This window comes from Rattus rattus, chromosome 5 (genome assembly GCF_011064425.1).
Source record: "Rattus rattus isolate New Zealand chromosome 5, Rrattus_CSIRO_v1, whole genome shotgun sequence".
NCBI classification, from domain to species: Eukaryota; Metazoa; Chordata; class Mammalia; order Rodentia; family Muridae; genus Rattus; species Rattus rattus.
The window spans coordinates 106185044-106254402 of NC_046158.1; the positions used below are offsets into that span (position 1 = coordinate 106185044).

The following is a 69359-nucleotide window of genomic DNA, read 5'->3' on the forward strand; positions in this document are numbered from 1 at the left end:
CTTAGGCATGTGGCTCTCAGTGCTTGCCTAGTATGCATGAAGCCCTGAGTTTTGTCCCTAGGCCTGCATACACCAGATGTGGTACTCACCTATAATCCTAGACTTGGAAGGTAAAGGAGGAAGAGCAGAAGTTCAGGGTCATCTTTGGCTACCTACTAAGTTGGAGACTAGCCTGGACTACTTGAGACCCTATCTCAAGAACAAAAGTCAGCCAAGAGGGGATTTCTGGTTTTGCCAGCACTGGAACCTAGGGCTCAGAATGGACACACTGTAGACACTAGACTTAAAGCCAAGGCTCCTGTTTGTACAACAGTGGCCTTGGGTCTCCCTTTTGTTTCATTTTGTCCCCTTTGAACAAAGCTAGAGGTCTACAATTATCCCCGTGTACCTTTTCTGAAAACTTCTCCCACAATGCCCTTGCCTTGTTAGCATGGGGAAAGTAGCCAATAAAACTAATTCTACTAATGTGTGAACAACTATTCTTTAGCACTTACAGGGCTTAATAATCCATTCTGATGGTTGGAGGGAAACATACAGGGTGAGGTGGGGGAGACAGGCAGGCAGAGTTCCATCTTGTACACATCACCCACCCTTCCTGAACTCATTTCTTTTTCTGTAAAGCAAAGGCTGACAATTAAATAGCCAGTGGTCCTTCTGTCCTGAGGTTGAGGTTCAAGATGCTCACAAAGTCCGTTCCCTATCACACAGCAACGCCTCTGGTTCCTCACTGTTGTGAGGCCTGGGGTAGGGAGCATTAGCCTAGAATGTTGAGGTATCTTGAGTTCTGTCCCAGGAGGGCAGGAAGAGAGAAAGAGGGAGGGAGGGGGAAGGAAAAAGAGATAATGGCCCCCCGCACTGCCAAGCCATGCTGAGGGTTTCAGGCCAGCCCTTGGCAGTGGTTGCTGGGCCAAAGGAAGCCAGTAGACCTAATTGTAGTGTGACGGCCACTCCTTATGGCTCACCACCACCCAGGGCAACTCCTATCACTTTAGAAGCTCTGGGTTGTTTTTGCTCAGTGACTATGTCACAGGAGCCTGGGGACAGGAGGAGAGTCTGAGCCCAGAGGAACCTCCAGCAAGCCAGACACCCTCCAACCCCCCCTCTCTGGGAAATTCATCTGCTTCTTTCCATAATGAAAGGAACCAAGCCCCCCAACTCCAACATCGCAGTAATTGTGTGCTAATAAAAGGCGGCTTAATGGCTGTCGCTGAGAGGTGGCTCTGGAAAGCAGACAAAGCTCTGACAGCTATGCTGACTGCAACTGGGGGAGGGGATGCTCCTCCGGGAAAGAAGGCAGGAGTGGCCTCAGAGGCTAGCAGATCCTCACTGGCTTCTACTGGCTTAGAGATGGGGGAGGGCTGTGCTGGCACATGGCATTTGCCAGGGAACAGGTCAAACCATATCCCACAGGCCATCTTCTCCGGGATCCTTATGGACACACCAGGCTCTTACCCCAGAGCTCCGAGCCAGCCTGTGAGCTAGCTTCCATCTACATTCCCCAAAGTGCCGGTGTCCTTTAAGCCCTCATCATTGGGCTTGTGTAGTCCCAAGACCAGGTGACTAGGGAAAGAGCCTCAGCTGGATCTGAGTGGTCCCACACCCTGATGGGTCAGATCTAGCTTCGCAGCAGCGATGAGTCCTAGACAGATGCTGGCACACATGGGAGCTGGCCAGTGGCTACTAGTCTCTCGTGGCCCTGACAGCCAAAGCCCTTTCCGAGCTCCAGGAAAACCCAAGGCCACACCCACTTTTAACCCCGCCACCGCCCCTCAATCTTTCCCTGGTGTGTCTTTCTGCATGGATGAACCCGGGCTTGTGAAGACCTGTTCCCAGACAGTGGAAGAAGCCCAGTGAAGAAGCCCTGCTGGATAGCATGGTACCACGTGATCTACATAGACCTGTGAGTAGGCAGGAGGACTAGGGGTATGGCAGCTCCAAAGATGGATGGGCCTTGCATTTATTTCTAATTCCACCCTTGAAGGAGGACGGACAGGGAGGGGTGAAATGGTGAGAAGAAGAAGAAGAAGACCCAGCACAAGCAAGAGATGCCGCAGTTTGTGGCACTGGTCCTCAGCATCCTGGGTTCTTTTCTGAAGCCCCATTGAAGGGCCCTGCTGGCCAGGGTCTCTGGGTCTCTGGCATTGTACAATGACAGTGGGGCAGTGAAGAGAAGGACGAAATGAAGAGGTCATGGGTCTGAGTCTTGCTCCAGAGGAAGAAACTGAAGCTACGTCTGGGGGGATGACAGATGCTCCGAGTGTCTCCCAGGGTGAAGTTCTGTGTTTCTCCCTGCATGCCTGGGACACACACAGCCCAGACCCCAGGCATCTCCCAGAATTACTATGACGCGCTGCAGGCACTCTGGCAGCTTCTCTGTCCACAAAAGGAGAAACCGCTGCTGGAGGCAGGGCTGCACCCGTGTGAGCCATTGGAAGGACAGCCCTAGGGACAAGCCTAAAGGACAAAGCACTGTGCCTGAGGTTTGAAAGCTCTGACAACAGTGAGAAACCCTTCCATCATGGCTTGGGGGAGGGAAACATGTCATCTCAGACAAGACATTGAACTCTGTGCGTGTGTGTGTGTGTGTGTGTGTGTGTGTGTGTGTGTGTGTGTGTGTGTCCCTATTATCTTTATTTTAAAACACCAGCTGAAGACATTTCCTTTGGGGACAGGATTTTGTTGGGGGAGGGAAGGGTGGTGAAGAGATGCATTAATTCTGTCTGGAATACTTTAAACCTTTTTAAAAAAAAAATTAACAAAGACATGTTCTTGAGCAATTAAAAAACCTCTCAAAAACCTATTTTAAAAGAACCCCCTTGAGTCTAGCTGCAGCTTCTTCTCCGTCTCCTCTCCATGGTACATCCTGCTGAGAGGCTCAGGTCCCCAGGAGAGGACCCTGGACTGCAGCTAGAGGGGTCGTTTCCAGGCCCAGGCTCAAAGGACACTCAAGAGCTCTCGGTCCTTATGGCTCAGCGATCAGGACGCTCATCAGGTCCCATAGCACCCTTCAGAGGACAGGGTGAGCTCAGCCCAGCTCCACAGAAATGGATGGTGCCCTTGACGGGATCTCCCATGGGGCAACTCTCCATCTGTCACCATCCATCCCCAGGTTCAGAGTCCCAGCCCCTTTCCTCTACTAGTGGACCCTGAGCACAGACTGAGCAGCTGAGCTTTGGTCTAGGGCAAGGTGGGACTTCTGGGTCTTCTGTCTCTTAAGGGGTTTTGTCTGGAGGTGGCTGGCAGGTAGCATTGTTCAGGTTCCTAGAGTATGCCAGCCTCCCAACCACTCCTGCTGGGTCGTCACCGCAATTCATCAGCTTGTCACCCCAGCTCTGGGACATGTCCAGACTCATCTGCTGAGTTCTGGAGGTCTTTCCTGCCCCAGGCAGCCTGGAGACCCTGGCGTTTCCCCCCTGGTTAGTGTCTGAGAGATGACAGTGGGCTAAATGTGGTGGGGAAAGTGTGGGGCAGTGATACCTGTTCCTAGATGCTACACTCACGGAGCACCACTTCCCCTAGGGCTGGCTTGAAATGTTTTCTCCTTCCTGCACAGCTCGGGTAGGGACTTTGGGTGCTGAGAGCTGGAGATGTAGAAGCTGGGCTGTCAGCAATGCACTGCAACCAGTCATGGTGCTCGGGGACCTAGACGAAGGAGAGGCCCCTCGACGAGAAAGCTTACAGTGCAGCGGGATGACTGGCGAAAAGGGGAACAGAAAATTGTTTGGGAAGTTCCTCAGTGAAGACATTTAAAGTAATGATATGGGCCTTTGGACCCTATATGGAGGAGCTCACCCCATCCTGCGTGCTGAGTGTTTAAGCTGGACGTTGAAGGATGGTTAGGACTTTGACGATTAGAGAAGGCCAGAGGGATGCTACAGTTAGTAAAGAAAAAACAAAGCATTTCCTGGAGACATATCAGAAAACGAGGCTGGGAAAACAGATGGGTTCCCACTAATGTTGAGACCTTGTGTCAGGCACTTTTGCCTATCAGTAAACAAACGGTTCAAGCCAAGTGTGTAAACACAGACACCGTGTTATCACGCTATATAACAAACAGAGCCAGGCTGCTCCCAGGGCGGGTTAACTTAACAGCTCAATGGTGTGATGGTCAAAAATGATTGCTTCCTTGAGCTTGTCTCCTCATGGCCATAAGATGACTGCCACATCACTATACAACATGGCCACATGTATCCAAAGACAGTAAAAGGGCATTTTCCCCAGGAAGTTCAGCAGATTTCCTCTAGATTCCAATCTCTAGGGCTTGGTCACAGGATGATGCCTTAGCCTTGAAGGGGCTCTAGGGAAGCAAGACCTTGGCATTTCCTCTGTGCTATAAATCCATAGGGCCAGTGTGTGATTTGGATAGGAAGTGTCCCATAAAAGCTTGTGTGTGGATGGCTGTGCCCCAGCCAGCGATGCTGTTAGGAGGTGACTGGGTCATGGGGTTGCTACCCTTGCCAACAGAAGAATCCATGAATAAGTTCATGGCACAGTGGGGGGTTAGAAGGTAGGGCCTCACTGAAGTAGGTAGGCAGTAAGAGTATGCTTTCCAATGGCAATCTTTGCTTTCTTTCTTTTTCTCTTTCTATCTGGTGAGACAGGCAGGGTTTCTCGATCTAGTACTGGATGTCCTGGAACTTACTATGCAGGCTGGCCTCAAACTCACAGAGATCCACAGGCCTCTGCTTCTCCAGTGCTGGGATTAGAGGTGTGCACCTCCACGACTGGCCTTGTGGGTAAATTCTGTCCTTCATCCCTGGCTATCTCTTCCTTCTTCCTGGCTACCATATAGTGAGCAGCTTTGCTTGGCTATGCCCTTTCTCCATGACGGCGTGACTCACCACAGGCCTCAGAGCCACAGAACCGCTTGACTACACACTGAGCCCTCTGAAACCAGGAGCCCAAAACACATTTTCCTCTTTTGCTTCTTTGACTCAGGTATCTTGTTACAGCAAGGAGAATTGACTATGAGCACCATGGCTACTCATCTGTTGCTGTGACCGAATACCTGACAGGAAGCAACTGAAAGGAGGAAGAGCTCATTCTGACTATAGTTGGAAGGTAGGGCTCATCCCTACGGGCTGTGTGTAGCAGTAGAAGAATGGGGAATTGGTCACACAGCCTCCACGGTCAGCATCAGAGAACATTAGGAAAATGAGGCTATGCAATAAAATCTCAACACATAAGCCTGTGGGGAACACTTCACAGCACACAGCCAGCAAGGAAGGCAGAACCATACTCCATCCTACTCAGGTACTGTGATCCAGATCAGAGAGGAACCCCTAAGCATTTGCTCTTTGGAATCTTCAGTACAGTCAGTCTCTATGTCATCTCCCAATAACATAGCCCACCAGGCCTGCAGGATTCTGAGTATCTCTATTTGTAGGAAAGGAGACTGAAGCCCAGGATGATGAGATGGCTGTCCAGAGCTTTGAGTCATGGCTTCAGCCACAGGCTGAACCATGGGCTTTTAAAAACTGCAGACTCTCAGACATGTCAGACTGGAATCCCAAGTGACTCAGCAATATGGTGTTTATGAAGGATAGATCTAGGCTGGTACAGAGAGGGGCAGTGAACTGCCTAAAGTCACACAGCTGGCAGAAGGCAGGCAGGAGGAGGTTAGATCTGGCTCCTAGACAGTTCTGGCTGGACAAGAAATTGGGCATTGGATCTTAGGTTCCCCAGTGGTGTAGGAGAAGGCCCAGAAGTATGTTGAGTGGACAGTACTGAGCAGAGTCTGACCAACCTGGCCTGGGTGTGACACCAACAGAGCCCCCTGACTCTCCTTGACTTGGGACAAGGTCAGTCACACCACCTTGTTGCCCCAGATAGCCAGTCCCAGCTCAGGATAATTCCATCAGTGTCTGCCTGGTGCAAGCTGATCGTCTCTTCTGGTCTGTGCTCTGCCCCTAACTCTCTGTGCCTGCCCTTTCCAGGATTCATGCTCTATGAGTTGCCAGGACAGGCGGCTCTCCACAGTCAGTGGGAGAGAACATACATCTAGGAAGGACCCCTGGGCAGAAGACCTGGTGCTGCTCCTACCCTGCTTTGTGACCTGGGGTCAAGTCATACCCTTTCTTGGATTGGAACTTCTGTCTCTGTGAGCTCTACCACCACCCTCGAGGTGAGAGATCTGGCTATTATTTATTTGAGGGTCAATAAATATGTACCAAACACTAACTCTGTGCCAGCATCCGGGCACCAGGACCACTACAAAGAGCAAACCCTGCAGCTGTCCTGCTCGAGTTAGGAGACCCTGCCAAGAATGACGTTGTCACAGATTCTTCTGGGTCCAGGATGGGTGGGTAGATGGATGATGGGTAGACAGATGAGATTATGGATGAGTGGCTGGATAGACGGATGAAAAGAAAGATGGAGGGAGGGTGAATGGATGCATGGATGTATGGGTAGATGGATACAGAGGTGGGTGCACGGGTGAGATGGATGGGTTTTGTTGTGGTGATGAGATACCTGACAGAGCAGCATAAGGATTTTTTTCTGTGCTCACAGCTTCTCTGGGATTCCCCATAGCATCTGGGAGGGCATGATGGCAGTGGCTGGCAGCTGTAGTCATTAGAAAATAGGACGGCTACTCAGGAAGTGGCAGGGAGCTCAGGCTGGCTCTGGGGCTAACCTGTAACCCAGAGACCCACTTCCTTCAGAGGCATCCAGGCCTAAAGGCGAGGACCAGCTGGGAGACACGTATTTGAACATCTGCGACTATGAAGGGCACTTCACATCCATAGAAGATGCAGAGAGAAGTGGAGATGAATAGACAGACAGACGGATGCTCAGATGGACGGAAGGGAAAGAAAGAAGGAAGGAAGGAAAGAAGGATGGATAGATGAATGGATGGACAAGAGAGGAGAAAGCTTGAGCCTTTGTCCTGCCACTTGAGGCTACATATCCCCCACAGAACAGATAAAGATGATAGGTGGCTAAGCCTCCTTGATGGACAGATCGAAGGGCAGTCCTGGGCTAAGGAAAAGAGCAGTCCTGGCTAGGGGTCAATAGTCTGCTGGAGGAGCCTTGGTGATGGTCAGATACCAGAGAGGATCCTCAGTGTCGTGCAATCCTGGGGGTACAGGGGGTTGTTGTGGAGGGCCAGGTAAGGAGGGCCACAGAGAGGCCATCTTAGAATAGAAGGAGGCACTGGGTAACAAGAGAATCGGAGGGGTGGGGAGCCTCTTGATAGTGAGGATCATCTCAAGGCTGACCTACAGCAACTCCCTAGTCACCTCACAACGTGCTAGGAGCTAAGCCATATGCAGTGGCAACACAGGCCACCCAACTCCGTGGGCTGGGATCTCAGGCTCCATCTACAGACCTTGAAGTGAGGCTCGGAGGGTGGCAGTAGCCTGCTGAAGGTTGACATATCCAGTGCGGCTGGCAACACTGAAGTTCATTCACCACACAGTTGCTAAGAGGCCAAGAACAAAAGATCAAGGCATGTAGCAGGTGCTGCCACAGGCACAGGGCTGGGTGCAGACATCAGTGGCTTCAGGGAACAAGTTCTATCCCAGGTATCCCTGAGTCACCAACATCCATCCTCTTCCCTGTACTGGTGAGGCGCAGAGAGCTCCCTATTCCTCACTGTCCTGAGAATCACCTCCCACCTTCCACACGCCTCCCACACTGTGTGATCGTGTCTCCTACCCTCCTGGTGCACTGCACGTGTGCACGGGCTGATGGGAACGAGGCAGGCAGGAGCTGGTGGCAATGCACCTGTGGGCAGCTCCTTGCTCCTCCTAGGCCATCTACCAAGTCTCCTTTCAATGCTCAGGGTACTCTCCTCTGTAGTGCAGACTGATTTTTGTGAAGCCATCACAAAGCGGTGACAAGCTTACAGAGGGAAGGGTTTCCAAGTACCACAGAAGGCTCCAGGCTCCCAAGGCCTGAGATGTTGTGTGAAGTGTCAGAAGGGGCTCGTCTTGCTTTGTGTGTGGTCAGGCTCCTTCCCACCCACTGTGCACCCACACCCTAATGAGCCAGCCCCACACCCACATCCCATCTCCAGGAGTGCAGTCCTCCAGGTCCTACTGTACACACACACACACACACACACACACACACACACACACACACACACCTCACAACCCTCCAGTATGAAGAACCCCGAGAGCTGCAGGGGTTCCCTTGAGTGTACTGGCCTAAGCTCATTCCTAGGCAGCTCCCCCCCCCCTTGGTGGGGGAGGACAGCCTAGGCCTGGAGTGATGTCTTTTGACACTCTGTGGTTGTAGATGACATATTTCTCATTCCTGGGCCTGCAATCCCCTTTGCAGTGTGTGTGGGTCAGATGCCCTTTGAAATTCTTGCCGGTCCCAACACAGGAAAGTGACATTTTTTTCTGTTTATACTTGTGTGCTTTTGGTCAAGTTGTGACCCTTCCCGAGCCTCAGTTACATCCTGTGTGAACAAATCAGTGGCAGTTCATGATGACAGATTTTTTTGATGATGATGATGATGATGATGATGGTGGTGGTGGTGGTGGTGGTGATACAGGAATCCAATCCAGGATCTCATATATGCTGGGCAATGCTGCACCCCCCAGACTACAACCCTAGCTGCCTGGCTGTTTCTTTTATGTATGTGAGCGAGTGTGTGCGAGTGTGAGTATATATGTATGTGTGAGAGTGTATGTGTGCACGTGTGTGTGAGAGTATGTGAGAGTGTGCGTGTAGATGAGAGTGTATGTGAGTATATGTGTGTGTGTGAATGTGTATATATGTGAGTGTGTGTGTGTGTGTGTGTGTGTGTGCGTGTGTGTGTGTGTACGCGTGCACTTATACTGATGGAGATCAGAGCTGACCTTTGATCCTCTGGAACGAGAGCTGGAACGAGAGCAAGCAATTGTAGGCCGCCCTACAGAGGTGCTGTGAACTGAGCTTGAGCCTCTGATAGGCCAGCAAGTTGATAGTTCACTGAGCCATCTCCAGCCCCCAGGGTTTGGGTTTTGATGAATCCTAATGTATTGATCAGATCATTTGCAAGGTGTGCTCACACTAGATTTCTCCTCAGAACTTCCCAGAAGCCTTGCAAGCTGGTGTCACTTCACTTCTAGCTTTCTTAGAGTTTGAGAACCAAAGGACCGGGGGCAGGTGCAGAGGGCTAGACAGAGGGCCTGATTCCAGGGGACAGCCTGTGGACTTCCTTCCCAGTTGGGTGTATCGGAGGGCAGAGGAGGAGTTGGGGGTGCTCCTGACAGCTGTACGTGTAATCAGTACTTCTCCATCACGGCTAATGGCATGTTTAGCTTGCTGCCTGCTCTGTTTGCCTGGAGCCTCCCACAGACTCAGAGCTGGAAGATGCTTTGCTGCATAGGGGAAAACCTCTGCAGCAGAGAGGCCTTCCTGTTTCCTGCAACACCCAAGCCAGTGGCTCTCCCCAGGGTTCTAGGCCTGGGCCGGAGCTAGGCTGTGGGGGTAGGATGCAGTTAGGGCGTGGGATAGGAGAGTGGTGGTGTGTTTCTGCAATTCCTAGCTTCATCTCCATGGCTCCAGGTAGCTCCCTTAGGCTCTAGGACTGAGGAAAGGGCCTCACAGCTCACCTCTTGCCAGCTGAACATGCCAAAGCTCGGCTAATTTCTTCTTGCATGGTGGGCAAGAGAGCTGGGCAGGCACAGGGCCAACCTGCCTTTAAATTTGACTTTCACCTCTGCCTCCAGGCCACCATACCATGTTTCCTGCTTGACAGGGTAGCTCATTGGTCCCTCTGTCACAGTCACTCCTGAGACACTGCTTGCTAGGTTAGTAGGAAGAACAGCTCCAACTATGGAAGGGGGATCAAATGCACACCCCAAGTGCTCAAGGAGCATCTAAAAATGACCTGCCAAGAGCCCTGCTCTAGAGAGAAGTCCCTTGTGTCTGTGTGGGTTCTGCTCTTGGTCAGAGCGGATCTCACTGCCTCCCAAGGTTCCCAGCTTCATTCCTGAGCTCAGCTCCTGCCTCAGGAGCCCATGGTCTTCTGCTGTGTCATCCTGGGAGTGACTACCAGCTGAGGAAGTGTGGACCTCCTAGCAGGCAATAGGGTAACTGGGACATGGGACGCTGACCTGCTTTAGGGAGGAGCTTACTTGTGATTTCATTTACCTCTTCATGGCCTGTCATATGAGGCTCATCTCTGGACCCACTAGGGTAGGACCTGGTTCCCTCATAGACTCTCATGGCTCAGAGGTGGATGCTGTTACCACCTGTGGCCCAAGACACTGCCCTAGGGATGTGTTCACCTGACTTCTCATGGCTGCGTGAACTGTCTGGCTTCCCACTTTTCTTGGATGTATCTGTCTTAATGGCATGACCCTCCACTGGCACAAGGCGTTAGCTGGTCCCACTTGTCATCATTCTAAGGAACGCTGCTATAAATGGCTCTGCACGTATAGCCCGTTTCCCTCTGTGGTAGTCTCTGGGAGGAATTCCAAACAGTGAGATTATTAGGTTAAAGAGCAGAGCATATTTATGGCCCTGTATGGGATGGGGAAGCCTTCTTCTCAGCCCCCAGGCAGGCCTGTGTCTCCAAGTTCTGTCTCTGGGTGAATGCCCACACCAGTCTTCCATTTGGTGCCAGAAACCAGCACCCCATTGAACAAGCAGCTTGGTGTGGGGGGGTGTTGGGGGTAGATGAGCTTTGGGAATGGGGAATGAGGCCAAGAGTCCTGTTCTGTCGTTAGATGGCTGCTTCCCTAGGGTAGGTCTTGAGTCCTATGACTACAATCCTTTTGCAGTCTCAGAGAAGAGAGCGATGTCTCCTCTGAGTGGGTGGCCCATGTGTCCCTGGCCTAATCTATTTCCACGTCCCTCATCCAGATCCTTGGGTCCTGTCTAGGCTGTCCCTCCCCCTGTCCCTTGCCTTTGCCTCTCCTGTTCTCATTTTCTTGAACCACCTATCATGAACCTCTGACCCATAAGTCTGGATAGGAGAGGAAGGGGACCCCACAGTCTGATTTGTTTTAGAGTATATCCCCCCTCAGAGATTACCTGCATTTTCTGGGGACTTGGGTTTTATCTAAAAAACCAATGAGCTGGGCGCTGTGAAGGGTTCTGCTGTGAAAGGAGAGGCCTTGGTCATCTGAGTCCTAGCTCCAGCCCCCATGGGTGGTGACACTTGGGGGACACTCTTTCAGGGTAGGGTAGCAAGACTAGTCCCAGTCTTGCTAGCTGATGAGGGAGACAATGGCCATGGAGCTTGTGGGTGCACATGAGGGAGATTACGTGGGCTGTGTGATTTTCCCGGACAGGCAGAGCTGAGAGGCAGGTGAAATCATTCTGTCTAAAATCTCAGAGACAAGTTCCTCTGTAAAGCTGCTAGAGTGACTAAAGCTTGACTGGGGAGTCAGAAGACTTGGGATTCATTGGGGGTTCTAGGGCCAGTCCCAGTGAAGATCTCAGGAAGTCCACTGCCTTACTAAGGCAAGCATTATGCTAGCCCAGTCTTATACAGAGAATCACCACAGTCAGACACACAAGAATTCAGTGGAGCAGGCAGATGTTGGAACCAGGCCAGAAGAAAAATGGAGACCCCGAGCCTTTGAGGTGTCAGCTGACCTGCCTGGTCATAGTCAGGGTAGTGTTAGAGCCCTTCAAGACTTCTCCTCCTCTATGCCCATATGGAGGTCATATCACTGTAGGTGAACATGGGCAGGGCCACCAAAGCAAATGGGCTGAGATCAATGTCGAGAACCAGCCAAGTCCCATTTTCCACCTCCCACCCTCCCTCCTAGGTGTCTCCTGCAAATGCTGGGGGAAGAACATGAGTGGATTATGAAGGAAGAGAAACAATTGGGTCCTCAAGTCTCAGGGTGCAGGCTTGGCAACTCTGGGGTTCAGAGGACTCTTTCAGACTCCTACTTCTCAGAAAAGAAGCCAGCTAACACTAACCAAAGCTACCCCCATCTGCATTCTTTCCTGAGAACAGATCATCTATTGAATGGGTATTCATGTTTGGATGGCCTCAATAAGAGGAGACTGGACAGGGGCTGCTGGTGACATAATTATGACCCCCATGAAGACTGTTCCCAGATACTTCAGAGTCTTTTATCTCAGCCTGAATGGTTGGAGGTGACGTCTCCATCAACTCTATCCAGGCATGGCCACATAGAGTGCTTTCACTATGACTAGAAGAGAGGTAAAATGCTACTTCCAAGAGCAAGGTTAGAACCATGGCTTTTTGCTAATCTCTGAAACACAGTTATTGAAATCTGTGAGTGCCCAGTGTACAAAATCCTCCTGTGGACTCACAGTGGATGTGTTGAAGGTGAAAGAAATAAATACTATTCTTGCAAGTCAGCGAGATTCAGGAGATACTTGTTACTGCAGCTTAGCCTTGTCTATACTGACTGGTGCACTTACAAGGCTGGCCAATAAGATCCTTGCCTAAAACTTCAGAATAAAGAGTTCTCTGGTAGCTGAGCTGTTATGGTTTCTGCAGTAGGAACACAGATATGGGTGAGCTGTGTTCCAGAAAAATAGATGAAGAGGGAGGTGGCTACAGTGAAAGTTGCAGAGAAAAAAAAAAGAAAGTTGCAGAGAATTCCTAGTCATCCTATTTCTCGTGAAAGATCTAGATGGCTAAAAACTCTTGTGTGGTTCTGTGAGCCATTTGTCCTTTCTCTTATATTTTTGGTTGTGAGCCTAGCCTTTAACGGCTGAGCCATCTCTCCAGCCCCCATTTGACCTTTCTCATCCACGCTGGGGCTAGTTGCAGTTTCTTTCGCCTCTGTTCTGCTACAGAGTGAAGGGGGACAGTATCTCATGTCACAGACGAGTGTGGGTCATGAACCACACTGTGCTGACTTGTTTAATGTCAACTTGACACAAGCTAGAGTCACTGGAGAGACGGGAGCCTCCATAAGATCAGGCTGCAGGCAAGCCTGTAAAGACATTTTTTAAAAAATGAATGATTAATAGAGTAGGGTCCAGTCCACTGTGGGTGGTGCCACTCTTAGGCTGGCAGTCCTGGGTTCTAGTACCCCTCCATGGCCTCTATGTCAGCTCCTGTTTCCAGGTGCCTGTTTGAGTTCCTATCCTGACTCCAATCAATGATGACCAGTGATGTAGAAGGATAAGCCAGACAAACCCTGGTGTTTTGGTCATGGTGTCTCATCACAGCAATAGTAACCCTGAGGTAGCCATCAAAAGGCAAATGTTCACTTGCTCCCTTTCCTGGTAAGACAGTTTGAACAGCAGAGAGCATGTAACTCTTCTTCTCATCCTCTCCCAGCTACACCTTCCCATAGCAACTGTTTTCATCAGCAGAGTGGCTACCATGATCCAAAGGTGCATGTACCCCTAGAAGTCACATGATACAGTCCAACTCCTCCAGTGATAGTCTTAAGAGGTGGGACCAGGGGCTGGGAAGTCACCTCAGTGGGAGCAGTACTTACCTGGTAAGTGTGAGGCCTTGGGCTCAGGTTCCTGCACTGCGAGTCAAAACCAGAAGCCCCACAAAAACGTGTCTGTACTTGCACTACACACAGCGCTCATAGTCCCCTTGGAAGAGTGACATTGTGTTGTGTCTTACTTGTTTTAAGCAGGGCCTTATGTAACCCAGGCTGGCTTCAAACTCACTGTGTAGCCGAGGATGATTTTGACCTTCTAACCCTCTGATCTCCACCTTCCAAGTGCTGTGAAGAGAGATATGCACCACCATGCCTAATTTACACTGTGATTTGGACCAAGGGCCTTGTGTGTGTTAGGCACCACTCTACCAGCTGATGAACATCAGAATATTTTGGAGACAGGGCCTCAGTACATAGTCCTGACTGGCACAGAATTTGCTATGTAGACCAAGCTGGCATGGAATTTACAGAGCCCCACTGTGTTTGCTTCCCGAGTGCTAGGATTACAGTCCATGTATGCTAGCACACCTGGCCCGATTCTGTGTGTACCCAGCCCAGGAGACAAGTGCTGAGGGAGGGCCACCCAGAGCCTTGATGTTCCCAGACTGGGAGGGCTAAGTTCAGCCTTGTGACTGAGTGTCAGCACTCAAGGAAGAAACTTCCAGATCTCAGGCGCGGTACTCTACAAGATTCCTAGAGGCCCTTCCCAGTAGCCAGTCCTAAGACCCTGTCTGAGTTTTTTTCCTGTTACTGTGATAAAAAACTTGACTTTAAGGGAGAAAGGGTTTGTTTGGCTTACAGTTATAGGTTACTGTTATAGGAAAAGTCAAGGCAGGGACTTAAAGGAGCTCGCTGTGTGGTACCCAGATCCAAGGACAGAGGGCAGTGGGTTGATGAATGCATGCCAGTGCTTAGTGGGCTCTCTCCTTATTAATTACAGGGCCCAGCCCATTCCATGGTACTGCCCCCTTTCAGCTTGGGTCTTACCACCTCAATTAACTCAGTTAAGAAAATCCCTCGCAGACCAACCCAATCCATGTGAGTTTTCATGGAGATTCCCTTCCCAGATGGCTCGACTCTATTTCAAGCGAAAGGCAACCACTACGGAGGCCTAAGAAATAGTCCCAAAGGCAAAAATGCTTGCGATCAAGCTTGAGGATTTGATCTTGGTCCCTGGGACCCACGTGGTAGAAAGGGAAACTGAGTCCCACAAGTGTTCTCCAGCCTTTCCTTCCACTACAAAACAAAGAAATAAAATGTTATTATAAAATAATAATAATAATAAATATCAGATCCACTTCTTAGCTGGGTTAAGGTAAATGCACTCTGGCTTCAGAAGGCTTCCTTATGCTTGGGCAGAGTCTTCTCATAGGCTGTTAGCTTTGGGGAGGCATTCCCTCCCCTCTGTCTCTCTGTTCCTCTGTGTGTCTCTGTCTCTGTCTCTGTCTCTGTCTCTCTCTCTGTGTGTGTGTGTGTGTGTGTGTGTGTGTGTGTGTGAGAGAGAGAGAGAGAGAGAGAGAGAGAGAGAGAGAGAGAGAGAATGAGTGAGACCCAGACTCTCAGGATCCCACACAGGGTGCAGCAGCCCTAACAGACATCTCTGCAGAAGGTTCAGCAAATGTTACCCAACCAGGAAGAGATCAATGTCCTCACACAGGATGCTCTGGGAGAACAGCTCTAAGGGCATTCCTCTGTGTATGTGTATGTGACAGGGGATGAGACCCAGACTCCCAGGATCCTCACACAGGATGCAGCAACCCTAACAGCCCTCTCTGCAGAAGGTTCAGCAAATGCTACCCAACCAGGAAGAGATCAGTGACCCTGATATGGAGAATTCAGGGCTGGAAAAGACAGTGAGCAAGAGGTCGGCAGTTGAAGCAGGCACTGAGTTTTCAATTAACAGGCTCCAGTGCTAGAAGCAGATGGTTAATGGATCATCAGTGCTGGTAGCGTGACTGCTGCCACCCAGGGCTGGGGATATACCAGGTTCCGATTCCCCTGAAATGAGGAATCTTCCAGCTCTTCAACCTGAGGAAACTGGAGAGATCAGGCTTCAGCAGGGACACAATGCGCAGGATGGAGGGCAGGGCAGTGTGAGCCAACTGTGTCCTGCTTGGCAGAGCTCTCCTCACCCCCATCCCCACCCCCCGCCCCTTGGGGATAAGCTGGGATCACAGTATGGACAGTCACCTGTATTCACCAGAGCAGCTTGCAGCTCTTTCTTTGGTTGAAAATGCTAGTACAGAGAAAAGAGCAAGAACTTCATGGGGTCTTTACCAAATTTAAATGTGCATCTCACTCCCACCTCTGTTTCTTCCTCTGCTAGGGAGTAAAGAAGAGGATGGTCCCAGATGGCAGCCACCATCTTGAAGCTATTCCTCAGTCACCCCAGGGGATAGAATGTGTGTAGGTAGTCACGATGAAGGTGTGGACTGGGAGTTCTCATCTCGCTGTCTGAGGCTCTCTCTCAGTTTCAGTCTGTATCCATAAAGTGGGTTGGAATGGTGCCCATCTTGAATGATGGCTGTGGGGTTGTACGATATAGAAGTTAGCTGAAAGGAATTATGGGAGGAGAAGAAAGAGGAGGAAGAAAGAAGAAAAAGGAGGAGGGGGAAATTCAGGAAGGAAGAAGGAAGGAAGGAAGAAGGAAGGAAGGAAGGATAGAAGAAGCCACTACTCCACTGCCATCACATCGTAGTCCCAGCACTAAGAAGGCTGAGGCAAAAGGGTGCCATGAGTTTGAGGCTAGACTGGGCTATACAGTGAGAATTCAACCCTGGACTAGAGAGTTAGTCTTAAAAATAAAAATAAAAAGAACAAGAAAAGAATGTTGCCCTGGGCAAAGGTCAAGAGCCACAGTACTCGATACACCCCTGTGAGCTGGCAGAGCTCTCACAATGATGAGTAAGGTTTTGGATTGTACCCCTTGCCTTTGGGGTTGGGCAAGGTCCACAGGCTGCTGGAGGCCTGCTGCTGGGATGGGGCTGCCACCTTCCCCCTCATCAGGGAGCGTTTGGTTTTACTTGGCATTAACAGGCCTTTCCCCGGCTCTCTGAGGCCTCAGGAGAGCAGACGTTGTCCTGTAATCCATCAGCAGCTCAGACTCCCCTCTCTTGCCACCTTGCAGCAGTCTGACAGAGTCACTTCCTGCTGCTGACACGGAGCACCACAGGTGGAGTCATTTATAGAGAATAAAGGATTCTGGGGCTAAAGACCAGCAGTTGCCTGTGGTGAGAACCTTCTCTCTAACGAGGGTTCCGCCAAGTCCCAGCATCTCATAGGACATCACATGGGGAGGCAGAAATCCTGGTTCGGGTTCTATAAAGCCACGGTCCCCCTAGATAAGGCCCCTTGCTCAGTCTCCTTAAGACTTAATTTCTTCTCAAAAGTACCACCTAAAATGTACAGTTTGGGCTGCTTTTCCACCTCGTTGATGTCTTTTAAGAGTTCCATTGCAAAGTGAGGTGTGCGTGTGCATGCGAGCATGTGTGCGTGCGTGCACACACGTGGGACCAATTCTGTTCCTTTTCTGTTTCCTCACCCTTGCCAGTCTCACCATAAGCTGCTGCCTGCAAGCTCTGTTGTCTGAGTCCACAGCTGCAGAGGCTGCTGTCTGTTCTCTTCACCTCTTTTGTTGGCCAGCCCCTGTAGTTCCTGCTAGCTCCTTTCCCCACCTGCCCCTTGAGAGCTGATCCCATTTCTCCTGGAGTCTCAATGCTCTGGTCCAAAGCTCAAGAGACTATTCCTGTTCCTTTTCCAAAGATGCAGCCCTCTCACCCTTCCTCTGTAGTTGGCACCCTGCTCTGTGTCCCTCTGAATCTTGAGAGGCAGAATGTTCCAGGAAAAGCTTTGTAAATTCTCTTCTTAGTCTGTGCCGATTCCACTGGGGTTCTTCCACTCCTCAACCCAGCAAGATACCTCCTTTTGCCCAAAGCCATTGCCCCCAAAGACCTTCTTGCCTACTGTGGCTAAGCCACAGCTCTGGGCTTTGTAGGGAGTGGCCTTGTGCCTATGGAGGAGACTAATTAAAACTCAGTTCTCACAGTCAGCAAGAGTCACAGACGAAGAGCTGCCCCACAGCCAGAGGTGCAGATATTAGTGCTGGCCACTGGGCTGCTCAGTAATTCTACAGGGTGGTGAGATCAGAAGCTGTTCCAAGTGTAACATACGCTGCTCCTGCAGCTCCTGCCTCCCAAGGTCAAGGCAGAGCTAATGTGACATGGCCTAACTCTGTTGCAAAAAAAACAAGAGCGAAGCTTGCAGATGCCCCACTAGCGGCGTGTGCTGTTTCTATTGGAGTCTGACACCCTCCCGGTCTGGATGAAGAGCTTGGGATTGCTCAGGGTCCCCAAAGTTGACCCAGGATTAGCTAGCAACATGAATTCCTTCTTTTGCCCAAACTGCAGCCTTCCGGGTTGGGGCTGAGGGTGTGCACTGTGCGTGTGTGAATCATCATACTGCTTCCGCATTGGGGTACCCCCACATCTGCTTCCACATCAGGGTACTCCCATATCTGCTTCCACATCAGGGTACCCCCACATCTGCTTCCACATCAGGGTACCCCCATATCTGCTTCCACATCGGGGTACCCCACATCTGTTTCCACATCAGGGTACCCCCCATATCTGCTTCCACATCGGGGTACCCCCACATCTGCTTCCACATCGGGGTACCCCCACATCTGCTTCCACAACGGGGTACCCCCCACATCTACTTCCACATCGGGGTACCCCCCACATCTGTTTTGTTGTCCTGTCCATGCTAGTTAGATCTCGGAGGTAGCTGGTTTCGGGAACATTGCTTTTCCTTCTTTTGCCCTATAGCCTCCTGGAATTTGTATGAGGGTCACATTACCAGGAAGTGGACAGAGGCCTGATGGAAAAGGGTGTTCCCAGAACCTTGCCACGCCCCTCCAAAACCTTCCCTCAAGACCTTACACTACAGGAAGTGGTCCCCCTACCCCACCCCCCTCCCCCTGCCCCCCCTACCCCAGCTCTCCCCTGCCCCCTCCGGTCCCCAGAGGAGATCAGATGACAAACATCTGCCAGGCAGAAGCTTGGAACTTCACAGACATCTTGAAATGAAAGGGCTCCCTGCAGGGTGTATGTTGAAGGCTCTAGAAACAGTGGTGGTGGCCATTTTTGCCATACAGGGCCAAGCATCCTGAAATAACCAACTTGCAGAGAGGTAGAGATAAAAAGAAACCTGACTTGCTGAGAAAATACTGCAGAGAAATAGTGCCAGCTCCCTCTGCAGTTCTGGTGTCTGGTTAGGCCTACCAGTTTCCTTTATGGACCAACCCATTTGAATTGGACTATTTTGCTACTTACAAAATTGAGATCTGAGAGGTCCCAGGGTGGATTTATAATAGTATTTGATCAGAACACAGAACATCCAACATTCTGTCTCAGCCAGCTACCCCTTGCTGCTGGAGGAGGAGCAGCAGGCCCTTAAAGGACACCCACCATCTGCATTCCAAAGAGGCTCCTCCTGCCTCAGCCCTCCCAGTGATGAGCTGACATCCAGGCCTGCATCAGCCACAACTAACTCCTGTTCCAACTCTACCTAAGGTCTAGCTGGCTAGCCAAGATGACACTAGGACACTATCTCTCCTAGGATTCTAGGAAAGCTCCTCGCCTCCCGAGGAAGGATGCTCAGGCATGGGAGGATACAAGCCAGGGGAGGCAGAGGGAGCCATTTCATCTCCCAGGCCTGGGGTGGAGGCCTCCTGAGGGCCCACTTTCTTCTTGCCCATTGGAACTGAAACAAAGAAATCCATCTGTAGTCTTTGTCTCCCTAGAGATAACTTGGTGATGTCCTACAACCTGAGGTCAAAGGAGGCTGAAATATGTTTCAAACCCCATCCTAGCAGAGAGCACTCTGCCTCAAATACACTTTGCACATTCCATGTCCCCCAAGGCACCATTGAGAGGCAGAAGGATTTTAAGAGGTAGGGTCTGGTGGGGATGTCTTTGGATCACTGGAGGTTTGCCCTTGAAAGGAGCTGGAGTTTCTGGTCTCTTCTATCCCCTCACACTTCCCCAACCACGAAAGCAGTGGCTTGTGCTCCTATGTTGCAGACTTGTCTCTAGAGTCTTAAAGATGAAAGGTTTGTCCCTTTAGCAACTGGAACCTTCAAAATCAAGGCCCAAAAGACCCTCTCCCTCCTCTAGGCTCCTCGGAGATTTGTTATGATGGCCCATCATCACCTTGCCCTCCTGAGCCCCTCATGGAGGGGCTTCTGTTACTCTCTTTCTGGCCCTAGTGGGGCAGAGCAGAAAAGAAGTATCCAGAAGGAGGTAGTCTTCTCTGCTGGTTGATGCCTGGAACTGAGCAGCTATTCTGTAATCCCAGGAAACTGGTCTGAGCTGGTCCACTAAGGAAGGCAACGGGGAACAAAGATTGGGTCCCTATTGATGTCACTACAGCCTTGAACTACCCAGCTCTGGGCCATCCTACCTATGGACTTCTTGGCACTGGAGACACATGTCCTTTTATGTTTAAGCACCTCTCAGTTCAGCTTTCTTGGAGCAGGAAGCATTGTACTCAGTCCCCCTATTTCTGCTCTGCTGAGTCCCCGCTCCAGTATACCAGTGTAGATCAGCACCCCTACTCTGGAGAAAAGCAACAATCCAGCTAGCTCCCTTCCCCAACCCCACGGGAGCTCAGTCTCGTGTGTGGCTGGCTGTTCATTATATAACCACTGCAGCCACAGAGAAGCTGAGGGCTGTGTTCAAAACCCTAGGCTGCGGGTGGCTGGGGAAGGTGTTATGAAAACTGCCTAGAGCAGTTCTCAACCTTCCTAATGCTGTGACACTTTAATGCAGTCCCTTGTGTCATGGTGACCCCCAACCATAAATTATTTTCATTGCTACTTTATAACTATAATTTTGCTACTATTATGAATAGTAATACAAATATCTATATTTTCTGATGGTCTTAGGTGAACCTTGTGAAAGGGTCATTCAACCCCTTCTGAGGTCGAGACCCACAGGCTGAGAACCATTTGTCTACAGAAAGGTCATTCCCGCACCCTCAGAGCCAATACTGCATCAATGGCCAGCCCAGCTTGCCTGTGTTCTAACAATGTAGGCAAGGGAGAGTGGAGGCGGGGCCTGGGGATGGGCCAGAAGGCCCTCATGGAGGGAGTAGGCTGCTCTGTGGCTACCACTCACTTGCCCGCTGTGGGGTGAAAGCAACAACTGATTATAGATATTTGCTTCTGAGCAAATGTTCTCTTTATAATACGCCGGGGCCCCTTGAGAGCCCTCTCCAGAGCCATTGTGTTTAAAACACACTGATTTGATCCTGGGTGTTGCTAAGGAGGAAAACCAAAAAGAACCCCCAAGTTCCGGGCAATCAAACCCACCCACCCTGCAAGCTCGCTGCTTTCTGGGAAAGAAGCAGGGGTCAGGAGAAGGGCCTGGAAGTAGTTACTAGGGTCCTAAATATCTCTGGACCCCAAGGCCACCTACTACAATGCTAAGTGGAGGATCCTGAGAGTCCTGGGACGGTCTCTCCTGAGTTGAGCAGACACAAACCACCCTTTAACCCCTCTTCCTCACCCAGAACTCTCAACTCAGAGTGCCTGTGCTAAGTTCTCTGGCTGTGACCTAAGTAAAAAAATCCTGGGCAGACCACATGTGCTCATAATCACAGTGAAGGAAAACAGAGAGAGGTGGGGCCTTTGGGCTCCCTGGCCAACTCGGTAAGCTTCAGGTTAGAGATCTAGCCTCAAAATACAGGCAAGCACCTCTCGAGGAGCAACATCTGAGGTGGAGCTCTAGCCTTCACAGACATTCATACTTGCATCCACATATGCAGCCATGTGAACATGCATGGAACACGCACACACTTCGAATCCTTTCCTTTCTTTCTACAGAGCTAACCATGACAAAGAGAAAGTGAGCAGGGTGGGAGATGCTATGAGCTGCTCTCCACATTAATTCTGCCACCTCCTCCCACCAACACCCAAACTCTGTCAAGCTCTCCATTCGCAGCTGTGGGTTACTACGGTGTTTCCAAGACCATATGGAAGATTCTGAATGAAGGAAGGGATCTACAACATAGAGGCCAAGCCCTATCAACGGCTACCTCATGAGGGTGGCTGTTCTCAGAGCTCCTGGCATAAGAGAGGATCTTCTAGGAGTCTTTGAGTGTGTCACATTGTTAGTGAGAAGAAGGTGGGTATCCAACTCCAGACCTGACAGCTGATAAGTGCATCCTTCCTTTGCCCTCTGTCTCAACTCTTGGTGGATCAGGTGGTATCTGCACAAGTGGGGGAGAGCATCCATCCACTCAATAATACTCATCTCTTCGAGAAACACCCAGAAGTAATATGTGAATGTGTGTTCCACCATAGGAGGGCCTTCACCGTTTTGGGCCCTAGGAGTCAGTTCCATGAGTCAGGATCTTTGGGGTGGTACCCATGTCCAGTGAGAGGTGTTCTCAGTTCATGGTTCATGGACTGAGCAAAGGAGAGTTTCAGTGTCTCCTAGGATTGAGTCAGACCATCAGTGTGCATAGCACTTGGGCTGCAGCATTCATCACACCTTGTAGATCTGGACCTGCTACCGAATGCTGGCCAGACCTTCAGCAATGAACCCCGATCCATGTCTACAGTGTATGCATCTTTTTGTGCACAAATTACAGCAGACAGCTGTAGCCATAGCAGCCACTCAACACACCCTCTCTAAAGCAGCAGTGCACCTGAGGCTAGAGCTCTGCTAAATACAGCCCTGGACTCCCGCTGTCCCTACCCATGGAACTTTCCAGTCAGAAGCAGCTACCTTGGGCTCCCTCTCAGCATGGGGTCTGTCCAAGAAGGTGAGGGGTGTTCACAAACAACCACAAAAACTCACCTTTCTATCCAGATGGTGATCTTGGGAGACTTCCAGACTTACGCTTGGGGGAAGGGGGGCAACTTGCTACTTCTAAATAATGGGGTTTCCTTTTGCTTGCTTGCTTGTTTGTTTGTTTGTTTTTTCAGTTTCTGAGTCTTCTCGCTGTGGCCTGTGCACTATGATACAAAACAGCAGTTAACATAGGAGCCAAACACAACTTCTTTTCTTTTTTTTTTTTTTTTATTAACTTGAATATTTCTTATATACATTTCGAGTATTATTCCCTTTCCCGGTTTCCGGGCAAACATCTCTCTCCCCCCTCCCCTTCCTTATGGGTGTTCCCCTCCCCACCCTCCCCCCATTGCCGCCCTCCCCCCAACAGTCTAGTTCACTGGGGGTTCAGTCTTAGCAGGACCCAGGGCTTCCCCTTCCACTGGTGCTCTTACTAGGATATTCATTGCTACCTATGAGGTCAGAGTCCAGGGTAAGTCCATGTATAGTCTTTAGGTAGTGGCTTAGTCCCTGGAAGCTCTGGTTGCTTGGCATTGTTGTACATATGGGGTCTCGAGCCCCTTCAAGCTCTTCCAGTTCTTTCTCTGATTCCTTCAACGGGGGTCCTATTCTCAGTTCAGTGGTTTGCTGCTGGCATTCACCTCTGTATTTGCTGTATTCTGGCTGTGTCTCAGGGCGATCTACATCCGGCTCCTGTCGGTCTGCACTTCTTTGCTTCATCCATCTTGTCTAATTGGGTGGCTGTATATGTATGGGCCACATGTGGGGCAGGCTCTGAATGGGTGTTCCTTCAGTCTCTGTTTTAATCTTTGCCTCTCTCTTCCCTGCCAAGGGTATTCTTGTTCCCTTTTAAAGAAGGGTGAAGCATTCACATTTTGATCATCCGTCTTGAGTTTCATTTGTTCTAGGCATCTAGGGTAATTCAAGCATTTGGGCTAATAGCCACTTATCAATGAGTGCATACCATGTATGTCTTTCTGTGATTGGGTTAGCTCACTCAGGATGATATTTTCCAGTTCCAACCATTTGCCTATTTAATTTCATAAAAGTCATTGTTTTTGATAGCTGAGTAATATTCCATTGTGTAGATGTACACATTTTCTGTATCCATTCCTCTGTTGAAGGGCATCTGGGTTCTTTCCAGCTTCTGGCTATTATAAATAAGGCTGCGATGAACATAGTGGAGCATGTGTCTTTTTTATATGTTGGGGCATCTTTTGGGTATATGCCCAAGAGAGGTATAGCTGGAACCTCAGGCAGTTCAATGTCCAATTTTCTGAGGAACCTCCAGACTGATTTCCAGAATGGTTGTACCAGTCTGCAACCCCACCAACAATGGAAGAGTGTTCCTCTTTCTCCGTATCCTCGCCAGCATTTGCTGTCACCTGAGTTTTTGATCTTAGCCATTCTCACTGGTATGAGGTGAAATCTCAGGGTTGTTTTGATTTGCATTTCCCTTATGACTAAAGATGTTGAACATTTCTTTAGGTGTTTCTCAGCCATTCGGCATTCCTCAGCTGTGAATTCTTTGTTTAGCTCTGAACCCCATTTTTTAATAGGGTTATTTGTCTCCCTGTGGTCTAACTTCTTGAGTTCTTTGTATATTTTGGATATAAGGCCTCTATCTGTTGTAGGATTGGTAAAGATCTTTTCCCAATCTGTTGGTTGCCGTTTTGTCCTAACCACAGTGTCCTTTGCCTTACAGAAGCTTTGCAGTTTTATGAGATCCCATTTGTCGATTCTTGATCTTAGAGCATAAGCCATTGGCGTTTTGTTCAGGAAATTTTTTCCAGTGCCCATGTGTTCCAGATGCTTCCCTAGTTTTTCTTCTATTAGTTTGAGTGTGTCTGGTTTGATGTGGAGGTCCTTGATCCACTTGGACTTAAGCTTTGTACAGGCAAACACAACTTCTTAAGCTGGCAGTGCTGTTCCTGAGTAGAAAGAATCAGAAAGATCAGGAGTTCAAGGCCAACCTGCTTTACATGGCAAATTTAAGGCCAACCTAAAACACACACACACACACACACCCACACACACACACACACACACACACAAACGGCACAAGAGACCCGGTGTGTACTAGAAGAACAGTAACCTGGTAGAAGTGAGTGGACACAGACTTAGATCTTGAGAGACACAAAGAGGCACAAAGAAGAGAGCACAGTGGCTATGCCCTCAAAGGGAATATCGATGGAGGGGAGGCAGAGATTACGTATAAGAGCCCACTCTTGGGGCCCATGGTCTCACAGGATCTGAAACTGGAGCCCAGTAGGCTGTCACTTGGTTTCGGGGGGTCGTGGAATACCTCCCCCCATTTATTTCATATTGCACTACCTTTTAAAGTTGTTATTTTAAAATTATGTGTATGTGTGTGGGTATGTGTATGTGAGTGTAGTTACCTGAGGAGACCAGAAGAGGGTGTTAGATCCCTGAAGTTGGAGTTACAGGCAGCTGTGAGCCACCCCATATGGGTGTTGGACACTAAACTCAGGTCCTCTGGAAGAGCAATATGAACTCTTAGCTGCTGAGTCACTTTTCCAGTCCTGTGGAGACATTTCAAAGCTGGTCTCTTGCTGGCAACAATGAAACGATGAAGGAACCCATATGGTTTTTGTTCTAGAGTGCTCAGAACCGATACAAAAGCAAGGAATTACCCAAATAACACCACATTCACAGGTTGTCATCTTTATATATGTTGCCTGTTGCTGCATCCAAACACCTGACCAAAACAAAACAAAACAACCAAAAAAAAAAAAAAACAACTTGAGGAAAGAAGGGTTTGTCATGGTTCACAGTTTGAGGGCACTGCACATCTTGGCTGGGGAGGCATGGCAGGCAGGACCATGAGGCAGCTGGCCACATCATATCCAGTCAGGGAGCAGAGAATGGTTAAGTGCTGATGTTCAGCTCAATTTCTCATTTTAAAAACTTACATGTATTTATCTTGTGTGTATGGATGAGGAGGTCAAAGGACAACTTGAGGGAACTGGTTCTCACTTTCTGCTATGGGTTTGGCATTTGGTTCCCAGCGCTCATGAAGGACCACTGTGCTGTGTAACTCCAGTTCCAGATCCAATGCTCTCTTCTGACCACACATGTACATATTCCCTCAAAGCCACATGTGAACATATATAAATTACACACACACACACACACACGACTTATTTTGAGACAGGGTCTCACTATATAGTTCTGAGTAACCTGGAACTTGCTATGTAGATCAGGCTAGGCTCGAATTCATAAAGGTCCATCTGCTTCTGCCTCCTGAGTGCTGAGATGGAAGGTGTATAGTATCCTCCCCACACCTTTTTAAGGCTCCCCTCCAGCCCTTGGGTCCTCTGCATCCCACACTTCAGATTACAAGGATAAGCAGGGCCATAAGCACAGCCGGAATGTCCTCTTCCCACAAACTCTCAACACTTGCAGAGAGTTGTGGGTGAGAGGTAGGTGATGGTGGTGGAGGGAGTCATGATCACGTGGTACAGGCAGTAAGCCCAGCTGAGCGGATTGGGTGTCAAGCGGATGGGGCTTCGGGCCGAGAGTACGTTCTGATTGGCTGTCATCTCAGCTTCTGAGGCGCATGCGCAGAGCCCGATTTCCTGTTTGGCTGACTCAGCCACGCGTCTGTTTGGCGGGAGTTGGTGGCTGGTGTGAGGTGAGCTTCATGAGACTTGCGTCCATGGACCAGGCCAGGTTGGGCCGGGCTGGGCTTTGGGTCAGGCAGGGACTGATAGGGAACTCGGGCCGATGGGCAGTCTTGTTGCTGGGTCTGGTACACAGACAAACCTTTAGGGGCAAGTTGGTGGCCCTGGAGAGCCCAACTTCGCCCTTTGCTTGGCTTCTGGCACCTGAGACTTAGAGAACAGTGGGCAAAGATGGACTTCCGGTGCTCCCTCTGAGACAGGCCCTGTCCTCCATCTTGGTTTTGGCAAGGGGCTTCCTTGCAGGCTCCGTAGGGGTATTTGCTGGAGCTGAGCCTTTTAAGTTCCGTGATGTTTAGGAACATTGGGGGTGTGTGTTGCATTTTAGCCTTTGGTGAAGAGCTACACAGGAGCCAGGCACCAAGTGTCACCTGTGTAGTGTGGGTGGGAGGACTCACAGAGTGAAAGGGACGTGGCTTCTGGGCGCCCCCAAGCCGAGGCCCTGTTGGGTATTTGCTCAGAGATACCACATCTCAAGGTTATTTTTACAGCAGCTGCTGGAAACCCCCGCTCTTTATATAACAGGCTCAATGCTTTTAAATGTTGGCCTTAATTCATAACGTTTAAGCACATCATATAGCCGGTGAGAAGATACATGTGAACTATATTGGCCATTGGTCCTTGGGGAAAGGTGTTCATCTACACAGACTGCCAGTGGCTCTCACTTAGGAATCTTGCATGCCAGACATAAACAGAAGAAGGAGGATGGAGAATTCAGCCGGTCTGTGCAAAACAGCAAGACACTGTCTTAAAAAACTAGAGTGAGATATGTCCCCAAACTGACCTGGATTTCATGAGCTAGACAGTTGGTTGGCTTAATTGGCTCATGAGAACTGCTCCTTGCCTTGTCTTTTACTCTGTTCTTTTAAGGCTAGCATTGGTCAGTGGGGTTAGATTTTGAGGTTAGGAGTCTCAGGTTGAGGAATGTCAAATGTCTTCCTTGCAAAGGAGGCAGGCCTGATAGCCTTGATTTTGGGCTGCTCTGTGCTTAGGGTCTGAATGGGGTTGTGAGAACATTTTTCGAAGTAGGGGGTGCATCTGAATGAGATCTCCAGAGCCAGTGTGTACACGAATCAGGATCCTGTTATTGCCTGGCTTCATGGAGCTAAAAAGCACCAAGGGGAGAGGAGGGGCACCAGAGGAACCCCTGGAAACTAAGTCACAGGCATCGAGCTCTCCTGGGCCCTTTCCATACCACTGAATTGCTGGGTCTACACATGAATTATTTGCAACTCTTACCCTCAGGACAACTTTTGGATGATGTGAGGGAAGTGAAATGGGCACCCCGAGGGCTTCACAAGGCTGCTTTTCTGGCTGCCTTGGGCCCTGGAACTCATGGAAAAAGAATTTAGATGTATCATGAACTAGCAGCATTTGTGGTCTCAAAACTCGAGAAGTCACTCTCAGGCTGGCATGCAGTTATATAAATAATTAGGCCAGTCTGTTCACCATGGACGTGATAGGAGATCAGCATAGGGGACCGACCCTCCTGGGCAGGGGTCTCTTCCACAGGAACATGGTGGATCTGGGGTTCTGAGAGGGCTGCTGAGCAGGACTTAGGTTTATGAAGAGAGTATCCTTTTCCTTGTATCCTCTTCTTGCTGGTATAACCCAGCCCAACCTAGGCATTTCCTTCTACACTGAGAGCCTTAAGTGGCCATTACAGTCCCGTTGCTGTTAGAGCACATTGGGGTATGTGATGGGAGACAGCTGCTCCTCATGTTCTGAGGGATCCCCATACTTCTCAAGTACAGCTCACTTCCTGGAGGGACCACTTGGGTCAGTGACAGGGATTTGATCCGACTCAGCCTCCATTTTCCTGGCAGCTGTCCTCATCGCTGATGGCTTAACTGTTGTCTGTTTTGGGGTGGACTCTAGCATCACCCCACAAGGCTTGGATTGTGGATCAGGTTCCTTCCATCCTTTTACCTTTCTCTAGGTCAGGTTTGTGTGGAGAGAGGCACAGTGCTTCCTTCCTTGATCTCACAGACCTTCATGGAGACCATGTTGAAGTCCAACCCTCAAACGCAGCAGAGGAATAACCACAGTGGTCAAGAGGTAGTGTGAAATTCTCACACCCTTTGCCCTCCCACTGGCTGTCTGTGACCTTCACTCCTAATGTGCCCCTCCCTCTGTCGAGGACCCCAAGTTGGATCACTTCTCCTTGTGGTCCTTTTCCAGACCAGCCTTTGGTCCTCAGGCTTTGGGATGAAGATGGAGGCCATCACTCCATTCCTGGGGAAGTATCGCCCCTTTATGGGTCGCTGCTGCCAGACCTGTACTCCTAAGAGCTGGGTAAGTGAAGGTAGGGATGGGCCCTCCCTTGCAACACTTAGGGCTGTCTTGGGTCTGGGAGTGAGAACCCTGGGCAGCTGTCTCCCTCATGTCTCCCTAAGCCTGATCTTTCACTGCATCGTGCCTTTGCCCATTAGAGGAATGGATATGCCAGGGTCTATTGTTGGGATATGGCTTAGGAGAGTTGGGTAGGAGGGCTCAGGAGAGCTAGGCTTTGCCCACAAGGCTGGAATATAACTAGGTCTGCATTGATTCTGTTCAGTCTGGAGACTGTCCACTCGGATTCCCATAGCACTCAGCGTCTCTTGTATGTCTATGTAATATGCTGGTGCCAAGAGGGCTCAGCATTCGAATGGAGATTCAAGATGCACATTCTTTTCTCCAGATGAGTTTAGACCCTTCCTCAGGGTCTTTATGTGCTTATCTGGGGTTAGACATCTCATGAGAAATGTACTCTATACTACTGTTCTTCTGGTAAACTCAAAGGGACACCAGGCAGAGGTAGATGGATAGAGTACAGATGTGACCTACAAAAGCACCTTAGGACACGCTGTCCCTTCCTCCTGGACAGGAGTCCCTCTTCCACAGAAGCATAATGGATCTGGGCTTCTGCAATGTGATCCTTGTGAAGGAGGAGAATACCAGGTAGTCAGAGCCATTGGTGCACACGTTCCCTCTGTGCACACGTGTGGGCTGTCCCAAGGTGTCGAGTGCCTATGCCCCTCAGTGGGGAAGAAGGGTGGGACCAGGGCCTATGTAGGCAGGTGGGGTTTGTTTGTTTGATTGGGTTTTTTTGGAGTGTTGTTGTTGTTCCATGGTAGAGCTTGGTCCTGGGGCGTGAGGCTGGGGTGCAGACCCTTCCTGATGAATAGACCTCTGGATTCTGGGGAGCCCTCTCTGAACCATCTTTCCCCCAGGTTTCGGGGCTGGCTGGTTCGCAGGCTCTGCTATTTCCTATGGTCCCTGGAGCAGCACATACCCACCAGCTCTGATGCCTCCCAGATGATCATGGAAAACACTGGGTGAGGAGGCAGATCAGGGTCTGGCATTTGTGGGACACTTAAAGGGGTGACAAGGCTGTAGGTCAGGATGGCCAGGGCTGGCTGGGCAGAACTTCTGGAATGTTACCTCTGGGCCCTGGAGGAGTGACTAGGGAGACCATTGGTATCTAGCCCAACACTGTCCTCATGACCTCAACAGGGTGCAGAACATCCTCTTGGGGAAGGTTCCAGGAGCGGCTGGAGAAGGCCAGGCACCTGACCTAGTGAAGAAAGAGGTACAACGCATCCTGGGCCACATTCAGACCACACCCCGTCCTTTCTTGCTTAGGTAACTATGGTGAGGGGCATATGTCCTTAGGCTGAGGCCTCTGCCCCTTCTGGAGAGTGGATGTTAGCTGGGCTTGGAAAATTACCAAATATTCTTCCTGAGTATTTGGACAATGTTTACCAGAATGGGCTACAGCCTACTGCAGCCCTTCCCTGGGTTTGTATAGAACAGATCTGCATGCTTAGATGCAGGGGATTGAAGAGATGGACAGTGATATAGCTGGTCAAAGAAAGGAACAAGGAAAGATCCAGAATATCCAGGAGGGAAGAAAGCCAGCCCTGGAGGCACAGGAGTAAAAGTGGAGGAAATGGTCTCTTTAGAGGGAAAGGCCTGAGTCGGGGCCTTGAGCAGGAAAGGGCCAGGTTCACTGAAGATCGTAATAAGGTTGGAAGCTATGAGTGAAGCTGGGAGCAGCTGGAGAATTTGCGATGTAAAAGGAACCAGATTGCAGCCAAATAAGTAGAGGCCCTTAGGGGCAGTAAAACGTTCAACAGTTTTAAGTAGGAAGTGACAAAGTGATAGGTTTGGGATCAGAGTGGAGACCTGAGCTTCTGCAGAGCTGACTGACAGGCCTTGGGAAGAGTAGAGTGAGAAGTTAAGGTGGCGAATGATAGGGCTCGGGTAGACCGACTGGTGGCTGGAGGTGGTGAGAGGCAGAGGAAAAGACATCTGTTTCCGGCCTAGTGCATATGTATATGACAGTGTCAGGCTTTGCAAGAAGGGAATTGGCCTTGGACGGATGTTTGGATTGAAAGAGTTCCAGTAACGGATTTGAGGACTTGGTTGTCTGTATAGGTCTGGAAGCTCAGAAGAAGGGACATATTTGCAGAGCTGTATGTATACAGTTTATAGTTAAATCCAGAGGATGAGTGAAGCCATTGAAGGAAAGGGGGCTTAAGGTTGTGTGTCAGGCACAGCTGTCTTAGTGAAAAGGAAGTACAGGCTGCTGGTGACCTTGACCAGTCCTTCACTGTAACAGTTCTTAACAGTTGAGGTTTTCAGGCCCTAGGCCTCATGCCCTAGGCCTCATGCCCTTGTGTAGGAGATCCCAAGTGCAATTCTAGTGGGCTTCCTGCTTCCTCTGTACCTAAGTGTAAGGTGGTTTTACAGTAGAGCATTTACAGGGACACGGCACTCTCCAGTGTTCCCACATAGTGCTGCTTCTCAGAGTTGCCCATTTAATGCTTCCATCAGATGTGGACTTGCTGGTCCATCAGTTTTCCTGTTAACTACTTTGGTAGCAAGATGGTCCCCCTACTGGACATATGAGCAAATGCAGCAAGCCCTGCCCTCCTTGTATCACCTCCTCCCTTTTGCTCCACTTTTCCTGGTAGTTGATAAATATAGGCTGACTGGGTTCTGTGTGGAAACGGTCTGGTTCTTTGGTCTCCCTTTAGATAAAGGAGGCATAATTCGTGTCTGATGTGAGCCAGCTGCATCATGAGGTCTTGGAAGAGCCTGTACCTCACAGTGTGGTCGGTGGCATCAGGGCCTTTATAGCTCTAGCATCTACCTAGCATTTCCTACTGTTCAGCAGGTTATGACCTCTCCACTCACTTTCCTCTCCTGTTCAATGTGGGCAATCATGTTGCTTGCCTTAGAGGAATTCTGGACAACCTCTTGGGGTGCTGTGGGGCTGAGCCTTGTAGGTGACCCTGCTGCACTTCAAGCTGGCCTTGCTTCCAAGGCTGTTCAGCTGGGCACTGCTGTGGTTCCTGAACCGCCTCTTCCTGAACGTTCAACTTCACAAGGGACAGATGAAGATGGTCCACAAGGCTGCCCAGGAGGTAAGCCAGACCATACTGAATAGGTTTGGATGGCCAGAGCGCAGGTGAATCCAGGCCGCATCAGCTGTTAAAGTCCACACTTCCTAAACAGCCTTGCTGCCATATCTCAGTCCTGCTCCTCCAGGGTTTCCTGCCCCACCGTCAGTTTCAACAGCCTTTGAAACAAGCCACTGTATTACCTAAAGTTGTGTGCAGGCTGCTTTACTCTTCCTCCCTCACTGCTGCCCTGGGATTTGTAGGTACTGTGGTTTGGCTGTTTTTAGAGTGGGCATTTTCTTCTGTCTGTCTCTGGAGCAGGGCTCTCCACTTGTCTTCCTTTCTACACACAAGTCCCTCTTGGATGGGTTCCTGCTGCCTTTTGTACTGTTCTCCCAAGGGCTCGGTGTGCTCCGTGTGGCCTTGGACTCCCGCACCTGTTCCCCTGCTCTCAGGTATGATAGGGGAGAGTGGAGGCCCTAGTTGGAGAAGTGGGGTGGAGGTTGTTTTGCCTTCCCAGACTTGTTTTCAGCTGTATGGCAGCCCAGCTTGTAGTCTCAAATAGAAGGGTGGTTATGGGTCACTGGGCCATGGCTACTCCAAGGGTCTAGACAGACAGACCTGGAAGAATCTAGGCCCTTGCAGGCCTCTGGGGCCTGCCTCTCCTGAGCCCCTTCTCATCAGACTCTGTCCTGTGCTCACAGAGCTCTACTGAGGAAACTTGGGGGGCTTTTCCTGCCCCCAGAGGCCAACCTCTCATTGGACAGCTCAGAGGGCATCCTTGCAAGGGCTGTGGTCCGTGCAGTGAGTGTTCCCAGTGGTTGTGTGGGGTGGGCCAAGGGTCTAGGGGTCTGGCTGATCTGGCCTTGGTGCCCACCCTTCCTCTCCTCTTCCAGACGGTGGAGCAGCTGCTTACTAGTGGTCAGCCCCTGCTCATCTTCCTGGAAGAGGCCCCTGGGTACCCAGGGCCCAGGCTTTCCGCCCTGGGCCAGGCCTGGCTAGGACTGGTAGTCCAGGCGGTCCAGGCAGGCATTGTCCCAGATGCCACACTGGTACCAGTTGCCACTGCCTATGATCTGGTTCCAGATGCACCATGTAACATGACTCATGTAAGACCTGGGTCCAAGTGGACATCAGTTCTGGGAGGGATGTTCGGTGGATGGGCTCCTTTACGGCTGAAGTCAAATTGGGATGTGAAATGTTTAAAGGACTGTCCCTACAGTCACTCCAAGGTCTTTGCCATCCCTGTCTTACAAAAGACCCCACAGTAAAGTCGTGGAAGGAAAGACAGGACTTGGAGAAGAGCAGAGAACAGTGTGGTGGGTGGAAAAGGTAGCAGCCCCAGACTTGGCCAAGAAAATACATGTGCAGCCTCTCATTCCCTGCAGGACCTGGCCCCCCTGGGGCTATGGACAGGAGCCTTGGCCATCTTTCGGCGACTGTGCAACTGCTGGGGCTGTAACCGTAGAGTCTGTGTCCGGGTGCACCTTGCCCAGCCATTTTCCCTCCAGGTAGGAAACCAGTTGGGAAAGGCTGGGGTAACCTTTTGGTGGTTTGGCCTTCAGAGCCATTGAAAGGATAGTATTTTCTCTTGGACGGTTTGTGTACAAGTGTCTTGGAGTGGGTACAAGGGGCGTGAGTGGGTGTGGCAAGAGCAGACCACACATCTTTATCCTGGGCAGGAATATACCATCAATGCTCGAAGTTGCTGGGGTAGCAGGCAGACCCTGGAACACTTGTTGCAGCCCATTGTGCTAGGTGAATGGTAAGGAGCACAGGGGTATGGGTCTCAGAGGGAGGCAGGCGGCTTCAACTCTGACCGTCCCAGAACATCAACACCAGATGTCTGTATAGTCTAAATGCAGGGCAGCCGGCACATAGACCTGAGGTGGGAAGGGTTAAATGAATTCTCCTAGGACTTGGGAAAACCGCTGTAGCTTTGGAAAGCCCCAGACTCTATGACATTTTAGTCCAGTTTCATTCTTTGATCTGTCTCCATCCCAGTAGTGTTGTTCCAGACACGGAGAAAGAGCAGGAGTGGACCCCACCAACTAGCCTCCTCCTGGCCCTCAAAGAAGAGGACCAGCTCCTGGTCAGAAGACTGAGCCGGCATGTTCTGAGTGGTGAGGGAAACCCAGATCTGCACCTTTGGAGTGTGACTTGAACAGTACTTTCTCTGTGTAGATAATAAAGGGCTAGCCATCAGAACCCCATGGTTGCTAGTACCTGATCCCTACCCCCTTCATAGCACACTTGGGACACCAGAAGAGGGGAGCATCCAGGAAGGTGGGGAGCAGATGAGCTCAGTGTCTGAGCCAAAGGCAGCTGTGCAGATTTCTACCTCAGATACCCCTTGACCAGGGTCCTTAGCTGTAAATGGGGAATGACGATTACAGAGGAGCAGCAACATGTGCCTGCAGAGGGCACTCGCTGATCAGATGTCACTCTGGCTCTCAATACCTGTGACACTGCTTCTTGGATCCTGCTCTCCCCTGCTGTGGTAGTTTGGGTTCTTTGTCTGTAAAGGTCTGTCAAATGATGGAGAGATCAAGCCTCTCTAGGCCGCTCCCCTGTCAGTACCTTCCCCTCTCTCCACAGCCAGTGTGGCCAGCTCAGCAGTGATGAGCACGGCCATCATGGCAACACTGTTGCTGCTGAAGCACCAAAAGGTAGGCCCTGTATGGTGGGGCCCAGGGAAGGGCAGGGCGTGGCCCTCTGCTCAGGCCTGTTTTGCCTCCAGGGTGTGGTCCTGTCACAGCTCCTGGGGGAATTCTCCTGGCTGACAGAGGAGACACTGCTCCGAGGTTTTGATGTGGGCTTCTCAGGGCAGCTGCGGTGCCTGGCCCAACATACGCTGAGCCTCTTGAGGGCACATGTGGTTCTGCTGCGTGTCCACCAAGGGGACTTGGTGGTGGTGCCACGGCCTGGCCCAGGCCTCACACATCTGGCACGCTTGAGTATGGAATTGCTGCCCACCTTCCTGAGTGAAGCTGTGGGTGGTGAGTCAGTGGGATCAGCAGGGTTGGGGTGCATGTGGGGGAGAGGGAAAAGGTCCCCTTCTTATGCTGTCCTCTCTGCCAGCCTGTGCGGTGCGGGGGTTGCTGGCGGGCAGAGTACCACCTGAGGGGCCCTGGGAGCTGCAGGGCATAGAGCTGCTGAGTCAGAATGAACTGTACCGCCAGATCCTACTGCTGCTGCACCTGCTACCTCAAGACCTGTTGCTGCCCCAGGTCAGACCCCTCCCCTAGCTCAGCAGGACCTGGGCCTTGACCTCCTGTGGCAGTGATCTTGGCCTCCATCTACCTCTGGTCAGGGTTCTGCCAGAGCCCCTTCCCACAGGGGTGTTCTCTGCAGGGTGTTGGTGCTTCTCTTCCTACAGCCCTGCCAGTCTTCCTACTGCTACTGTCAGGAGGTGCTGGACCGGCTCATCCAGTGCGGGCTCCTGGTTGCAGAGGAGGTAGGTACGCTCCCACCCTGAGTGCCAGTGCCCTCGCTGCTCCTCTGACCCGTGTGCTCGGGGAGTGTACTGCCACTGGCCCAGCACATGGAAGCCTGTTTCCCATGCCACTTTGGCTCTCTCCATACATAGCTCCTGCCTCTACATTTCTTAGTGAGCTTGGGTACTTGGCCCAAGTACCTCTGTACAGCCATTTTGGCTTCTCAGATCTGCTCTGATCTGTCAAGACCAGGTATGAGGGTTATAGAGTTGCTTCCCACTCTGGGACCAGACCAATAACTCTCCCAACCCCAGACCCCAGGCTCCCGGCCAGCCTGTGACACAGGAAGACAGCATCTGAGTGCAAAGCTGCTGTGGAAACCAAGTGGGGACTTTACTGACAGTGAGAGTGATGACTTCGAGGAGCCAGGGGGCCGCTGCTTCAGGGTGTGTCGGGAGAAAGAAACTACCTGGGGAGGCAGGTGGAGGAGGTAAGGTGCCTAGGAGCCCACTTTCCTCACTCTGGTCTGTCTTTCTCTCCAGCTTAGCCAGCAGTCTCGCTGCCCTGACTTCTTCCTCTTCCTCTGCCGCCTGCTCAGTCCCATACTCAAGGCTTTTGCACAGGCAGCCACCTTCCTCCACTTGGGGCAGCTGCCAGATTCAGGTAAGGCCCTGAACACTCCCCTGGCAGTGTTGAGGGTGGGGCTCAGTCCCAAAGAGCTGAGGTCTAGGTCTAATCTCTCCTGCAGAGGTGGGCTACTCAGAGAAGTTGTTGCAGTTTTTACAGGCCTGTGCCCAGGAAGAAGGGATCTTTGGTGAGTTCCAAGCCCCACCCCATGCTCCCCAGGGGTAGGTTTGCTGGTGACTGCTGCCCCCTGCTGGGCAGTGGCTGCCTGACTCCAGGGAAGGGTCTCTGGTCCTATGTAGGCCCTAGTTGGTCTTCCTCTTAGAGGAAGTCCCACCCAGTAGCTCCCTGCTTGCCTCAGAGCTTTTATGGTCTCTCTTCCTTCCCTCCAGAGTGTGCAGACCCAAATCTCGCTATCAGTGCAATCTGGACATTCAAAGACCTGGGGGTAAGGGGGCCATATCACCATCCTGTCCCTGACCTCACCCTCAGCATCATGGGCTGCTAGAACTGCTCAGGGGAACCATCTTGTTCCCCACCCCATGGGGGCGGGGGGAATCTAACTTTCTAATGAATGCCAGAGTGGATGGTTTTTCTGCCTTCCTAATTCACAAAGGACTGGCTTCCCCTACTACTGCTACATCAAGCAGTGCCACACTCAGGAGCTGAGGCGTCTCTGTAGGTTTTTAGGGACAGGGTACTGTCCCCTCAGCAAGGGTGCTTACACTCATCTTGTGGTTCAGGTACTGCAGCAGATACCCAGCCCTACAGGACCCCAGCTCCACCTGTCACCTACATTTGCCAGCCGGGACAATCAGGACAAGCTGGAACAATTCATCCGACAGTTCATCTGCAGTTAGAACCAGAAAGTGGAACTTGATGGGACTTGTTAGCCTAGAACTCAAGTGTGTGTATTCTGGTCAGGACACAGCTAACCTGAACTTACAAAACCCGTGTTTGCTCATCATTTAGTGTAATAAATAGACTAGGTTAGTTTCTTCCCTAAGCCTGAAGTACATGTCCAATATCTGCTCCCTCCTTACTCAGCCCTGTGAAACAGCCCACCTTCAGGGACTGTAGGTGGGGGAGAATGTGTATGGCTGTGTGGCTAAAAGACAGTAGAAGGTAAGCTGCAACTTTGAGAGAAAATTTATTCCCATGGCCTACCTAAGAGCAGCCTTAAGTAGGCAGGGCCAGCAGTGAGCTGGGTGGGAGCACAAGTTCTGCCTGGTGTCAAGTCCAGTGCTTATAGGACACCATCACACCACCTTGTTGATGATGACACCAAGCTCTTCAATCTCACACTGGACTTCATCACCCTTCTGTAACACAGCAGCACAAGGCTCTTAGCCTTTGGCTCCTGAACATGCTCTCCCCTTAGACTCGCCCCCTGGGCTGCTTCAAGCTTTACAGGCCTCCTGGCTCTCCTCTTCTGAACTAACTTACCTTGAGAAAGACAGGAGGCTTCTTAAACATGCCGACACCTGGAGGAGTCCCAGTCAGGAGAATGTCCCCTGGGTACAGAGTGACAAACCTAGGGAAGCAGAGGGTCAAGTGAGACTGTGGGCTGAGAGTGGGCTTAGCTCCCAGGTGAGCCAGCGGGTGGGGCTGGCTGTGACAGGTTCCATCCACTTACTGGGAGACCCAGGCTATCAGATCTTCGGTCTTGAACACCATCTGGTTGGTGTTGCTGCTCTGGACAATCTCCCCATTCACTCGACAGGAGATCTTTAGATTATGTGGATCTGGAATTAAAAATAACACTGGGGTCATCCGCACCCAACACCCAGCCCCAGAAGAAAGAGGAAACTTTGGGAGCATGTCTGCCCAGCCTGGTTAGCACTTCACCCTGGAGTTCCTGTACAGACTAGTCCCCTGGGTTCCTGCATCAAGTGAGGAAAGAAGGGACATCCTATAGTCTCTGAACAAGGAGAAAAACAGCTGAGGGGTTTGCCTTTAAAAATGGCCATTCAGGCCAGGCAAGATGGTTCATAGGTAGAGTCACTGCCAAGCCTTGGGGCCCGAGTTTAATTCCTGGTACTCATATGAGCCCAGGAAGAGAAACAACTCTTACAAATTGACCTCTGACCTCCATGGGCCATGGGGGCTGCAGAGATGTCAGTAGCATTGGCTGCTCTTACAGAGGTCGTGAGTTCAGTTCCCAACAACTACATGGTAGCTCACAACCATCTATAATGGGATCTGATGACTGCTTCTGATGTGTCTGAAGTCAGACAAAGTACTCACATAAAATTAAAAGAAAAAAAAGTACATTCATTTAGTTATGAATTATACTTTCTCTACAAATAAAAATAATAGAAAAATAAAATAGGAAAAACAGGCATCAATCCACAGCAGAGACTGATAATTATAGATCTAGAATGACTCAACATCTCCAAAGTGACAGGGACACAGAACAGCAGATAATGGGGCTACCCAAGCTATCCTGCACCCCTGACAGCTGCTAAAATACAGTTTCTGAGGTACTGCTGTCCTGAGGGGCTCACCCATGGAGCCATGCTACACCCCAGGGACGCATGCACAGAGGATGTGCGAGGTCCTCTCCTATCTCCCTTGCAGAAAATGAATAGGTTTCATCATAGCCATTCTCCATGCTCAACAGCCAGTCTTACTCCTTCCAGCTTAAGGACTATTCCAGATGGAGACAGGTGGAGGCAGTCCCTTCTCCCAAGTGCAGTGTTCGTTGTAATTCATTTTATGGATGTAGTTCACAGCAGCTGCAGCTGTGTTCCCTCTAAGAGGCTCTAGAAGGAAGTTCTACTGAGAGCTAGCACACAGCCGAGGCTGGCCACCTGATCTCTGTGGGAACAGCATTGACACTACAGCTCTGTGTACAGTTGTAACCATAGTCCTTGCTGGAGCATGGTTTTGTCCTAACACTCAAAGGTATTGTACATTGGAGGGTACAAGCCTCGAAGACCAGCGACCTACCTGCTATGGTATCCTTGGTAACCAAGGCAGGGCCCAGGGGGCAGAAAGTATCAAAAGTTTTTCCCAGTAACCACTGCTTTCCATTTCTCATTTGCCAGTCCCGAGCACTCACATCATGAGCCACAGTGAAGCCAGCCACGTGAGCCATGACATCTGTGGCCTATTGGGGCAGGAGATTTGGCCAGATAAGGTTACATCACAGGTGACACAACCTCTAGAACAAAGAATCTCAAAGCCATTATCACACATTAGCACCAGGGCTAGCTAAGGTGGTGTGTGAGAGCCCATGTGTTCCAGTGTGAGACAGCACCAGTGTGTGTGGGGGGGGAGGGTTGGTCAGGACGAGCAGAGGCAGGATCTGGGACTGCTGCTCCTCCCTGGCCTGGGAGCCCACTTCCACCTCACCTTGATGTGTTTGCCTTTCTTCCCAATGACCACGGCCATCTCCACCTCCCAGTCAACTTCCTGCAAAGTAGGAGAGGACAAGTGAACTGCAGGGGCTGTAAGGCAGACCTCTGGATGACAGGTGGGTGTGACCTGCAGACCATAAGCTCGGGGCAGTGGTAAGCAGCACCACTAGAGGTGACTAGGAGATGAAGAAGAAAGTTCTACTGACAGCTAGCTCACAGCCGAGGCTCATGTGTCTGGGGAACTGAGTTTACACGTCACCCTTGACACCTCAGTGAAGAGTGACGCCAAGTACTAAGACTTAGAAATACATAACTACTGTGTGCCTGACACTATACGTGCTATAATGCATTAACTCATTTAGATCAGACAGATCCTGGATAAATGTATTTAAGGGGCTTAAATAAGCAACACACAAGAAAAAAATGCACATGGCTACAAAATGTGAACCAATGCCAGCCTCTCGGTAAGAGCAGATACACCTGGAAAGAACTTACAATTTACTCTTTCCTCGCAAAAACACCAAAGAGCCTTCAGTGAAGGCCAGAAAGTAAGGATGTGCTCAATGGGAATGGAAACCAACAGGATGGGTCCCCTGGCCAAACTGGGTTCATCTATGTTGCATGAGGAAAAATGAGAAATTCAAGTAAATACTAAAAGCACAGAGGGAGGGCTAGGGAGATGTTCGGCAGGTAAAGGTGCTGGCCACAGAAGCCTGATGACCTAAACTCAGTCCCTAGAATGTGAATAAGAAACTGGATGTGGCCGCACACATCTGCAGTCCCAGCAGAGGAAAATCACCCAGAGGCTTAGAAACCAGCTCTCCTGGGGTATGCACAGAAACAAGAGTCTCTGCCTGTCTAAACCAGGTAGAAAGTGAGAGCCCATAGTGTGGGGATGGGAAGAAACGGTCACACTCAACAACACCCAACGTGGGAGCCTCCTGATGGGCTGCAGTGGGAAAGAGGTCATTTCCTGTGCAGGATGCCTCAGAAAACTGCTTCAGCTGAGTCTGGTCACAAGGAAATAGGGCAAAACTGAGTGCAGGGCACCCTGAGAAAACAGTTCTTCAAAAGTGTCAGGGAAGGAAGTCTTGTGGCAACTTCAAATGTGTTAGGGAGAAGTCTGCGTGGGATGAGAGATGTTCTCAAAGGAATAGGGACAAGGTGCCCGTGTGGCAGAGCCACAGCTGAACAAACACCACCATGAGAACATGAAATGCTCACACCGAAGTATGGGCAGCAGGAAACCTGGCGGCTTTATCTACATCGTTAATATACTTCCACTGTAGAAAATTACTCCTGTAATTGGGAAAGATGAGTTAATTCCTCCTATCACCTATACCTGAGGCTGTGTTATACTTCTCTAGTGTATTATATCACCGAGTGACAGGTTCCCTTAAGACAACTTCTCAACCTCTGGGTCACCACCACCACAGGGGTTACATATCAGGTCTTTTCTGGTTGGAGGTCACTATAACAGGAGGAACTATATCAAAGGGTTGCAGCATTAGGAAGATTGAGAACCACTAGGAAATGACTCCTATGCTGGAGTCCGGTGACCTGGTGGTGAGGAACTAACCTTACTCTCTGGTGGGAGGATGATGTTGTCATAGGGCCCCACGATAGAGCTGGAGAACTTGCTGAAGATGATGGGATTCTTGGGCACCCGCACGTTCTGTTCTTTACAGTGGTCTGCATAATTCAAGCCCACACATATCACCTTGTCTGGCCGGGTGACAGGGGCTAAGAAGGTCACCTGTGACCGAGGGATGACTGGCAACTGGGCAGACAGGGCTCTGTAGAGATCAAGCAGGAGAGGGGCTAGCTGGAACGGCAGAAATCCCAGAACAGGCTGGGGAGACCCTTGGCAGTTACGACTTTCGCTTTTTGCATTTTCTAGACCTTTCACCTATCAGTGTAAAAGACTCAGTCCTTTCACAGCAGAGCACAGTTGTTCATCAAGGGCTCATTTCCGCCCCACTTGGGTAATTGTTGCTCATATACAAGGATGTGAAGGGTACACATGGGAGTGTGTGGAAAGGCCTCCCTCACCCCTTCTAGTCACTGTGTCCCGCCCTGGAGACAACTCCTGTGTCCTGCATACCAGCTACAGTGTAGCACCTTCTCATCTCATGGCTTTGTATATGAACGATAAGTATGTTATGCATCTTAATATATATCTAGTGTTCCCCTAGAACACAAAGGTTCCCCCCCCCTTGTTTTCTTTGAGACAGGGTTTCTCTGTGTAGCCTGGAACTGACTATGGACCAGGCTGGCCTTGAACTCAAGAGATCCACATGCCTCTGCCTCCTGAGTACTGGGATTAAAGGCATCTTCCTTCTTGTGGCTGTTATCCTAAAGTGTCAACATATTCTGGGTTCCAACAACAGGAAAGGAAGTGGTCCCAATAACAGGAAAGAAAATGGCCATTTGGGATGACAGTGCTCTGTACACTGTGCTGTCAGACATTTCTATTTCTGCCACTCTGCTGGGTGAGAACACCTTCTTAAAGTGTCTTTAAACTACTGTTTGACTCTTTAGACTGATTATCCCATGACTGGCTTCAGGGTCAATCCCAGGTAATCTAGCACACACTGGGGGAATCTCTTTCCTCTCTTGGGCCTTGTGCCAGGCTCCTCTAACAGGAGGGACTTAGCCTCTCCAGCGGGAGGGACTTAGCCTTTAGGTAGGCAGTATAATGAGGTAAGGTCCTGGCTACACAATCAAATAAATTAATCACCCTTCCCGAACCTCAGTTTCCCTCTCTGTAAATTGAAAGTGCTGGTATATAAGGTACAGTCATATACACCTCTAATTTAGTCCCAACATTCAAGGGGTTAAGGCAGAAGGCTCTCTAATTCAAAGCCTGCCTGGGCTACATAGCAAGACCCTGTCTCAAAAATGAAGATTTATATTCCTGTCAGCTCTTCATTAAAAGAACAAGTGAGCTCCCTGCTGGTTTGACTCTAGGGGTAGGAGAGGGAGATGGGAGGGAACTGGGCAAGACTGCCTGCTTACTCACCTTCTTGCCACCGAAAGGGCAGTCTCTCCCCGCTCCAGGAACTGCACCATTGTCTTGGGGAGCGCTGGGTCAAAGGTGTTTAGGTCTACAACTCCCCCACCAATCCCTGACTCCAGGCCCACGTGGGGCTCTTCCAGGTGAGGTGCCTGGAACTGTACCAGTCTCATATTTCTGCAGGGTTGACAGGGCCTCTTCTGAACCTGCAGCAGAGCTGACAACAACCTCCTTCTACCAGAGCCCAGCATCAAAGCCTAGAAGGAAAGAAGCAAGCCACAGGAGACAGGAGGACTGCAGAGCTATCTCGAAGGTCCCTTCGTCCCTTTGCCCCATCAACCATTCCCAGCATGCCACGTGGGAAGGCTCACATAGGAAGTGCTTCAAACAGTCAGAGAACAGATGAGTACGCCAGGCTTCAAGCTAACCCGGGGATCCCAGCCTTTCCTCGACCAGTGTTCCTTCAAAGTTTCCACTGCTGCAGGCAAGTGGGAAACACAGCAGACCAACTCAGACCTGCCGTCCTGCATGCTGGGTTAACAGATATGGATGACTGATGTACACAAGCCTCAGACGTTGAAATGCTGTTGTGAAGATGGCCAGGCTGCTACCTCTAGCTTTTAGAGGAAGTCCTCCTGAACAGGGGAAGGCTAGACTGTGCCGGACTAGGAATCAGCCCCAAGTTAGGCAAATGGCCATTCCTAGAAATGGCTTCTCAGCTACCTCATGCAACTTTTAAAAAAACTTACTTGGTCCCATTGCCCTCTGACTTAAACACTTTTCTTCTGCCCACATGCTCACGCTAACCCCTACCAGCTTACCTTGGCTTAGGAGTCACCCTCCATACCCACTAGTAGGTACCAGTTTCTGCTGTTGCTGCACAGGGAGACTCAGTACCCAGAGGCCAGATACTTGGCCTCACGCATTGTTCAGCCATCTCCCTGGGTTCAGTAGCAATGTCTGTCTCTTTCACTACTGAGCCTACACTGTTGCTGCTGTGTGTGGAACACAGGCTTGCACTGCCTCTGTTCACTGAACAGATGGAGGACGCAAGGGGCTTGACGTTTCACTAGGAAGGGCCTAGTGATGATCAACTTTGGAGAGAGCTGGCTGTGTCTTCCTTCCTCAGATCCAGACCTCTTAGATATCATCAAAAAAGTTCCGGGCCTGCTTTGAGTTCAAGGTTCCACCCAAAGTTAAGGTTCCTTTTGGTTTTAAGATATAGGTGCTGGCCTGGAACGCGCGGGCTAGCCTGAGCTACATCCCAGCTAACCCACACTCCATATCCCCACCCACTCCCTTACTCTGTCTTAATCTAGGTCTGGTCTTCATTCCTTATCAGAGTCCTCTCCCTTCGGGAGAGCTTGCCTTTAAAACCTAGTAGCTGCTAGGAAGACAGCTTGGTTGGTAAAGTGCTTCTACTGAAAGCATGAAGATGAGTTAAATCCCCAGAACCCATGTAAACAAGCTTGTACGCAGTGGTCTATGCCTGTAATCCCGGTGTTGGAGACAGGTGGATCCCTGGGGCTTGCTAGCCAGCCAGTCTAGTCTAATTGTTAAGTTGCAGGCCAATGAAAAACTCTGTCTAAAAAAAACTAAGGTGGACACACACAGACATACTTTATACTAAAAAATGAGAGAGACTGAGAGACAGCTCTCTCGGTCCTGGGCTCTTGGTCGTCACCCGGTTAAGCCAAACTACCCTGTTCAGGATCACCACAGTGCCAGCTTGCAAGTCTGGCCAGAAAACCAAAGGTTTTCTCCTGCTCTGTCACTTTACACAAGTACCACCATGCCACCGTCCAAAGGCTGTTCCAGCATACGTGATCAGTCACACCGTACACTAAAACGACAGTACTGTCCTGGGGAAAGCCAAATGTTCCACTTGTGATGTCTACTATAGTTCTCTTGACTGTGGCTGGCAGGTACTGCTGGCCCAGTTTTATAGATGAAGAAGCCAAGGCTTGGATAGGATAAGGGGTTTGGTTTGCCAAAGGTTCAAGGGTCATACAAGTAAAAGAAAACTGGTGTTTGAGTCCATGTCTAGATGACAGTGAAGTTCTCAATTCAGAAGCAAGGTACTTACTTCCTAAGCAAGATAATCTAATTTCAATCTTGTCTACACCTCTCTGGCCCTAACTGCTACCAGCCCATGGTCACTCGTCATGCTTCTGGATGGCCAGTTACTGTGGCCTCAGACATAACTGTAATCCCTGCTGACTGTGCTTCGCTGATGATGAACCTGTGACGGATGCGCACAGGTTCTTTCATTCTAGCTTTATAACAATCTTCATAGAATAGAAAGCAGCACCGAGGCTCCACGAGGTAAAGTCACCTGGCAAGGTGACACTACTGTTTTTGAAAGAATCACTATGAGTCACAGCACAAGAATCCCTTAGCAAACAGCACAGGAATGGGCAGCTTGAGGCGCAGCGCCGAGCATGCGACCCTGCTGATCTCCTCCTCTCTCCAGGAACCGAGGTCCGTCACTTGGCTTCTCAATGTCCGGTTCACCTCCCTCCGTGCTGGCCTAGCCTCAGCTTACCTGTTTGCTGTGGCCGGACCCACCCGGCTCCCTGTGCAGTGAGCCGATGCCTGCAAGGCTGCAGGTCGAGAGGGGCGGGCAGAGAAGCCACAGCCAGGAGCGTAGCAAGCAAGCACTTAACTCTTCTCCAAGGGAAATAGCACCCCCACCCGCACCCGCAGTCGCGATGTGGTGACGTCATGAACCTGTCGCCAATAGGAGGACGCCTGCTTCCTCCGGGAAGAATGCCCTCTGGCTGCTAGGTACTTCTAGTAGCCACAGAGCTCCCTGCAGGTTCCTGGTGTGCATCTGGGGAGACCCTCAGTGGCTCCAGGGTGACCCCGGGATAACCAGACCCAGAGAGAGAGCATCCGACCTTCTGGGTCCGGCCAGGCGCAGCTTCTGCGCCAGGCTACTCACAGTTTTTCAGGAAGCACTCTTGTGGACAGTAACAAATAGTTTTGTTACTGTTATAGAGTTGACCTACGGAGGAGAGGGATGTTTATATCTGTTGTATTTGTGGAGAAGGCGTAAAGGCCAGGAGTGATTTTTGCCTATGATGACTCCGGAACAAGTAAGGGGTCACCCAACCACTTATTTAACTGTCTTGGCAGGTGTGAAGCTATTCCAAAGGCAGAGGACACTTGTGTCCTTCTCTTCAGCTATTGGGCTTTTTCCAATGAATCTTGTGTGTTGGGGGAAAGAAAAAGCTTAAGCTTGTGTGTGCCAGCTAGAGGAGGAGTTTGTCACCCAGTAAGAGATATCAGAGTTCTGGTAACTGGTCAGACTATCATGTGGGATAGACTGGAATTGATGGTGGATCAATAACCAGCAGGACCACACCTTGACCAAGACTGCTTAATTATGCATACCACTTGCTTTCTGTTTGAGAACCTGAACCTCCTGTGAGAACTCCAAAGATGCACATTGGAGAGTCACTGAACCTTTTTGTTGTTGTTGTTGTTGTTCCCAATGTGGCAACATTGGCAAAGTCTTAGTCAGCTTTCCACTGTTTTTTTCTTTAATTCACCCAGTGAAGACAGATGGTAGCCTGTCTACTTGTTAGGCCTGCCAGAGCTCAGGCTCCGACCCTAACATCTCTGATACCAATTTCACCTACTTGTAGCAGCACCCTGATCTTCACCTGCCTTATTTTAGGGGAAAAATGGTATGTGTTGGGGGCGGTGGGCATGTCCAGGCAGCAGGCTTTCGGATGGAAACATCCTACAGAACCACACTCCGAGGCCTCCGGCATATGAAAATGTAAAGGGACTCTGAGAAGGAGCCTCCTAAATGAATCAAGGTTCGGACAGATCGTCAGAGGCTTCAGTTGCCCCAGGAAGCACAGGCGTTTACTAATTATATCCCCTCTTCTTTTTTCCATTGAGGATTTTTTTTTAGCACCAATGTTTTACCTCCTGGAAAAAAAGAACCTCAGGGTTTTCCTTCCTGTGTGACTTTTGTCTTGCTTCTTCATAGTTCATGACATCAGCTGAGGTTGTCAGTGCAATAAAACCAAACTGAAGTTATTTTCTCATGCTCGAGGTCGTTGAGCTGCATATCAAACCCGGGGCTCATCCCTCCATGTTTGTTTAACCTGCTTGTGGGGTTGACAGCATTCTTCCTAGCTCTGATCATCAACGATTCCAAATTCTCAGGCATAACCAGGCTTCATCCTCACAATTAGAAACCGGGCAATAACTTCAGAGCATGCCAGTAAGGAACAGACATTTGCTTCTCTTCTCAGTGTTGTTGGCTTTCTTGAGAGTGTCAGCCAGGACATTTGTGTGTACTGTTAATGCTGGCATGGACGCCTGGCAGAAAGGGAGGAGGAGGGGTGCTGGGCTCAGTGGCTGAGAGCACCCGCGGCTCTTTCAGTAGACCCGGTTTGAGTTTCAGGACATACATGGTGTCTCCATGTAACTCCAGTTCTGGGATATCTGAGACTCTGTCTGGTACAGGTGCCTGGCATGCATGCAGTGACAGACATGCATGTAGTGCACAGACATGCATGCAGACAAAACACCCATACACATAAACAACTTTTCAAAGACGGAACAGGAGGGGCTAGCTCATTGAATTCCACAGTTACTTTTCTTGCTGCTGTAACAAAACAGCTGACATAAAAGTTAAGGAAGAAGGGGTGCATTTTGGATCACAATTGGAGGGTATAGATCACCATGCAGGGACGGTGTGGTGACAGAAACCTGAGAACGCTGGCCATACCATAGCAGCAATCAAGAAGTGAAGAGATGAATGCCTTAGGCCACAGTGTGGCATCACCCGAATTTAGAGTGGATCTAATCAACTTTATTAACTAACTCGATCTGATAATTCAGCGACCCTAGAGCCTGTCAAGCAAAGTGTCAGACCATAAAATAACTAAATGCCCACAGAGCCATTGGAAGGGACTCAGCTGAGGTGCTATAGCCAGGCTCGCATTTGGGAATCTGAATCAAGGACGCTTGTCTGGGAGGAGTAGTCAGCAAAGGAGAGCCATGGGGCTGTGCTGTGTGGTGATGGCAAGTGCTCAAGAGGGTGGGGGAAGGGAGCTGGCTGTCCTCCACGACGACGACAGGAAGACTTGAGAGGGAAGGACACGTCACTCCGATTCTTGAGCCTTGGAAATGCAGCTTCTGCAGGGGTGTTGGGTTTGGGGGAAAAAAAATGACAAGCTGGGTTTTGGCTAAGCTGCAGGTCACATACCTTAGGGACACCCAAAGGCACTTCAGGATCCTGGTCAGAGACAGGAATCCAGAGTGAGGGCTTCAGCCTAGCTTAAAGAAGCTAAGCCTAGTTATAAAGGGGACCCCATGAAGTGGCTGAGATTGCGGTGTGAACAGGATCTCATAGCAACCTCCCTCTAAGTCTTGGCCAGAAAAATTCAGAGAACCCAAGCTGTGGTGTAGAAGGAAATATTTGCAAATCAAACATCAGACAAATGGCTTGTCTCCTGCCTCCACAGAGAATTCTCAAAAGTCAGTAAGTGAAAATAATCAAATTGAATGGATCGTTGGACAAGAGATTTATTAGATAACTTCACAAAAGGAGACACCCAGAACATGGAAAAGACACTAAAGTGAACCGATCATCGTGAAGATGCGAAGTACAGTCACAGTGTGACATTGTGCACCTACTAAAATGACCAAAAGTCCCCTCAAGTGTCATGGGGTTTGAAAGTACAGGAACTTTTTTTTTTTTTTTTTTTTTTTTTTTTTTTTTTTGGAGTTGGGATCGAACAGGGCCTTGCGCTTCCTAGGCAGCGTTTTCTACCACTGAGCTAAATCCCCAACCCTAAAGACTCATTTATTTTTATGTATATGAGTACACTATAGCTGTCTTCAGACACACCAGAAGAGGGCATTGTATCCCATTACAGATGGTTGTGAGCCACCATGTGGTTGCTGGGAATTGAACTCATGACCTCTGGAAGAGCAGTTAGTGCTGTTAACTGTTGAGCCATCTCTCCAGCCAAGTACAGGAACTTGTATGTACTGCTGACAGCATTATAAACGCATACGAAACTGCTTGTTTGAGGGGTTGGGGATTTAGCTCAGTGGTAGAGCGCTTGCCTAGCAAGCGCAAGGCCCTGGGTTTGGTCCCCAGCTCCGGAAAAAAAAAGAAAAAAAAACCTGCTTGTTTGTTTGTTTGCGACAAGCTTTCTCAATGTAGCCCTGGCTATCCTCAAACTCACGGAGATCAGTTCCCTGAAACTTCCAGTGCTGTGGTCAAAGGCATGCACCACCACCACCACATGATCTTGCCGTTTCTCTCCTGCAGATCAACAATATTGAATCTTACCTTTGCTTTGCGCTCCTAGAAATAGGGTTAGTACCCCGGGGTTGGAGAAATAGCTCAGCAGGGAGGAATTCTTGCGAATCCTGCACGACTAGAGTGCAGGTTCCCACACTCACATCAGACGGTTTGCAGATGCCTGTAACTCTAGCTCCAGGATATCCTATGCCTTCTGGTGGCCTCGACATACACGAGCACACACGTGCACATAAACACATTTTTTTTAAAAAAAAAATCTCCATTTTCTGTATTCCGTAAAACAGCTTACTAGAAAGAGTCATTTTACTTGACTAAGACTCCCATGCCCTTGTTTGCCCAAAACGAGGGCAGACGCACACCTTCCAATTTCCCATCGCTGCCTCCTGAATGATCAGCTGCCTTACTTGTCCCTACTGTCAGTCAGAGCAAAAGAGCTGGCAAGCCTTGGGCCACTGCTCCTCCTTCCCCAATCCCCCAGGACTCTCCTTCCACTTGGCCCAAACCATCACAGTTCTCAGCAAGAGAGGCCTGATGCTTCTCCTCCTACTCCTAGCCCAGCCTTTTTTAATCCTTTATATTAAGCCAGTAGCATACATCTCTCAAGCCTGTGACCCACTCATGAAATTAATCAAAGCCAAGGATGGGATCAGTGAGCCAGAGTCCTTTGGTCTGAAGCTTAAGTAAAATGAACTGGGGCTCACGGTTAGCGTGGGAAGTCAGGAGCGACTCCTCAGTCACGGTTAGCGTGGGAAGTCAGGAGAGTCCTCAGGAGCTGAGACCCCATCCTCTGGGCTCTGGTGCTATCTTCAAAGAGTATCGAGCTGAACTGAATGAGAATATCCCAGGCAATGTTCCCTACTGCAAAACTGCCTGCTTGTTTGGTGTGTGAGAAGATCCTCCAGGGACCGGAAGAGACCGGTGCGGTGAACACACAGCAGGAGAAGCTGAGTGAGTTGCTTTTCTCCTGTCAGCGTCAGTCCCCAGAATAGTGCGCTGCCAAAAATGTTCCCTGAGGTCATAACAGCTTCATAAAAAATGGAATTGGGACAGAGAGAAGAAGCAAATGGCATCATATTCCAAATAAAACACACACCGCAAACAATGCAGGCCCTGCCTTCCAGCCACCAGGATAATAGGAGCGCACGACCACACCGGGCTTATGTTGTGCTGGTGACCAACACTCTGTGCACACCAGGCAAGCACTCTACCAACTGAGCGACATCCCAAGCCCAGAGATAGTTTTGTTTTCTTGTAACACGTGAATGAAGCAATGTGCTAAGTGGGACCTGGGGTAATGGGCCCTGCAGTGAAGATGTCTCCTGCTCAACCAGTATCTTGCTGCTTTTCTCACATCCACAGGAACAGAGAAAGAAGCTTGAGACCAGCCCCCCTTCCCTCTGAACCACATTTGCTCTACCCCGGAGAAACTTCTACTCAGGGCTGGGAAAGTTTGTCAACAGAGCAAACAACTCCAGGCCTTCACAGCATGGTTGGCTGTCAGGAGCTGAATGATGACCTGCTCTTTGGGGGCCTTATTTTTAGTTTCTCTGTTTTACTGTGGTGAGTTTTTTTTTTTTTTCAAAACTAGGAAAAAGTGATGTCTCATGAGTGTGCTGTGCACTGGAGAGGGAGGGCAGGGAGGAGGGGAGGGGGGAGGGAGGAGAGCTGGGCTGGGTTTCCAGGAGAGGGTGCTGAGGCAGACTGTACAAGTAGCCTTTCAGACTTGACTCTGCAAGGCCTCGGAGCTAGCTCTATGACGTGAATAGGACCAGATCAGGGAATGCCTCAGCCTCACCCTGGACCTCTGCCCAGGCTCCCTGAGCCCACTGCAGAGTGCTGCCCTCCCCTCGCCAGCTTCAGGGGTGCTGGTCTCACTGCCTCTGGGGTGCGCGTCTGACACCCTGGCAGTCCTAGACCCCCTATTCCACAAACAGAATAGTTGGCCAGACGCACACCCATACACACACACCACTTCGTTTGGGTTACAGGAATCTGGAAAGCACATTGACCTTGACATTAGCAGTTAAAAATTTTCCAGCTAAGAGCGCCGGACATCCAGTTCCAACAGGCTGTGTCAGAGGGCGGGTATTGGGTATACTTTTAGGAGCTTTTAAGAGTGAAAAAGTCCAGACACTGAAAGCACTTATAATGCTGTTTGAACTTTACCTCAAAGTGTTAGACGCCGCCTTTCCTTCCTTCCCTCCACTCCTGGGATCATACCTGTTCCCTCATTGATCTCTCATTGGTGAAATGGTACCATCTAGTCCGCTCCCTTGAGAGCTCCCTTTCCCAGAATTCCAGCTAAGGGCTACCTGGGCCTCATCAGCTCTAAACACTTCTACTTCTTTCTTTTCCTTCTCAATATATAAGTCTTTTATTGTCCCCAAAGAGCCCACATTGTCCTCGTGATCAGGATCTTGTTTCTGGAGCTGGGAAACTGAGGTCTCACTCGTCAGCCTGCTGCACGGTTCCCTTCTCAGACACACTGATGCCATCCACAAACTTCCTGATATCCTTGTTTTTAACTGTTGTGGTTTCCTGAATCAGAGCCGCTGAATTTGAAACGAGCTCAATATCATTTCCTTCGAGGATTAACTCATCCTTGAGAGACAGAGCAAGCAACACCTGTCCTCATCCGAACCCTGCAGATGTATTTTTCACCCAAGAAATATCGGATTTCAACCAAAGACCTATTCTCCTGAATAAGAACGCTGATAGGGAAGTGAGCATCCAGAGACCTCATCTTGTAATGGAAGCCCAATGTCACACCCTTGATCATGTTCTGAACATGACCGCAGATGGTTCTGACAGTGGCCAGTTCCTTCCTGTTACCCCACCACTTGTCCACACGGAGCCTTTTCTTTTTCTCTCCAAGGAGACCCAGCTCTACATTGATGTGGTTGAAGTCCCTTTGCAGAGGTCCCCTGGGACCCTTCACAGCGACTGTGCACCCCTTCAGAGTCATGTCCACACTTTCTGGAATGTTGACAGTCCTATTTCTGAGAATGGTCTTCATCCTCGCAGTAGATGGGGCAAAGAGCTGTAATGACTTCAAGCGCTCATCGCCAACCTATCACAACCATCTGTCTGGCACTGAATAACTTAGGCCTGACCTTGTTCTCCACTGGAGAGGAGGGCGGGAGCTTAAAGTCCCTGTTTTAGTGCAGAGAGAAAAGCTTGTCAGTGGGTGTGGAGTCCCAAGACCAGCATTGTCAGGAGGCTTTCCTTGTCCCCACTCGAGAGGGACAAGAGAGACATCCTTAGAGGACTGTAAAGAGGCAACATCCACAGAGCTGACTGATTACACGGCAGCACTGTGGTGGGATCAGCGTCACAGGTTAGGGGAATTACCTTAGCTTGGACTAGCTTTATCCCTCGGAATCGATGTGGATTTTGCATTGATAGTTCTGCGTTGTTCATAGCTGCTCAAGGGAGTTGAACAAAGGAGACCCTGAGCAGAGAGGCATGTGAGGCTGGGACAGGTGAGAAATAAGTTTGGTTACAGGAAGAAGACACAACAAAGGTGTCAAGCCATTGCCTGGGAGCCAAGCCTGAACACTGACACCCTCGGCAGGTCTGGCAGCAGGTAGGGAAAATGTGGGTTGCACGGTCCACTTGTACCACCGCCTCCAAGAAGAAGGAAGCAGGCAGGGGCGGCTCAGCACTTGGCCCTCATTAGATTCTGGGATGGTAGCTGAGTGTCGGGTAGGCTGTGGGAAAGAGCTTCCTCCACATCTTGGTTCCCCTCAGGTTACTTCTGGCCACACTGGGTCTGGACCCAGACCACACCCCTCTCTGGGTGTTGGTGGATCCCATTCTCCTCTGTGTTTGAACCACAGGCTCTCCCTTTGCAGGTGGATAGACTCAGCAATTCCTTTCGTAACCAGCTGCTTTGGACAGACCCAGGAGCCGAAGGACCGAGTGAAATCTCATTGGAAGCAAGGAACTCCATCCAAAGGGCCAAGGTGGGACCTAGATCAAGGAGGTCTTAAGAGGTGGGTCTCAGAGCTGTGTCTGCTCAGTAGTCCTGCACCTACCTGGAGTGTGAGTATAGGAGAAAGGATTCCCCAGTGCTTTGAACTTAGGCCCACCTTAATTTAGGTTCAGGGACTGCAACTTGACAGTATCTGTGCCACGAGCTATTTACTCATTTTATTTATTTTTGCATCTGTGTGTGTGTGTGTGTGTGTGTGTGTGTGTGTGTGTGCATGCCTGTGGAGGCCTGTGGTTAGCATCAGGCCTTCTTGTTACTCTTTGTCACGTGTGTGCATGCGTGTGTTCCCGGCAAGTTTGTAAATTGCATTTATTTCGTGCAGGGCCATATATTTGATTGCACAGAAAGGATTATATTGCTTCCCATAACTTACACACAGGACACTAAGTCGGTGTTCAGGTCACAGAGTAACGGCAGAGGTGAGGTGAGAACTCAGGGCTTTCAGCATTCGTGGTTCCCATGCTGCACCTGAGCCACACGGCGACCGCTCCTGTAACTGTAATTAAACAAATCTGTATTCAGACAAACTCTGACTGAGGCAAGTGATGCAGTCTTAGAAATCTAAGTTCTGCGCCTCACAGACATTTACAATTTTAAATTATTCTTCTCCTCATTCTTCTTCTTCTCCTCCTCCTCCTCCTCCTCCTCCTCCTCCTCCCCCTCCTCCTTCTTCTTCTTCTTCTTCTTCCCTTTTCCTCTTCTTCGTCTTTTTACAGCAGTGCTTCAGTGAAATGCCCACATTATCCATGAGAGAGCATGACCCAGTGCTCTCACCCCTGAGATGCTTCGCCAGAGAGGAGGGACAGTCAGAGTCAGTCTCCGTGCAGTTAATTTTCCTAGGATTTAGTTGACCCATCAGGAAACACACATTTCCAATCACTTCTGACTTTTAGAAGCTTATACGCTGAAGAGTTAAGTTATCAAATCACAGCGCAGTCTCCACTACAAGGCATTCGTCCTCAGTGGGAGACAAAGACAATTCAGACAGTCTTAAGTGTCATTTAAGATGTGTCCCCTTTCTCTGAACCTATTGTTATATAACTAAAGGTCCCAAGCACGGACATGCTGGCAGGACAGTTACTCAGAGATAATGCTCTGATGGGGTGTGTGTGTGGGGGATGTGAATTAGAAACAAATAGGACAAAAACTTCCTGAGATGTTGCAGTCAAGCTGAATGAAGGCGGAAGGCCTAAGATAAGGCAGCTGTAAGAGTATCTTTTATTCTCCTGCCCTAAGTTTTGTCTCTGAGGCTTACTGCCTCTGTCTGAGATAACCCAGGCCTAGTCCTTGGAGCTTCTAACTTCCATATGATCTAACGGAGGCCTAGAATATTTTCGGCCTCTGAGACCTACTGCTGAGTAAGCTTATTCTCTCTTCTTTCTGAGCTCTGGCTGGTTCAACCCAGCTGTTCTGCCTCAAACTCCTCTCCAAGCTGACTGATTCAATCCAGCTTCTCTCTGAGCCTCTCCTGAATTGCTCTGCTTGCCCTCAAACTTTGGCAATGTGTTCTAACCTTCTGACTTCTCATTCTGTCTTTACCTGTGTCTGGGTTGTTCTCTCTTAAGCCCATCTCTGTAAAACACACCTGATAAAACTGCCTCCTCCCTTTTCCTCTCTTTCCTTCATGAGAGTTGGGCGTATCCTATTCTGTCAAATCTTTCTCCGATTCGTCACTTTGTCTGCCACTCAATTAGACAGCACTTTTAAACATGGCTGCTTCCTTCTACAAACTAACTTTACCTTCATGGTTGGGATTAAAGATGTGTACTAACAGAGTGTCTGTATTCCAGCCAGAGGGACTAAAGGTGTGTACTCAGGGCATGAAAACATGTTTGTTTGTTTTTTTCAGTAAATAACACAATCTCAGGGTTCACAGTGCAATCAAATATCCTGCAACAAGCAGCTGCCAAGGTTATGGAGAGAATTTTAAAATAAATATTTATGAGTTAGTTTTAAATATCTAGAATTTTGTTGGAAATTACAGTTTCCAGGTAAGTGATTAAATGACTGTCGAGTACAGGAATCTCTATAGAATGGCAGTATCTGAGGATAAGTATGGGAGTCTATTTTTTTTTTTTGAGACAGGTTCTCTCATTAAACCTGATCATACCGATTGGCTCTCCTGGCTGGCCGGTTAGCTCTCACTGTCCTCCGGCACTGGCGTCCTCGTGTGCCGTGACACTCAGCTTTCTATGTGGATGCTGGGATCTGAACCCACGACTTCACGCTCACAGAGCTAGCTCTTTTCCCACAGAACCATCTCTCGTGCCTGCGTTTGTTTAGACATGGCTCCCTGGGAAAGGAAGATCTTCTTACTTCACCCCTGACAAGTTTGATCTCCTAACTTCCTCAGAGCCACAGCCTTGGACTTCCTCCACTGCCCTCTGGAGTCTCTTGGAGACTTGAGTTTCTCGGCAGGGGAGACTGTAGCACATTTACCCAGGATCCCTCACGCCATGGCCTGGAGTGTAGATGGGGTCTGATAAATTAGCTCTGTGTCTCCCTTAATTTAGGTTCAGGAACTGCAACTTGACAGGCAGGGCGGGAAGAGCTGGGTAGGAAGGACGCAGAAGCCCAGGCAGAACAGACTGGTGGTGACGAGACCGTGGAAGAGCGTACAGCACTGCAATAGGCCTGTGGCTGTGCAGCCTCTGAGGGTGGCTATGAGGCCTCCTCGAGTTTGAAGGACAAAGGCTTGTGCTGATGTTCCTGAAGGTTCCAGGTCACTGAACAGGGTCAGACTCGAGGGTCCTGAGACTGCATAAAGAACGCTGCCTCCAAGGGGGAGGGGGCAGATGTTTTGTAGTTCAGCCCTGTGAGAAACCTTCGTAAGGTCCCCCATACACTCCTGCCTCTTGGAGCTTATAGGGGCCCAGCTGGCAGACATGAGGGGGAATATCAAGATGTTCCCTCCCCCCAAGATTACAAAAGGCCAAGTGGTTATGTGTGTGAGAAGTTCTCTGTGTCCTGGCTAATAAAATAGGAGGACACAGCTATGGGTCCCCTATCCCCAACACCCAGTTTGGTTTACTGCGGGTGTACTTTATGGAATCACTCCTTCATACACTCTATGCATGGTGCTCTTTTATTTTTTTAAACCCCGATGAGGATGAGGCAGAAATAGGAAAATGTTTTGGGGACTTTGAAGGAAATGACAGATACTTTCCCCTCCATGTGTTCCCCTGGGACCTTGAGTCAGAGAAGAGGAAACAAGAAATGGTGCTGTCTCCCCCTGGTGGTCAATATGGGGAATGCAACTAGATTGTAGACTGGGAAATGTCCTCTAAACGTCAGGTCCCCAGTGGTCAGAGTTTGCTCTGAATCTCTTTCTGTTTTGGTCAGTTGGTGAGATGGGTAGTACAAGGGGTGGGGCATGTGGATATTAGATCACTGGCTATGATCTGACTGATGTGGACTGCCCCGCCTTAGCAGACCCGTTCCCACGTGCGCTTTAGAGGTGGCCAAGGAAACTGGAGGCCATCGCAAATGTCTTTTATGATGTGAGTTGTGCTTCTATAGGATGGGAAATATATGACATGTCAGTGCACAGGAAGGACAAAAACACATGTTAAGAGGTCACTGAGGGGGAAGCCAGCCTGAGCCCCTGTCTCAAAACAGACAACCCCCAATTATCAAAAATTATCAAAGGTTTTTTTTCAGTTAAGGAAATTGAAGTTCACTGATATCATATTCAACATGAGTCAGATAGTTCCAGAGTGGAAGCAGGGGACCTATGCCCTATTTGTCAAGTGCCTTTAGGGGCACGGGACTGTGTGAAGGGACTCCTGGATCGTGTGGAGACATTATCCTTTCCTACATTTAGGGGTGGCCTTGCAGGGACAAGAAACTCTTCCTCTGTGGCCTAACCAACCACCTTCTTGCCCACACTCTGCTGGCCAGCGGGTGGGGAGTGCTGCCCAGAGCTGGATGGATCAGCCTTGACCCAAAGAGCAGCCAATCTGTAGGCTGGTAAGAAATTGGGCAGAGGACATCTCCCATGAGCAGGGAGGCATTATATAGCCCAGGCTGTCCTCAGACTCATGGATTAATCCTACTGCCTCAGCGTCCTAGGGGCTGAGATTCCATGTGTGAGCTAGCACAGTCAGAGAAAGTGGTCAGAGCAGTCAGTTCCTCTGGGGTGTGTGTCCCCCAGACATAGAGGAGACCCTGAGGGAGCAGGAAGACACTGCTCGTGACAGAGGGCAGAGGCAAAGAGGGCCACAGTTCATGGAGGCCACTGAGCAGGAGTCATAGCTAACACAGCAGGGAAGGAATGGCCGACGGACCGTTCAGATGAAGCTGAAGAGAGTCCATCTCCTTTGTCAAGTTTCTTTTATTAAAATATATAGGACTGAATATTGGTGGGCGCCGAGACAGGAACCACCCTTCCAGGCTGCACCCAAGGGAGACGCTTCTGCCATGCAGACATGCGGCCCGTCTGGGTCCCTGCCAAGGGGACAGACCCCTCCAGGTTGGGCGTGCAGCCAGAGGCTAAGGGGCGCAGTAGGTTTCGAGTGATAGCCTTTTCCCGTGGCCTTGGCTTCTCACAGGACAGGAACCTCATTGGGAAGAGCCAGGCTGGGGTAGGGGAGGTCCCTGAGCCAGGGAGAGCTGATGGTCTGTTGACAGGGTCAAGGGAGGCCCCAGTCAGGATGGAGATGGGGTCAGTGCAGCCCTGAGAGGGGGGTCCACCTGTGTATAGGGGCACTGTCACCCCGTTCTTCCTCTAAGGACCTCCCTTAACCTGGGGCTGGCCTTCTGGGGAACACGCATGGACTCTCAGAGCGAGCCTGAGCAGAGACCGGGCTGCAGGTGATGGAATGTACTTTCATGGGATTGTTCCTCCAGGAAGATGCTGCCTGGGTCACTGTCCCTTCTGGGGAGGCAGGAACAGCTCTCTCTCTTCCTGAGGGTCTGTTGACCTGCTGCCTGGTCACAAGTCCCCAGCCCTCAGGGCTAGCTCCAGCTTAGGGCTAACACAGACACCGATCCCCGGGGTGCAGCCCAGGCCAGCAGAGTCCACAGGTTTGTGCTTTAGAATGTTGGCGAGCTGGGCTGGGAAAGGTCTGTGAGATCCCAAGGCTCCGAGGTACAGGATGGATTTCTGAGCATCTTCCCCGAACACTGGATCAGGGCTGCATGGACCCAGCCCCCCATCCCACCCAGGGTCCCCCTGCCTCCCCCAGTGGGCATGGCCTGAGGTGCTAGGATGTTTGTGCTTTTTGTCTGGGTTGGGATGAACCTGTTCAAGGACAGCCGCAGAGGTGTGGCTGGCCGATTCGCCATGTTAAGGAACTGGGTGGCAAGTGGCCAGGGAAAAAGAGGGGGATGCCCCCTACCAGACCTCTCCCATTTCAGTCTAGCTCCCTGGTTATCAGTCCCTGAGCTGGGTGATCTCCCGAGAGGACCAAAGGGGACCCTGGAGAGGCCAGCCTGGTGCTGGAAGTTGGGAGATCTCCACCAGTCACATTCCCATTGGCCAGCAGTCTTCATCCGGTGGTATGGACAAATTGTTCTCTTGGTTTCCCCAAACCCCTCAATCCTTCCCTACTCTTAAAGGAGAGCATAACCCAGTGGCCCCTCACTAAGTTCACCCCAACTAGCTATCCTGACGATGGGGTTCCAGGGTCCCAGGTAAGCATTAGCATAAGGCTGCAGGCTCAGCTTCCAACACCACTTCTCCCTACCAGACCTCTCCCCTCCTGGCCCCTGAACAGTTTCTGGGAGCTCCCTAGGAGCATGGGTCCATGGGCAGGGAGTAGTTTGATCCCCCAAGTGGTAGAAAAGACACAGGGACCTTATCTTTGTTTAACTGGCCCTCTTGGGCTCTGAGCTCCTTGTGGGTAACATCTAGCCTGGGCTGGCCATCCCAGAGGACCTGGGAATAGCTGGGGGTGCCTCCAGGCTGCCACTTCAATTACCAAGTCAGAGGAACCCTGTGTGTGTGTGTGTGTGTGTGTGTGTGTGTGTGTGTGTGTGTGTGTGTGACTGTGTCTGTGTCTTGGAAGTAAACTGCTCACTTTTTGCAAATATATTAGAAAAATGTTTCTCATGGAGGCTTCTCCTGTCAGGATTGAGGCTTCTCTGGGTTGAGAAGCAATGGCCACCCAGGGTCCCCTCCTACATGTCCTAGATGACGTTCTCAAACAGCTGCATGGAGCTCATGATGTTCTCGTCCTGTATGAAAAAAGGAGAGGTCGATCAGGAGCTGGGGGCAGGACAGTGGTATTCCCCAATGCTGACTAACTGCAGATCCCTGTCAGAGACTGTCTCACTGGGTAGATGGGCACTGAGGAGCAGAGGGGTGAGGTGGGAATAGCCAGCCCCAGAGCCCAAGTGGCAAGGTGCAGTCTGTCATCACAAGGGATGGACTGCAAGGTCCGGCCACCACTGATGCACAAAATCCTCCTGGCTACAAGTCAGGTCAGAGACCAGGAGTGATCCAGAAGTGGGAAGCAGTGGGATGTCCCCGTGGACTCTGAGAGGGGGGCCTGCAGTAGTGCCAGAGAAGCTCTGGGTACCTTTCCTGTAGCGTGATTCTGTCTGGGGGGGTACTGGGATGATCACCCTCCTGCTGTCCCCATGTCTGCTCTCTGGAGATCCATGAACAGAGCTGAGAGAAGTTCTGGGGGTGGGGACTGGGCGAATGAGGGAGGTGGCAAGTTCAGGGGACATCAAGGAGGTGGACTCAGGGAAGATGAAAGTGTCCCAGCAAGTGGGACCTGGGACCTGAGGATAGACAGCGTCCTTATGCCTTGGCAGGAACAGAACCCTATGTGTGAGGAGGGAGAGGGGAGAGGAAAGAGAAGCGAGCGCGCGCGCACACACACACACACACACACACACACACACACACACAGATTGATTGATTGATTGATTGATTGATTGATTGAGGGGGAGACAGAGACAGACAGACTCCAGAGAGCCCCAAGTCCAGCCCTCTAATGCCACCTACCTTCTGACAAGTCTCCAGAAATTCATCAATAGTCACCACTCCATCCTGGTTCCTGTCCATTTTCTGCAACCCAAACCACACCCAAGGTGAGCCTGTCCCTTAGGACCTTCCCCTACTCCAGCCTGAAGACCCTGTTGGGGTGGACGTGGGGGCCTTCCTCCAATTCAACTGCCCCCTCTTATTTCCCACCCTTCCCAGCCAGCCTCGCCCTTGGCATCTCCTCGGGGGGCCTGCTTAGTGAGTTCCTGCTGGCTTACCTTAGCTTCCCAGCATTCTCTCTGACAGAAGCCAGAGTTTATGAGGGATGGAATGGCATGGATAAAGTGTAAACTATTGGTTCCGTCAGCCTCTTTAGAACAGAGGCAACTTCAACACCACTCAGGCAGGGTGGAAGGAAGGGAGTTTGTTCCAAATAATGTCCCAGAAGGCACTAGAACACTGGTCCCTGGGTGGGTGCCAGCCCTAGTGAGCCCAGGATACTTTGTTCCCAAATGAACTTCACTGGGACAGGGCCCAGGTTTCAGTTACTCCTCAAGGGACTCGACCATCAGCTAGGGTGGGAGGGAAGCCTAGTTGCATCTCCTCGCTGGCATTGGCTGAAGGCTCAGCAGAGGTAAGAGGCTGGACCCTCCCCTCAGCAAGGCCAGGGCTCTCATACCTGGAAGAACCTCTCCACATGCTCCAGGGGTGCGTCCTCCCGCAGGATAGGGTAGGTGTGGCGGCCCATCATGTCGTAGATGGACTTCATGATGGCCAGCATCTCCTGGGGAACAGAGAGTAGCATGGGTTTGCTTCCACTGCAGGGATGCCTTGGGGCCTTTGAGTGTTACCTCCAAGGGCCAAAGCTACGTCCAGGGCAGTGATGAGTGAGTCTGAGGGGCCTAGAGAGAGAGCTGGAGCCTATCCAAGGGCTCCCAAGAGAAACTGGAAATAGATTTATGTACCTGAAACAAGAAGTTACAAAAAACAACGACTGTTTCAGATAAAAATGTCTTGAGTCAAACCAACCGCTTGTGAGACTGTGTGGTGAGGCTGCAAGGCAGGGTTGTGGCTTCAGGAGAGAGAGGAGGGGCAGACAGGCCTGCCGACCCAGTACCTCTTTGGTGATGTAACCGTCCTTGTTGATGTCGTAGAGATTGAAGGCCCACTTGAGCTTCTCATGGACGGTCCCTCGAAGCAGGATGGAGAGCCCAACCACAAAGTCCTGCAGAGGAGAGGGAGGGTGAGGAGTAGCAGCCACAGCTGGGGTCCTCTTTCCAACCCACCATGTGACTCCCACTGAAATTCACACCCCTTCAAATGAGGTCCTCCTCCACGGTCGAGTGGTCAATGTGTGTATTTAAGTGGTCAGCATGTGGGGTTGTGTGCGCACACACGTGTGCATATGCATGGCAGTCAATTCTGAGTCAAGCGGAGAGACTCAACTGTCAGTTTGATGTCTCGTGCTCATTTTGTACATTTCTGCTGTCTGGGGTGCCCTTTCAATATACAGGGGTGTTCTGTTTCAGCTTACTAAGCATCTTCATGTCAAAGGTCCTGTTGCTGTGTATGCATTTCAGCTGTTAAACACCTGGAGGAAAAGGAGCGTCCCCCACCTTCTGGAAGGAGTGAGGGGTAAGCCCTCCCAACTCCTCCCCCTCCCCTGCCCCACCCCTCTCCCTCCCCTGCCCCACCCTGCTCGAGGATCCTCTTTGGCTATTCTGAGAGGAAGGGGATGTCCTGTGGAGTGCAGACAGAGGCTGCAGAGGGACAGAGTAGACCCTCAAAGGACTCAGTCCCCACTCCCAGAAGACCTATACCACGAGACGGAGGGACCACAGGAAACAGAAAAGCAATTTGCAAGGAACAGAACAGTCCAGAAGAGTAAGAAACATAACAAAAACAAGGAGACCCCAGAGGTTAGAACCTGGCATGTCTTACAATAAAAATAGGACACTCTTTAAAGAGAAGAGAGAGAAATAATCCAAGACCAGAAAGAACCGGTTGTTAGGAATCAAAAACAACCACAACAACAACAGTCACCACAAAAAAGGTTTGGAGGAGCAAGGAATCAGAAGCGGGTGGTAAGGAAGGGAGGGAAGGAGGGGGAGAGAGAACTCCCAAGGGATAGTGCTGCTGCCAGGACAGAAACTCCAGGCAGAACCAGAGAAAATGCAGCAAAGTGAGTCAGAGAAATAGAGAAAGATTTCCCAGGCCCTGCCCCCACCCTGGGACTCAGTGAGATCAGCTCCACGGGCACAGGTCCTGGGGAAGCTTAGTAAAGTTGGCTGCCAAGACAGTGTTTCCAGAGATAAAACACAAAGTCACCTGGGAAAACCAATCAATATCAATCATCCATCCATCAATCATCCTTCCTTGTCAATAAGGTCCCCACACTCCTGATCGGAATCATCTGTTGACGAGCAGCCCTGGAGGGATGATGACCTCCCTGTAGTTCTAGTCCATGTAACACACAGAAGGGGTTGTAACCCAGATACCCAGAGGCTCGACAGCCCCTCCCGCCCCACACATTCTTCCCAAGGAGCTGCTGCACTGTGCACCCTTGAAAGAGCAAATCATGAAGAGGAAGCCAAGGGGATTCCCCAGTCTAGGGGACTTGACAGGGGGTGGGGGTGGGGTGGGAAGCAGGTCCAAGAGGGCTGGATGGAGCTGGGGATCACTCTCTGAGTCACATTACAATCCTGTAGTCACTTGGCGAGAGGGAATGGGAAAGGTGTGTGCTCCGGGAGGCTCAAGGCATCACATCTAAACAGGATGGACTGGAAGTCATGGAAACATGTCCAAGGGAGATTCGGAGCCTAAAACGTTGGTGTAGGGATTCACCGAATCTTCCCAAAGTCTGCCCCGTCCATCTGCCCATCTGTCCATCCATCCATCCGTCCATCTGTCTGCTGGTTTTGGAAGTCATGAAAACATTTCAAAGGAAAAGCAAAGTGACATTTTTTACACTCTTAATCTCGAGGAGTGATCACCAAAGTGTGGGTGTGGTTCGCCCAAGCAGGGACGATTCAAAGTCACCCCTGAAGGCCTGACAATCCACTTCCGCCCTGCTCACTCCACAGGCTTTCCGTGGGAAGCTGAGGGGTGCAGTGTCTACCTTGGGCATGCTCTTTCTCAAGTAGACCACAAGAGGGCGGTAGCACACTCCTAGCGTCACGGGAGGATTTGACAGCACTGCCCGCTGCTAACAGAGGACTGACTGTCCCTGCAAGGTCCTCGGAGGACCTCATTTGTCAAGGAAAGCAGCACAATTTCACGTGTGACCATCACGAGTCTTAACTGCAGGCACCCAGGCTTCACAAAGGCAAAATCCCAAAGGTGAACTCAGTGAAGCCGCCAAGAGCCAAGGATGACTGATGGGCTGTAGGCCAACCTGTGGTGGTAGTGTTCACACTGTGATAGGGAGGCCAACTCGGGCAGTGTCACAGAAGTCGCTATAGGGTTAGGGTTGGTGTACAGTACAAGGAAGTGGCCACGCCCTCTAGACATGCGATGGCTTCATTGTTCCAATGAGCAGCAAGTCGGAAGCTGTTTGTAAGCTGGGTACCTGGGAGGCATCGACAGTTGCTGAAGTGTTTGGAAAGCAATGTGCCTCTCCGGCAGGTTGAACTAGCTGAATTAGAAAGGTCCTCTTTGTCACGGACTGTGAGGCTTAGCATGTGGACATGCTTAGCTCTGTCCACGGCAGGTGGAAAGCAGGAGGGACCTGCGACTACTGGGCTCTACTGGGCTTCGCCAGTTTTAATGTTGCTATTCTCATTTTGTCAAGGGATGGGACAGTGTAACTTTTTTTTCTGTAAGGTTCTGGGCATGATGCTGAGTTGTGCCCCTCTCTTTCTGCAACAAACTTCCTAGAGGAGAACACCACATCCAGGAAGTTCCTCAGGAGACTGAACTGGGAAGTAGGGGGGTTTGCCATGCTGGGTGACCTGAGAAGGTGGTAGGCACCATGACCTTCCTGGTCCACGGACACACAAAGGGGTCCTCGGAAGCTGACTGAAGGTCTCATTGATGACTAAGCAAAGCTCTCCCCTGTGGTCATGGCTGGATACCTCTCATTGGATTCCTTTCCATGCTTCCTCAAGAACTCTCTGTGGTCTCAAGGGGGAACTGGTCCCAGGGGAAGTCTAGGAGCCCACACAGTTCCCCACACAGTTCCCCACTAGCTCCCTGTTCTTACTGTCTTTTCTGTGAGCAATGACTTTGGTGTTCGAGGTGTTAATGAAAATAAGGTAGCAGCAATGCCATGTGTATACAGAGGCGATGACCCTTCTGGTTGGGGCGGGGGCTGCAGTCACAGAGCCAGGCCCAGGCTCCCAGGCTCATCCAGTGTATCAGTGTGGCTGTGTAAAAATAACCTAGCGGCATTATTGACGAGTTATTATTACCCCAGCCTGGCGGTCCATGGCATTTCTGAGCTGTGTGCTTGCTAGACCGCTTTCCCACTGGCCGCCCTTGGCCTTGGAAGCCAAGCTGGGGCACTTATTGATTAGGCTAGCTCTCAGCGAGGTCTCTCTCTGAAGAGGTTTCAGCTTCTCTCCTGCAGCTATTTTTAGGGGCCCAGGCTCCACAGATGAGGCCTGTCTCAAATGACTGCATGTGGCCAGGCCAGGGAGGAACCCATGATACCACTGCTCATGGGGAGCCCAGGCTGTGAGGAGTGAGTGGAGGTATTGGCTTCTCCTTCCTCACCCTGAGCAACACTGGCCTTCACTCATGGTTGTCTTGCTGGGATGGCAACCTGGGGGCTTCATGCCCACTCAACATGTTTTTTTGGGGTGTAGTAATAAGGTTATAGACCAAACGTGTGAACCCCCACTGCTAAACCTTCTTCCATTTGACAGCCAGGCATGATAGCTCATGGCTGTAATCCTAGCACTGTGGAGGCTAGGACAGGAGGATTACGAGTTTGAGGTCAGTCTAGATTATAGAGAGACCTGGTCTCAAAAAAACAAAACCAAAAGGCTGGTGATATATTAAAGGCACTTGCCTCCAAGCCTGACAACCTGAGTTCAGTACTCTGGACCCACAATGGTAGAAGAGAACTGGCTTCTGCAAGCTGTCCTCTCACCTCTAACACTTGCTATGGCAATGTGCCCCCGCCCCCCAAAAAATTCATGATAGATATTTCTTAAATCCTTGACCTCCTAAAAATGTAGATTCATGCTGGGTCCCTGCTGGCTGAGGGTGTATTGGCGGCTTCCCTGGCCAGCTACAAACTCCCAGAATGGAAGAAACAGCTGAGAGTGGGCTGTTGGCCCCCTACCCTTGCTAGCCAAGTGTCAACAGTCTACTTGTGTCCTGAGTGACCCAGAGCTGAGTCTGACTCTCTCAACAGCTCTAAGTTGGTCCTGGGGTGGGGGAGAACACTCTGGAGACCACAGGGACAGGGCATATGGGTCAGCAGGGTCCTACCTCAAAGTGGATGGCCCCATTCCCATCAGCATCGAAGGCGTTGAAGAGGAAGTGTGCATAGGTGGTGGCATCTGGGGGGAGAAAAGGCAAGACTGGGGTTGGGAGGGCTGCCTAGAAGACCGTTCTGAACACACACAGCCCAGCCTAGAGCTTCGTGTCCAGTGGGGATTTCCCTCTGGTAGGTCAGAGGCCACATCAGACCCTCCAAAAAGAAAGAGGTGGCTAGGAAGGTAGGAGTGGTCATAGGGCACCCTCCCCAGAAGTCAGGCTTGGGGTCAGTGGGACACTTGGCCTTGGACTTACCTCCCTGGGGGAAGAACTGGGAATAAATGAGTTTGAAGGTATCTTCATCTACCAGGCCCGTGGGACATTCCTGTAGAGGGAAGTCATCTCTCAGTGGCCTTGGCCACTCCTGGCCCCTGCCTCTCCTCACAGGGCTGACCCCTCTGCAGTGTCTTGGGAGATACTCACTACCTGAGGCACAGCTGTGACCCTGAGCCCTGGGTCAGGAAAGCTTTTTGTGGGGCAGGCAGAGGGTAGTGTAGACAGGGCAGGCAGAGGGTAGTGTAGACAGGGCAGGCAGAGGGTAGTGTAGACAGGGTTGTGAAGGCTGCTTCCTTCATACCAATGCTATCCCAACTGGTACAGCATTCAAGCCCGGGCAGAAGAGCAGAGCAGCCTTCACAATATCCATGCTGATCATCCCCCCAACTAGCTCCCCCCTCAAATATGAGCCCCACAAAGACCCTCCAGGGTATTTACTGTACTCTGGAGAAATTTCTAGATCTCCTGGGTAGGAGGCAGGAAGGTGACCAGGCTTTCTCTAGAGACTCCGATGGGGACATGGGGACACAGGGACACTCACGTTCTTGAAGCCGCGGTACAGGGACTGCAGCTCCTTCTTGGTGAACTTGGTTTGGGCCTGTAGCTGGTCCAAGCCCTCTGGCTGATGGCGCACCGTGGACAACTCCAGTTCACTGTCACTGCTGTCTGAGGAGGACACACCCAGCAGGGAGAGAAACATGTGGTGTGGGCAAGAACCGGGACACAGGCAGAGAGAGAGGGCCAAGGGACTCGGCTTGTGTGATTACCCGGTACAGCTGAGCTGACTGTGCACGGAGCAGATGAAGAGGCTGTGCTGGAATGGAAGCCTTAGGAGGTGTCTTTTGGGTGTTTTAAGTCTCTCTTCCTGTCACCCTGAGCATATCCACTCCTCAGCCGGGTGGGGGAGGGGAACAGGAGGAAGACCTCTTGGAATGGTACCACTTTTAGACTATCTCTTCCATGCAGGCCTCCTTGACCTCACCAGGAGTGGGGATGGCAACCGCACTGGTCTGTCCCAGTCTGAGGAGCTTGCTGCTTAGTTGGGTAGGGGCAAAGTCTGTTCTCATTTCTCTTACTTCTCAGTTCTGTTAGAAACAGCACAGCAGGATGAGCCAGGGCTGCCTTGGGGTGAAAAAGAGACTTCAGTGAGCTCCCCTGACACACACACACACACACACACACACACACACACACACACACACACACACACACACACACACACACACACACACACACACACACACACACACACACACACACACTCACACACACACACAGAGACACACACACACACACACGAGAAACACACACATATACACACACACATAGACATAGAAAAACACACACACAACAGACACACACACACACACACACACACACACACACACACACACTACACACACACACACACACACACACACACACACACACATGCTTTCTTGGGAATGTTTCACGTTCACATTAGGAAGCTAAAGCTGTGGTCAAGAGACCTGCAGTGCCTGCCCCTTGTGGGTGACATGTTCTCAAAAGGCTGGGCTTTCCTCTGACCCGGGTGAGCCTTTGTATTACAGTTATGTTTCTACTGACAAAGTAGGTCATAGATTGCACAGCTGGGCCTGCCGGGCCCCGGGGCAGCTTCACATATCGCTCTGCTTGGTGTCAGAAGCACCTGATGTTACTTACCCCAGCTAACTACATACCCTGGTTCCTCGGCGGGGACATTATCTCTTCCTTCTCTTATGTTCCTGGCACTGAATTCCTGCTTCATTTAGAAAATGTACCCAGAGGGAAATTCCCTGAAATATTCCCATTCCTGTGTGCACCCCCCCACACTCCGTGATGTGCCCTTGTCCATAGTGAAGGTGAACTCTCCCATGTGGGTGGTGGGCCCTGGTTTTCAGCCCTTCAAGCTCCTTCTAGTTCTTCTCTCCAAGCCTTTCTCCTTTTCTCTGGCGATTCCCGGCTTCATATGGACGGACTGGGCTTTAAAAATGTGTGTGGTACTGAATTTGAATGCAGCACCTTATACGGGAAAGAGGGGTGCTCTACCACTAATCTCTGTCCAAGCCCTGGACACTGTTACACCTGACTATCTAAGTGAAGCCATTGGCCAGCCACGTGAGAGCCAGTAATGCTCTTCTGGTTGCTGTCCCATAAGGATTTGTCCCTAGATGGGGCCACCCGTGCCAGGATGCTCAGAGCAGCAGTGAAGTCCCTGTTTGCTATCAGATGCGGAGCGGAAGACATCTTCGTCTGTCATAGCAGGATGGACAGACAGATGTGTGGAAGACACAGCCGAGGAGAAGCCTTCAGTGTGACCTACACGAAGCAGTATGGATACCAGAAGGAACAGTTTTGTCTTGATTAAGAGGCAGACTTTTCAGACTGCGTGATTAAAAAAAAAAAATCAAACCAAGCCAACCCAACGATGATGACAAAATGCTGCCAGAAACAAAAGCCTGAGTGCAAAGGCACAGGCTGGGCCAGAATGAAAGGGCAGAGGAAGAACGAGATAGTCAGAAAGTTCATGATGAGACGATTACTTCATCCAGAAGACAAAACAATGCGAAAACACACTGCATCACTTAAAAATAACTGCCAAATACCTAAAGCAAAGTAAATACGAAAATAAAAACAACTGCAGGAAGGAACAGCCCGGCCGTAGTTGAAGACACGGACATTCTTTTTCAGCAAATGGTACAAGTAGATATAAAAGATTCAGAAGCCACTATCAACCAATTTGATCTAATTAATATTTATAGAATACTATATAGAGATTGTAGAACACACGTTCTTTTCAAAAGCCTATCCTGTGGTTGCCAGGATATACCAAATGCTGGTACATAAAACGGATCTGCCTGCAGTGGTAATAAGTTAAAATTCAAGTAAGAAATGCTTAGAAAAATCTTCAGTGTTTGGAAATGAAACAATATACTTAGACTAAGCCCACAGGCCAGAGAAGCCCACAGGCCAGAGAAGCCCACAGGCCAGAGAAGCCCACAGGCCAGAGAAGCCCACAGGCCAGAGAAGCCCACAGCCCAGAGAAGCCCACAGGCCAGAGAAGCCCACAGCCCAGAGAAGAACTGCAAGGTAAAGTCTGGACTACGCAATGGTGAAGACACAGGATGCCCAGAGAGATGCCATGTCCTTTAGATCTTTCTACCAGAAAAGAAGACAGGTACCCAGGCGCAGTGGTCCATGCCTGTAATCCCAGCATTCTGGGGACTGAGGCAGGAGGACTGCTGTGAGTTCCAGGCCATCCGGGGTTCGAGTAAAACTCTATCTCAAAAGAATGAGGAGGAGGAAGAGGAGGAAGAGAAAGAGGAAGAGGAGGGAGGAAGAGGAAGAAGAAGAGGAGGAGGAGGAGGAGATGAAAATCGATGATTCAAGCTTCTAGATCTAAGCTTTTTATCACCTAAAGAAAGTCTTAGTTGGTAAAGTACCTGCCATGAGAGCATGGGGACCTGAGTTCAACCTCAAGGTAAAAAGATAAACAAACAAACAAACAACAACAACAACAACAAAAATACCCATGCATTCCCCCAGTGCAGCAGCTCCATGAGTAAAGAGGCTTTGCAATGCGAACCTGAGGACTTAAGCTTGGCTCCCGGGAACCCACAAATAAAGTCTGGTGTGGTATAACACTCTTCTGTAATTTTACTACTTGTATGGTGAGGTGGGAGGTGGGACAGGATTGCCTGGAAGCTATGATGCTAGCTATCCTGAAGTCCACAGAGCATCAGAAAAACAAGAGAAACTCTGCCCGAAAACAGGGTGGAGGATGAAAACCGACTCCTTCAAACTGACCTCTGTACAAGCACCATGGCATACATACAAGAACAGAGAGAGAGAGAGAGAGAGAGAGAGAGAGAGAGAGAGAGAGAGAGAGGAGAGAGAGGAGCAAAATAAATGATAAATTCAAGGTAGAGGAAGGCAATAAATAAATAGGTAGTGGCACTTGAGTTGAGCCAGGCATGGTGACTCATATCCTGTAAATCCAACACTCAGGAGCCTGAGGCAGGGGGATATCCCCCAGTACAAAACTAAACTAGGCTACAGTTCCAGACTCTGTCTCAAAAAACAAAACAAAACAAAACAAAACAAAAAACACCCCCCCACAAAAAGCAGCAAGCAAAACAAAAATAAAAACAACAAAGACACAACGATAAGAGAAAAATAAGATTGGAGCTCAAGAAACAACAAATAGTAACAAGTAATAATACAGCAAATAATAGAAAAACAACAACCAGAGAAAGGCCAATAAAACCGTTACGAAGTCCAGTGGGAAGTCCTAGGCGAGGAAGGCATATTTCTAGTGCATACGAGGGTTCATCTCTACACATAATGAACTTCGGTAAACCAACAATAATGTACCTGACAGCTCCGTCTTGTCCAAGAGAAGATCTGTAAGTGTTCAGGACAAGAAGAGCGGCCCTCAGCGTCAGGCCATCCACCAAAGAAATGCAAATGAGCCCATGTAAATTGCAAGCCCTCCAATTATCTGCCACGCCCATGTAACGGGTGCCCACGTCTGTTGGTGAGGGTGTGGATCTCCTGTTCCTCTGAGAAGGAAGGTGGTGTACACAATGGACCACCGCTTGGTGGTTTCTTAGGAAACATTTATCAAACTTGTGACAACAATCACATGGGATAAACG

At 50.3% G+C, this 69359-nt stretch overlaps 3 protein-coding genes and 1 pseudogene across 7 annotated transcripts in view; 1 reads left to right on the forward strand and 3 right to left on the reverse strand.

The window, feature by feature from the left end:
- Window positions 1-27826: 27826 nt before the first annotated feature.
- Window positions 27827-36344, forward strand: Gpat2 (glycerol-3-phosphate acyltransferase 2, mitochondrial). Of its 4 annotated transcripts, none has more exons than XM_032904157.1 (21): window positions 27827-27948; window positions 28072-28185; window positions 28757-28830; window positions 29103-29207; window positions 29386-29514; window positions 31202-31301; window positions 31599-31732; window positions 31982-32081; window positions 32174-32386; window positions 32666-32788; window positions 32960-33042; window positions 33282-33400; window positions 33876-33946; window positions 34018-34276; window positions 34359-34507; window positions 34657-34734; window positions 35029-35160; window positions 35257-35377; window positions 35463-35528; window positions 35731-35786; window positions 36082-36344. In XM_032904157.1, exons 1-21 carry the CDS (start codon window positions 27886-27888, stop codon window positions 36196-36198), a joined length of 2406 nt encoding a protein of 801 aa, XP_032760048.1. In that variant the 5' UTR covers window positions 27827-27885; the 3' UTR covers window positions 36199-36344. The 4 variants fall into 4 exon arrangements, with proteins under 4 accessions (XP_032760048.1, XP_032760049.1, XP_032760050.1 ...); XM_032904158.1 differs by having other exon boundaries at window positions 27886-27948; window positions 34036-34276; XM_032904159.1 differs by lacking the exon at window positions 32174-32386 and having other exon boundaries at window positions 27886-27948.
- Window positions 36345-36469: 125 nt separating this feature from the next.
- On the reverse strand, window positions 36470-44431 carry Fahd2a (fumarylacetoacetate hydrolase domain containing 2A). The gene is made up of 8 exons (XM_032904162.1): window positions 44262-44431; window positions 41723-41973; window positions 40280-40496; window positions 38696-38755; window positions 38291-38450; window positions 36975-37083; window positions 36785-36872; window positions 36470-36660 (listed from the first exon to the last, which is right to left on the reverse strand). Exons 2-8 carry the CDS (start codon window positions 41965-41967, stop codon window positions 36598-36600), a joined length of 942 nt encoding a protein of 313 aa, XP_032760053.1. The 5' UTR covers window positions 41968-41973; window positions 44262-44431; the 3' UTR covers window positions 36470-36597.
- A 6028-nt stretch (window positions 44432-50459) lies between these two features.
- Window positions 50460-51030, reverse strand: LOC116900620 (annotated as a pseudogene).
- Window positions 51031-56323: 5293 nt separating this feature from the next.
- Window positions 56324-69359, reverse strand: part of Kcnip3 (potassium voltage-gated channel interacting protein 3) — a 63605-nt gene continuing 50569 nt past the window's right edge. Inside the window, exons 3-9 of one of the 2 annotated variants that reach the window (XM_032904163.1) lie at window positions 65244-65364; window positions 64682-64751; window positions 64379-64449; window positions 60060-60167; window positions 59622-59726; window positions 58964-59026; window positions 56324-58185 (exon numbers count right to left, since the gene is read on the reverse strand). In XM_032904163.1, the coding sequence (XP_032760054.1) occupies window positions 58138-58185; window positions 58964-59026; window positions 59622-59726; window positions 60060-60167; window positions 64379-64449; window positions 64682-64751; window positions 65244-65364 (586 nt within the window). In that variant the 3' untranslated portion in view covers window positions 56324-58137. Of the gene's footprint in view, window positions 58186-58963; window positions 59027-59621; window positions 59727-60059; window positions 60168-64378; window positions 64450-64681; window positions 64752-65243; window positions 65369-69359 lie in introns of both variants that reach the window. The other variant, XM_032904164.1, reaches the window with a different exon arrangement.

Excerpts from the sequence above, each read along its gene's own strand:
- Fahd2a (XM_032904162.1), bottom strand. The coding sequence starts at position 41,967 with ATGCTGGGCTCTGGTAGAAGGAGGTTGTTGTCAGCTCTGCTGCAGGTT. Across the intron at positions 40,497-41,722 it reads GCCCTTTCGGTGGCAAGAAG|AGCCCTGTCTGCCCAGTTGC; the intron begins GTGAGTAAGCAG and ends TGATCTCTACAG. Across the intron at positions 38,451-38,695 it reads AGAAAGGCAAACACATCAAG|GCCACAGATGTCATGGCTCA; the intron begins GTGAGGTGGAAG and ends CTGCCCCAATAG.
- Gpat2 (XM_032904157.1), top strand. The coding sequence starts at position 27,886 with ATGGAGACCATGTTGAAGTCCAACCCTCAAACGCAGCAGAGGAATAAC. Across the intron at positions 32,082-32,173 it reads CAAGGGCTGTGGTCCGTGCA|ACGGTGGAGCAGCTGCTTAC; the intron begins GTGAGTGTTCCC and ends CTCCTCTTCCAG. Across the intron at positions 33,043-33,281 it reads CCCATTGTGCTAGGTGAATG|TAGTGTTGTTCCAGACACGG; the intron begins GTAAGGAGCACA and ends TCTCCATCCCAG.